This window comes from Xenopus tropicalis, chromosome 5 (assembly GCF_000004195.4).
Source record: "Xenopus tropicalis strain Nigerian chromosome 5, UCB_Xtro_10.0, whole genome shotgun sequence".
NCBI lineage: Eukaryota > Metazoa > Chordata > Amphibia > Anura > Pipidae > Xenopus > Xenopus tropicalis.
The window spans coordinates 162058421-162128594 of NC_030681.2; the positions used below are offsets into that span (position 1 = coordinate 162058421).

The 70174-nt window shown below is 54.7% G+C and overlaps 3 protein-coding genes across 10 annotated transcripts in view; 2 read left to right on the plus strand and 1 right to left on the minus strand.

The window, feature by feature from the left end:
- ppm1g (protein phosphatase, Mg2+/Mn2+ dependent 1G) overlaps positions 1-1715 on the minus strand; it is a 14994-nt gene extending 13279 nt beyond the window's left edge. The window contains 1 exon segment of one of the 2 annotated variants that reach the window (NM_001015840.1): positions 1544-1710. In NM_001015840.1, coding sequence (NP_001015840.1) covers positions 1544-1654 — 111 coding nt within the window. In that variant the 5' untranslated portion in view covers positions 1655-1710. 2 annotated transcript variants of the gene reach the window in all.
- Positions 1716-23248: 21533 nt separating this feature from the next.
- nrbp1 (nuclear receptor binding protein 1) lies at positions 23249-53277 on the plus strand. 7 transcript variants are annotated; one of them, XM_031901630.1, is made up of 18 exons: positions 23249-23270; positions 27143-27375; positions 31972-32094; positions 32484-32585; positions 33092-33181; positions 33637-33677; positions 36762-36856; positions 47027-47110; positions 47189-47247; positions 47462-47560; positions 48213-48345; positions 49157-49259; positions 49774-49824; positions 50913-51048; positions 51153-51206; positions 51568-51631; positions 51725-51780; positions 51864-53277. In XM_031901630.1, the coding sequence occupies exons 2-18, from the start codon at positions 27184-27186 to the stop codon at positions 51960-51962; spliced, it is 1581 nt and encodes a 526-aa protein (XP_031757490.1). In that variant the 5' UTR covers positions 23249-23270; positions 27143-27183; the 3' UTR covers positions 51963-53277. The 7 variants fall into 7 exon arrangements, with proteins under 7 accessions (XP_031757490.1, XP_031757487.1, NP_001005659.1 ...); XM_031901627.1 differs by lacking the exon at positions 23249-23270 and adding an exon at positions 23596-23775; NM_001005659.1 differs by lacking the exon at positions 23249-23270 and adding an exon at positions 23695-23780.
- On the plus strand, positions 36863-38797 carry LOC116410815. Its single transcript, XM_031901940.1, has 2 exons — positions 36863-37228; positions 37367-38797. Exons 1-2 carry the CDS (start codon positions 37067-37069, stop codon positions 38348-38350), a joined length of 1146 nt encoding a protein of 381 aa, XP_031757800.1. The 5' UTR covers positions 36863-37066; the 3' UTR covers positions 38351-38797.
- Positions 53278-70174: the final 16897 nt, after the last annotated feature.

The following is a 70174-nucleotide window of genomic DNA, read 5'->3' on the forward strand; positions in this document are numbered from 1 at the left end:
TACACGGTACAGAGATGGGGCCCCCCCGGCCTACACGGTACAGAGATGGGGCCCCCCCGGCCTACACGGTACAGAGATGGGCCCCCCAGCCTACACGGTACAGAGATGGGCCCCCCCGGCCTACACGGTACAGAGATGGGGCCCCCCAGCCTACACGGTACAGAGATGGGGCCCCCCCGGCCTACACGGTACAGAGATGGGGCCCCGCGGCCTACACGGTACAGAGATGGGGCCCCCCCGGCCTACACGGTACAGAGATGGGGCCCCCCCCGGCCTACACGGTACAGAGATGGGGCCCCCCCGGCCTACACGGTACAGAGATGGGGGCCCCCCCCCCCCCCGGCCTACACGGTACAGAGATGGGGCCCCCCCCCCCAGCCTACACGGTACAGAGATGGGGCCCCCCCCCCCGGCCTACACGGTACAGAGATGGGGCCCCCCCGGCCTACACGGTACAGAGATGGGGCCCCCCCGGCCTACACGGTACAGAGATGGGGCCCCCCCGGCCTACACGGTACAGAGATGGGGCCCCCCCGGCCTACACGGTACAGAGATGGGGCCCCCCGGCCTACACGGTACAGAGATGGGGCCCCCCGGCCTACACGGTACAGAGATGGGCCCCCGGCCTACACGGTACAGAGATGGGGCCCCCCGGCCTACACGGTACAGAGATGGGGCCCCCCAGCCTACACGGTACAGAGATGGGGCCCCCGCCTACACGGTACGAGATGGCCCCCAGCCTACACGGTACAGAGATGGGCCCCCGCAGCCTACACGGGTACAGAATGGGGCCCCCAGCCTACACGGTACAGAGATGGGCCCCCCAGCCTACACGGTACAGAGATGGGCCCCCCAGCCTACACGGTACAGAGATGGGGCCCCCAGCCTACACGGTACAGAGATGGGGCCCCCCAGCCTACACGGTACAGAGATGGCCCCCCGGCCTACACGGTACAGAGATGGGGCCCCAGCCTACACGGTACAGAGATGGCCCCCCGGCCTACACGGTACAGAGATGGGCCCCCCGCCTACACGGTACAGAGATGGGGCCCCCCGGCTCAGGGGGCCCCTACACGGTACAGAGATGGGGCCCCCCCGGCCTACACGGTACAGAGATGGGCCCCCCAGCCTACACGGTACAGAGATGGGGCCCCCCGGCCTACACGGTACAGAGATGGGCCCCCCCAGCCTACACGGTACAGAGATGGGCCCCCCCGGCCTACACGGTACAGAGATGGGCCCCCCAGCCTACACGGTACAGAGATGGGCCCCCCCGGCCTACACGGTACAGAGATGGGCCCCCCAGCCTACACGGTACAGAGATGGGGCCCCCCGGCCTACACGGTACAGAGATGGGTATAGATACGGCCGGTATGACAGAGGAATCCGATGAGCATGGGGCCCAGTAGCCGCGGATAAAGGGAAGGCCTGTCGGTATAACCGGGGGGCGGCACGGAGATGTAGGAGAGACAGGGGCCCCCCGGCGGCACCATACAAGGGGTTCCCGCCCCACAGAGACACCCTATGCCGGAGCCATTCTCACCTCCATGGAGACCCTCCAGCCTTGCATGGCAGAGTAGCCGTAGCTGAGGCGATGGCCGCCCCCCTGCCCGGAGCTCTTGTCGGTATTCGGTTGGGACAGGTAGGCCCCCATTTCCCTACACGTGCGGAGAAAGCGGCGGCTCCCGGCAGCGACTGAAAAGACCGGAAGCGGAAAAAGCGGCCGGAAAAAGAACGGTTGGTTATCCCACGTGACCTATAAGGAGGCAGCTCGGCGGCCATGTTTGTTAGTGGCAAGAGGAAGAGTATGGAACGGGAAAGGAGCTAAACTTACTGTGCGGTTAGTTATCCGGCTCCCGAGTTCTCTCTTGGACACCGCGCCCGTTACACGCAGCTAATATAGCCTCCCGCTCATGGTGCCGCTCTCTTTGCCCCAATCAAATATGGCGGCGTAGGACTAACACTATATCAGACTTCCGGCAAAGAAAGCCGTGACTTGGGGCGGAGCTAATAGTTGCACTAATTACTAACAACGCTGGGGCCGTTACAGACGGTTTCATTGTAAAAACAGGTTCCTTCCATGTGACTTCTATACCCAAAGCTGGGCCTGAGGTACATATATGGACTTGGGGCAGGTGTACTGGGGCCTGAGGTACATATATGGACTTGGGGCAGGTGTACTGGGGCAGATGTGAGTCTGGGCCTGAGTACTGGGACAGATGTGTGTCTGGGCCCAAAGCTGGGCCTGAGTACTGGGGCAGATGTGTGTCTGGGCCCAAAGCTGGGCCTGAGTACTGGGACAGATGTGTGTCTGGGCCCAAAGCTGGGCCTGAGTACTGGGGCAGATGTGTGTCTGGGCCCAAAGCTGGGCCTGAGTACTGGGGCAGATGTGTGTCTGGGCCCAAAGCTGGGCCTGAGTACTGGGGCAGATGTGTGTCTGGGCCCAAAGCTGGGCCTGAGTACTGGGACAGATGTGAGTCTGTGCCCAAAGCTGGGCCTGAGTACTGGGGCAGATGTGTGTCTGGGCCCAAAGCTGGGCCTGAGTACTGGGACAGATGTGTGTCTGGGCCCAAAGCTGGGCCTGAGTACTGGGGCAGATGTGAGTCTGGGCCTGAGTACTGGGGCAGATGTGTGTCTGGGCCCAAAGCTGGGCCTGAGTACTGGGGCAGATGTGTGTCTGGGCCTGAGTACTGGGGCAGATGTGTGTCTGGGCCTGAGTACTGGGACAGATGTGTGTCTGGGCCCAAAGCTGGGCCTGAGTACTGGGGCAGATGTGTGTCTGGGCCCAAAGCTGGGCCTGAGTACTGGGACAGATGTGTGTCTGGGCCCAAAGCTGGGCCTGAGTACTGGGGCAGATGTGTGTCTGTGCCCAAAGCTGGGCCTGAGTACTGGGGCAGATGTGTGTCTGGGCCCAAAGCTGGGCCTGAGTACTGGGACAGATGTGTGTCTGGGCCCAAAGCTGGGCCTGAGTACTGGGGCAGATGTGTGTCTGGGCCCAAAGCTGGGCCTGAGTACTGGGGCAGATGTGTGTCTGGGCCTGAGTACTGGGGCAGATGTGTGTCTGGGCCCAAAGCTGGGCCTGAGTACTGGGGCAGATGTGTGTCTGGGCCCAAAGCTGGGCCTGAGTACTGGGACAGATGTGAGTCTGTGCCCAAAGCTGGGCCTGAGTACTGGGACAGATGTGTGTCTGGGCCCAAAGCTGGGCCTGAGTACTGGGGCAGATGTGTGTCTGGGCCCAAAGCTGGGCCTGAGTACTGGGACAGATGTGTGTCTGGGCCCAAAGCTGGGCCTGAGTACTGGGGCAGATGTGTGTCTGGGCCCAAAGCTGGGCCTGAGTACTGGGGCAGATGTGTGTCTGGGCCCAAAGCTGGGCCTGAGTACTGGGACAGATGTGAGTCTGTGCCCAAAGCTGGGCCTGAGTACTGGGACAGATGTGTGTCTGGGCCCAAAGCTGGGCCTGAGTACTGGGGCAGATGTGTGTCTGGGCCCAAAGCTGGGCCTGAGTACTGGGACAGATGTGTGTCTGGGCCCAAAGCTGGGCCTGAGTACTGGGGCAGATGTGTGTCTGGGCCCAAAGCTGGGCCTGAGTACTGGGGCAGATGTGTGTCTGGGCCCAAAGCTGGGCCTGAGTACTGGGGCAGATGTGTGTCTGGGCCCAAAGCTGGGCCTGAGTACTGGGACAGATGTGTGTCTGGGCCCAAAGCTGGGCCTGAGTACTGGGGCAGATGTGTGTCTGGGCCCAAAGCTGGGCCTGAGTACTGGGACAGATGTGTGTCTGGGCCCAAAGCTGGGCCTGAGTACTGGGACAGATGTGTGTCTGGGCCCAAAGCTGGGCCTGAGTACTGGGGCAGATGTGAGTCTGTGCCCAAAGCTGGGCCTGAGTACTGGGGCAGATGTGAGTCTGTGCCCAAAGCTGGGCCTGAGTACTGGGGCAGATGTGTGTCTGGGCCTGAGTACTGGGGCAGATGTGTGTCTGTGGCCAAATGCTGGGCGAGCTGCCATATTATAGTATTTTAGTATTGCAGTTGGTCTTTATTTTCCATCATTTGGACTTTTACTAGTTCCCCAGTCGGGAATAGGCATTATCTGCTGTTAGGCTCTCCTGGTTGGACAATGTTCAGACAGACCAACTGCAAGAAGTCAGAGAATTACCCTCAGTCCCCGGGTGGCAGCATCTAAACCTCTCACGTGATATTATCGGCCATATTGGGGCACGGATGGACTCTTTACTGCAGTGCTGTCCATCTTCTGCGGTGCCGAGGGCCGGAATTTCTCTAGCATACATAGTGGAGGGCCGATAATGGAAACCAGTTTGACCACTCCCCTTTTTTAAAACCGCACCCACTTCAAACCACACCCATGTTATCACAAGAGCGTTTAAGACCATGCCCACATTAATAATGGCAGCCCAGCAAAAGCAAAAACACAAATGGTTGGTGCTCACTGTGGGGATATCAACCATCATTCATATGTTAAAATATATATTATATTAAGCCACACCCTTAAATCCATATGGTTCCTCCTCCCCTGTGTGTATCACAGTAACCCCCCAGCACATAATTACACTCCTTCCAACTGCTAACAAACTGCCAGAACAAGCCCCTGCCAGGTTCACCTCCCACAGGCAGCATTGGGCAGGCAGAGTATGGCACACACAGGCAGGGTAGGGCAGGCAGAGTATGGCACACACAGGCAGGGTAGGGCAGGCAGAGTATGGCACACACAGGCAGTATAGGGCAGGCAGAGTATGGCACACACAGGCAGTATAGGGCAGGCAGAGTATGGCACACACAGGCAGTATAGGGCAGGCAGAGTATGGCACACACAGGCAGGGTAGGGCAGGCAGAGTATGGCACACACAGGCAGGGTAGGGCAGGCAGAGTATGGCACACACAGGCAGCATTGGGCAGGCAGAGTATGGCGCACACAGGCAGGGTAGGGCAGGCAGAGTATGGCACACACAGGCAGGGTAGGGCAGGCAGAGTATGGCACACACAGGCAGGGTAGGGCAGGCAGAGTATGGCACACACAGGCAGGGTAGGGCAGGCAGAGTATGGCACACACAGGCAGCATAGGGCAGGCAGAGTATGGCACACACAGGCAGCATAGGGCAGGCAGAGTATGGCACACACAGGCAGTATAGGGCAGGCAGAGTATGGCACACACAGGCAGGGTAGGGCAGGCAGAGTATGGCACACACAGGCAGCATAGGACAGGCAGAGTATGGCACACACACAGGCAGCATAGGGCAGGCAGGGTATGGCACACACAGGCAGGGTAGGGCAGGCAGAGTATGGCACACACAGGCAGCATAGGGCAGGCAGAGTATGGCACACACAGGCAGTATAGGGCAGGCAGAGTATGGCACACACAGGCAGTATAGGGCAGGCAGAGTATGGCACACACAGGCAGGGTAGGGCAGGCAGAGTATGGCACACACAGGCAGGGTAGGGCAGGCAGAGTATGGCACACACAGGCAGTACAGGGCAGGCAGAGTATGGCACACACAGGCAGCATAGGACAGGCAGAGTATGGCACACACAGGCAGGGTAGGGCAGGCAGAGTATGGCACACACAGGTAGGGCAGGCAGAGTATGGCACACACAGGCAGGGTAGGGCAGGCAGAGTATGGCACACACAGGCAGCATAGGACAGGCAGAGTATGGCACACACAGGCAGCATAGGACAGGCAGAGTATGGCACACACAGGCAGCATAGGACAGGCAGAGTATGGCACACACAGGCAGGGTAGGGCAGGCAGAGTATGGCACACACAGGCAGCATAGGACAGGCAGAGTATGGCACACACAGGCAGGGTAGGGCAGGCAGAGTATGGCACACACAGGCAGGGTAGGGCAGGCAGAGTATGGCACACACAGGCAGGGTAGGGCAGGCAAAGTATGGCACGCAGAGTTTTCTCATTTAAACTGATATTAAATCATTACTGTTCTCAATTTATTCCATTAATAAGAAAATGTAGAAGTGTTAAGAATAGAACAGCCTCTTTGAAATCTTTCAATACCTCCTGCTACACTGGGTGCCCAGAGGTTAATAGTGAGGCTGCAGCATCCCTTTAATCACTTAGATTTCTGTCTCCTCCTGTAACCCACTCAGCCCCCTCCCTCAGGAATTTGCTTTGGCTGTTGGCTTGTGGGCATGCCCAGTTGTACTAAGCTCAGATTACTAAACACACCCCCCCCCCAGTCTAGCAGCCAGTAAAGAGACAGCATTGCTGGTTCCCATAGAAACTCTAGCTGTCTACTTCAATTTTTTTCTCCTGAGCTCAGCTTTAAAATTACAGTGCAACAAAGCAGAACCTGAATGAGAGCCAGTCGTGCCTGTGTAAGCCTGCATTCCTGCTGAAACGTGCGCTGAATAAGGCTCTGTGTGTGCTGTTTGCAGATTGAAATGCATCCGATTATGTATCAGAGGAACAATGGCCGCCAGGTGAAAGAGCTATTTGGTTTAGGAACATGTGATGGTGCTGCAAAAGGAGGGGATATATACAGAACAAATGGTGCCATTTGGGTGGGGGAGGCGGGCACAACTGATATACACTGTAGCCAAATGTAGGCTTTACATGTCCTTTAACTCTGAGGGAAAGAAGTTAATAGGGAGAAAAAGGAAAGCCTTTAAGAAATATAAGTCAGAGGGGACAGTAGCTGCGTTTAATGATTATAAACACTATAACAAGTGTGTAAAACAGCAATCCGGAAGGCAAAGATAGAAAATGAGGAGCGCATCGCGGCCGAGGCCAAGACTAACCCCAAAAAGTTTTTTAAGTATATTAATAGTAAAAAGATGCAGGTTGAGGGTGTGGCCCCATTGAGTTATAATAACAATATGGTTACAGCGGGTACAGAAAAGGCAGATGTGCTTAACCAGTTCTTTTCTTCTGTGTATACAGTAGGGGGAGCCAGTGGGCCAAGTCCCACCCAATAGCTGCACTGTTGCCTCAGCTCCAACTGCACAGTGGTTGGCACAGGATATGGTGCTTAAAGGGTTACACACGATAAATGTAAACAAGGCACCTGGGCCAGATGGAATACACCCTCGGGTACTGAGAGAGCTAGGGGCAGAATTGCAGTGGCCCTTGTTTCTGATATTCTCAGACTCTCTTTCATCAGGTATGGTACCTAGGGATTGGAAGAAGGCGAATGTCATTCCCATATTTATACAGGGAGTAAGATCTCAGCCGGGCAATTATAGGCCTGTAAGTCTGACAGAGGGGGAAACTGGCTACAGGGTTGGGTACAGAGGGGGAAACTGGCTACAGGGTTGGGTACAGAGGGGGAAACTGGCTACAGGGTCGGGTACAGAGGGGGAAACTGGCTACAGGGTCGGGTACAGAGGAGGGAAACTGGCTACAGGGTCGGGTACAGAGGGGGGAAACTGGCTACAGGGTCGGGTACAGAGGGGGGAAACTGGCTACAGGGTCGGGTACAGAGGGGGGAAACTGGCTACAGGGTCGGGTACAGAGGGGGGAAACTGGCTACAGGGTCGGGTACAGAGGGGGGAAACTGGCTACAGGGTCGGGTACAGAGGGGGGAAACTGGCTACAGGGTCGGGTACAGAGGGGGGAAACTGGCTACAGGGTCGGGTACAGAGGGGGGAAACTGGCTACAGGGTCGGGTACAGAGGGGGGAAACTGGCTACAGGGTCGGGTACAGAGGGGGGAAACTGGCTACAGGGTCGGGTACAGAGGGGGGAAACTGGCTACAGGGTCGGGTACAGAGGGGGGAAACTGGCTACAGGGTCGGGTACAGAGGGGGAAACTGGCTACAGGGTCGGGTACAGAGGGGGAAACTGGCTACAGGGTCGGGTACAGAGGGGGGAAACTGGCTACAGGGTCGGGTACAGAGGGGGAAACTGGCTACAGGTCGGGTACAGAGGGGGAACTGGCTACAGGGTCGGGTACAGAGGGGGGAAACTGGCTACAGGGTCGGGTACAGAGGGGGGAAACTGGCTACAGGGTCGGGTACAGAGGGGGGAAACTGGCTACAGGGTCGGGTACAGAGGGGGGAAACTGGCTACAGGGTCGGGTACAGAGGGGGGAACTGGCTACAGGGTCGGGTACAGAGGGGGAAACTGGCTACAGGGTCGGGTACAGAGGGGGAAACTGGCTACAGGGTCGGGTACAGAGGGGGGGAACTGGCTACAGGGTCGGGTACAGAGGGGGAAACTGGCTACAGGGTCGGGTACAGAGGGGGGGAACTGGCTACAGGATCGGGTACAGAGGGTGGTTGTTAATGGTACATTCTCTACTTGGAGTAAGGTCCTCAGTGGGGTCCCTCAGGGTTCTGTACTGGGTCCACTTTTGTTTAACTTGTTCATAAATGACTTAGGGGAGGGTATTATGGGTAATGTATCAGTGTTTGCAGATGGCACAAAACTCTGCAGCCCAGTCAGTTCTACCCAAGGTGGGGCACCTTGCAGCAGGGTCTGGGCAAACTGGCAGTCTGGGGGCTAAGTGGCAGATGAGATTCAGTGTGGATAAATGTAAGGTCATGTACCTGGGGGGTAACAATCTGCCCCCACTTATACCCATAATGGGACTGCACTAGGCAAATCCATAATGGAGAAGGACCTTGGAGTCCTTGTAGATAATAAACTTGGCTGTAGCAAGCAATGCCAGGCAGCAGCTGCAAGGGCAAACAGGGTATTGAGCTGTATTAAAAGGGGTATAGATTCAAGGGAGGAGGGGGTTATTCTTCCCCTTTACAGAGCGCTGGTAAGGCCCCATCTAGAATATGCTGTTCAGTTTTGGTCTCCAGTGCTCAAACGGGACATTATTGAGTTAGAGAGGGTCCAGAGAAGGGCAACTAAGCTGGTAAAGGGTATGGGAAGTCTCAGTTATGGGGAAAGACTGGCCCAGTTGGGATTGGTTACACTGGGGAAGGGACAGTTTAGGGGGGGTCACTATATATAAATATATAAGGGGGGGCAGTAATGAAATAGAGAAAGTACAGGGAAGAGCGACTAAGCTGATAAAGGGAATGGGCTCAGTTATGGGGAAAGGCTGGCCCAGTTGGAATTGGTTACACTGGGGAAGGGGCAGTTTAGGGGGGGTCACTATATATAAATATATAAGGGGGGGCAGTAATGAAATAGAGAAAGTACAGGGAAGAGCGACTAAGCTGATAAAGGGAATGGGCTCAGTTATGGGGAAAGGCTGGCCCAGTTGGGATTGGTTACACTGGGGGGGGGGGGGCAGTTAAGGGGGGGTCACTATATATAAATATATAAGGGGGGGGCAGTAATGAAATAGAGAGAGTACAGGGAAGAGTGACTAAGCTGATAAAGGGAATGGGCTCAGTTATGGGGAAAGGCTGGCCCAGTTGGGATTGGTTACACTGGGGGGGGGGGGCAGTTAAGGGGGGTCACTATATATAAATATATAAGGGGGGGCAGTAATGAAATAGAGAAAGTACAGGGAAGAGCGACTAAGCTGATAAAGGGAATGGTCTCAGTTATGGGGAAAGGCTGGCCCAGTTGGGATTGGTTACACTGGGGGGGGGGGGGGGCAGTTAAGGGGTGACATGATAACTATGTATAAATATATAAGGGGATCATATAATAACCTTTCTAATGTTTTATTTACCAGTAGGTCCTTCCAACGGGCACGAGGGCACCCACTCCGTTTAGAAGAAGGGAGGTTCCATTTAAATATTCGGAAAGGATTTGTTACAGTGAGAGCTGTGAGGTTCTGGGGTCCCCCCTCCCCGAATCAGTCGTGCTGGCTGATACATTATATAGCTTTATATACAGTGGTGTGAAAAACTATTTGCCCCCTTCCTGATTTCTTATTCTTTTGCATGTTTGTCACACTTAAATGTTTCTGCTCATCAAAAACCGTTAACTATTAGTCAAAGATAACATAATTGAACACAAAATGCAGTTTTTAAATGAAGGTTTACGTTATTAAGGGAGAAAAAACTCCAAATCTACATGGCCCTGTGTGAAAAAGTGATTGCCCCCCTTGTTAAAAAATAACTGTGGTTTATCAATGTCAATTTTCAATTTCAATATCAATTTGTGTAGTCACCCCCAGGCCTGATTACTGCCACACCTGTTTCAATCAAGAAATCACTTAAATAGGAGCTACCTGACACAGAGAAGTAGCCCAAAAGCACCTCAAAAGCTACACATCATGCCAAGATCCAAAGAAATTGAGGAACAAATGAGAACAAAAGTAATTGAGATCTATCAGTCTGGTAAAGGTTATAAAGCCATTTCTAAAGCTTTGGGACTCCAGCGAACCACAGTGAGAGCCATTATCCACAAATGGCAAAAACATGGAACCTTCCCAGGAGTGGCCGGCCGACCAAAATTACCCCAAGAGCGCAGAGACAACTCATCCGAGGGGCCACGAAAGACCCCAGGACAACATCTAAAGAACTGCAGGCCTCACTTGCCTCAATTAAGCTCAGTGTTCACGACTCCACCATAAGAAAGAGACTGGGCAAAAACGGCCTGCATGGCAGATTTCCAAGGCGCAAACCACTTTTAAGCAAAAAGAACATTATGGCTCGTCTCAATTTTGCTAAAAAACATCTCAATGATTGCCAAAACTTTTGGGAAAATACCTTGTGGACCGACGAGACAAAAGTTGAACTTTTTGGAAGGTGCGTGTCCCGTTACATCTGGCGTAAAAGTAACACAGCATTTCAGAAAAAGAACATCATACCAACAGTAAAATATGGTGGCGGTAGTGTGATGGTCTGGGGTTGTTTTGCTGCTTCAGGACCTGGAAGGCTTGCTGTGATAGATGGAACCATGAATTCTACTGTCTACCAAAAAATCCTGAAGGAGAATGTCCGGCCATCTGTTCGTCAACTCAAGCTGAAGCGATCTTGGGTGCTGCAGCAGGACAATGACCCAAAACACACCAGCAAATCCACCTCTGAATGGCTGAAGAAAAACAAAATGAAGACTTTGGAGTGGCCTAGTCACAGTCCTGACCTGAATCCTATTGAGATGTTGTGGCATGACCTTAAAAAGGCGGTTCCTGCTAGAAAACCCTCAAATAAAGCTGAATTACAACAATTCTGCAAAGATGAGTGGGCCAAAATTCCTCCAGAGCGCTGTAAAAGACTCGTTGCAAGTTATCGCAAACGCTTGATTGCAGTTATTGCTGCTAAGGGTGGCCCAACCAGTTATTAGGTTCAGGGGGCAATTACTTTTTCACACAGGGCCATGTAGGTTTGGATTTTTTTTCTCCCTAAATAATAAAAACCCTCATTTAAAAACTGCATTTTGTGTTTACTTGTGTTATCTTTGACTAATAGTTAAATGTGTTTGATGATCAGAAACATTTAAGTGTGACAAACATGCAAAAGAATAAGAAATCAGGAAGGGGGCAAATAGTTTTTCACACCACTGTAGGGGCTGGATGGATTCTTAGCAAGTGAGGGAATACAGGGGTAGGGGAGATAGCTCTCAGTACAAGTGAGGGAATACAGGGGTATGGGAGATAGCTCTCAGTACAAGTGAGGGAATACAGGGGTATGGGAGATAGCTCTCAGTACAAGTGAGGGAATACAGGGGTAGGGGGGATAGCTCTCAGTACAAGTGAGGGAATACAGGGGTAGGGGGGATAGCTCTCAGTACAAGTGAGGGAATACAGGGGTAGGGGGGATAGCTCTCAGTACAAGTGAGGGAATACAGGGGTAGGGGAGATAGCTCTCAGTACAAGTGAGGGAATACAGGGGTAGGGGGGATAGCTCTCAGTACAAGTGAGGGAATACAGGGGTAGGGGGGATAGCTCTCAGTACAAGTGAGGGAATACAGGGGTAGGGGAGATAGCTCTCAGTACAAGTGAGGGAATACAGGGGTAGGGGAGATAGCTCTCAGTACAAGTGAGGGAATACAGGGGTAGGGGAGATAGCTCTCAGTACAAGTGAGGGAATACAGGGGTAGGGGAGATAGCTCTCAGTACAAGTGAGGGAATACAGGGGTAGGGGGGATAGCTCTCAGTACAAGTGAGGGAATACAGGGGTAGGGGGGATAGCTCTCAGTACAAGTGAGGGAATACAGGGGTAGGGGGGATAGCTCTCAGTACAAGTGAGGGAATACAGGGGTAGGAGGGATAGCTCTCAGTACAAGTGAGGGAATACAGGGGTAGGGGGGATAGCTCTCAGTACAAGTGAGGGAATACAGGGGTAGGGGAGATAGCTCTCAGTACAAGTGAGGGAATACAGGGGTAGGGGGGATAGCTCTCAGTACAAGTGAGGGAATACAGGGGTAGGGGGGATAGCTCTCAGTACAAGTGAGGGAATACAGGGTTATGGGAGATAGCTCTCAGTACAAGTGAGGGAATACAGGGGTAGGGGGGATAGCTCTCAGTACAAGTGAGGGAATACAGGGGTAGGGGAGATAGCTCTCAGTACAAGTGAGGGAATACAGGGGTAGGAGGGATAGCTCTCAGTACAAGTGAGGGAATACAGGGGTAGGGGGGATAGCTCTCAGTACAAGTGAGGGAATACAGGGGTAGGGGAGATAGCTCTCAGTACAAGTGAGGGAATACAGGGGTAGGGGGGATAGCTCTCAGTACAAGTGAGGGAATACAGGGGTAGGGGAGATAGCTCTCAGTACAAGTGAGGGAATACAGGGGTAGGGGGGATATCTCTCAGTACAAGTGAGGGAATACAGGGGTAGGAGGGATAGCTCTCAGTACAAGTGAGGGAATACAGGGGTAGGGGGGATAGCTCTTAGTACAAGTGAGGGAATACAGGGGTAGGGGGGATAGCTCTTAGTACAAGTGAGGGAATACAGGGGTAGGAGGGATAGCTCTCAGTACAAGTGAGGGAATACAGGGGTAGGAGGGATAGCTCTCAGTACAAGTGAGGGAATACAGGGGTAGGGGGGATAGCTCTCAGTACAAGTGAGGGAATACAGGGGTAGGGGGGATAGCTCTCAGTACAAGTGAGGGAATACAGGGGTAGGAGGGATAGCTCTCAGTACAAGTGAGGGAATACAGGGGTAGGAGGGATAGCTCTCAGTACAAGTGAGGGAATACAGGGGTAGGGGGGATAGCTCTTAGTACAAGTGAGGGAATACAGGGGTAGGGGGGATAGCTCTCAGTACAAGTGAGGGAATACAGGGGTAGGAGGGATAGCTCTCAGTACAAGTGAGGGAATACAGGGGTAGGAGGGATAGCTCTCAGTACAAGTGAGGGAATACATAGCTCTTAGTACAAGTGAGGGAATACAGGGGTAGGAGGGATAGCTCTCAGTACAAGTGAGGGAATACAGGGGTAGGGGAGATAGCTCTCAGTACAAGTGAGGGAATACAGGGGTAGGGGAGATAGCTCTCAGTACAAGTGAGGGAATACAGGGGTAGGGGAGATAGCTCTCAGTACAAGTGAGGGAATACAGGGGTAGGAGGGATAGCTCTCAGTACAAGTGAGGGAATACAGGGGTAGGAGGGATAGCTCTCAGTACAAGTGAGGGAATACAGGGGTAGGGGGGATAGCTCTTAGTACAAGTGAGGGAATACAGGGGTAGGGGGATAGCTCTCAGTACAAGTGGGGGAATACAGGGGTAGGGGGGATAGCTCTCAGTACAAGTGAGGGAATACAGGGGTAGGGGGGATAGCTCTCAGTACAAGTGAGGGAATACAGGGGTAGGGGGGATAGCTCTCAGTACAAGTGAGGGAATACAGGGGTAGGGGAGATAGCTCTCAGTACAAGTGAGGAAATACAGGGGTAGGGGGATAGCTCTCAGTACAAGTGGGGGAATGCAGGGGTAGGGGGGATAGCTCTCAGTACAAGTGAGGGAATACAGGGGTAGGGGGGATAGCTCTCAGTACAAGTGAGGGAATACAGGGGTAGGGGGGATAGCTCTCAGTACAAGTGAGGGAATACAGGGGTAGGGGAGATAGCTCTCAGTACAAGTGAGGGAATACAGGGGTAGGGGGGATAGCTCTCAGTACAAGTGAGGGAATACAGGGGTAGGGGAGATAGCTCTCAGTACAAGTGAGGGAATACAGGGGTAGGGGGGATATCTCTCAGTACAAGTGAGGGAATACAGGGGTAGGAGGGATAGCTCTCAGTACAAGTGAGGGAATACAGGGGTAGGGGGGATAGCTCTTAGTACAAGTGAGGGAATACAGGGGTAGGGGGGATAGCTCTTAGTACAAGTGAGGGAATACAGGGGTAGGAGGGATAGCTCTCAGTACAAGTGAGGGAATACAGGGTAGGGGAGATAGCTCTCAGTACAAGTGAGGGAATACAGGGGTATGGGAGATAGCTCTCAGTACAAGTGAGGGAATACAGGGGTAGGGGAGATAGCTCTCAGTACAAGTGAGGGAATACAGGGTAGGGGAGATAGCTCTCAGTACAAGTGAGGGAATACAGGGGTAGGGGGGATAGCTCTCAGTACAAGTGAGGGAATACAGGGGTAGGGGGATAGCTCTCAGTACAAGTGAGGGAATACAGGGGTAGGGGAGATAACTCTCAGTACAAGTGAGGGAATACAGGGGTAGGGGGATAGCTCTCAGTACAAGTGAGGGAATACAGGGGTAGGGGGGATAGCTCTCAGTACAAGTGAGGGAATACAGGGGTAGGGGAGATAACTCTCAGTACAAGTGAGGGAATACAGGGGTAGGGGAGATAGCTCTCAGTACAAGTGAGGGAATACAGGGGTAGGGGGGATAGCTCTCAGTACAAGTGAGGGAATACAGGGGTATGGGAGATAGCTCTCAGTACAAGTGAGGGAATACAGGGGTAGGGGAGATAGCTCTCAGTACAAGTGAGGGAATACAGGGGTAGGGGGGATAGCTCTCAGTACAAGTGAGGGAATACACGGTTATGGGAGATAGCTCTTAGTACAAGTTGCCCCAGGGACTGGTCCGATTGCCATCTTGGAGTCAGGAAGGAATTTTTTCCCCTCTGCGGCAAATTAGAGAGGCTTCAGATGGGGTTTTTGATTCCTCTGGACCAACTGGCAGTTAGGCAGGTTATATATAGGCATTATGGTTGAACGTGACGGACGTATGTCTTTTTTCAACCCAACTTACTACGTTACTGCGCTCAAACACAATTCAGCCGGGGAGCTTACCCCATTTGCCAATACCCCACAAAAAATCAACATTTGGGGGGGCACTCCCTCCCTTCGTCAGGATTACCACACTGATGAAACCCCACCCCTAATCAGTAGGTGAGTGATTGACAGGAGAAGCACCACCAATCCTTTTCAGAAACACATTGTTTGTAAAAAAAAGTCCAGCACAAACACATTTTTTAAAAAAAGTCAAATACAAAAAACACCAATATAAATTTCTGCAGAAGTTCATTCTCGCAATATCCAGAGTATAAATGTCAGCTGGGCTTGTCACTAAGAGCAATAATATGTAGTTTATATGGGGGGGAAGGTGGGTAGGGTATGTAGTTTATATGGGGGGGAAGGTGAGTAGGGTATGTAGTTTATATGGGGGGGAAGGTGAGTAGGGTATGTAGTTTTATGGGGGGAAGGTGGGTAGGGTATGTAGTTATATGGGGGGGAAGGTGAGTAGGGTATGTAGTTTATATGGGGGGGGAAGGTGGGGTAGGGTATGTAGTTTATATGGGGGGGAAGGTGGGTAGGGTATGTAGTTTATATGGGGGGGAAGGTGAGTAGGGTATGTAGTTTATATGGGGGGGAAGGTGAGTAGGGTATGTAGTTTATATGGGGGGGGAAGGTGGGTAGGGTATGTAGTTTATATGGGGGGGAAGGTGGGTAGGGTATGTAGTTTATATGGGGGGGAAGGTGGTAGGGTATGTAGTTTATATGGGGGGGAAGGTGGGTAGGGTATGTAGTTTATATGGGGGGAAGGTGAGTAGGGTATGTAGTTTATATGGGGGGAAGGTGGGTAGCGGTATGTTAGTTTATATGGGGGGAAGGTGAGTAGGGTATTGTAGTTTATATGGGGGGAAGGTGGGTAGGGTATGTAGTTTATATGGGGGGAAGGTGAGTAGGGTATGTAGTTTATATGGGGGGAAGGTGAGTAGGGTATGTAGTTTATATGGGGGGAGGTGGTAGGGTATGTAGTTTATATGGGGGGGAGGTGAGTAGGGTATGTAGTTTATATGGGGGGGAGGTGAGTAGGGTATGTAGTTTATATGGGGGGGAGGTGGGTAGGGTATGTAGTTTATATGGGGGGGAGGTGAGTAGGGTATGTAGTTTATATGGGGGGGAAGGTGGGTAGGGTATGTAGTTTTTATGGGGGGGAAGGTGGGTAGGGTATGTAGTTTATATGGGGGGGAGGTGAGTAGGGTAATGTAGTTTATATGGGGGGGAAGGTGAGTAGGGTATGTAGTTTATATGGGGGAGGTGAGTAGGGTATGTAGTTTATATGGCGGGGAAGGTGGGTAGGGTATGTAGTTTATATGGGGGGAGGTGAGTAGGGTATGTAGTTTATATGGGGGGGGAAGGTGGGTAGGCTATGTAGTTTATATGGGGGGGGAGGTGGTAGGGTATGTAGTTTATATGGGGGGAGGTGAGTAGGGTATGTTAGTTTATATGGGGGGAAGGTGGGTTAGGGTATGTAGTTTATATGGGGGGAAGGTGGGTAGGGTATGTAGTTTATATGGGGGGGAGGTGAGTAGGGTATGTAGTTTATATGGGGGGAGGTGAGTAGGGTATGTAGTTTATATGGGGGGGAGGTGAGTAGGGTATGTTGTTTATATGGGGGGGAGGTGAGTAGGGTATGTAGTTTATATGGGGGGGAAGGTGAGTAGGGTATGTAGTTTATATGGGGGGGAGGTGAGTAGGGTATGTAGTTTATATGGGGGGGAAGGTGGGTAGGGTATGTAGTTTATATGGGGGGGAGGTGAGTAGGGTATGTAGTTTATATGGGGGGGAAGGTGGGTAGGGTATGTAGTTTATATGGGGGGGAGGTGAGTAGGGTATGTAGTTTATATGGGGGGGAAGGTGGGTAGGGTATGTAGTTTATATGGGGGGGAAGGTGGGTAGGGTATGTAGATTATATGGGGGGGAAGGTGAGTAGGGTATGTAGTTTATATGGGGGGGAGGTGAGTAGGGTATGTAGTTTATATAGGGGGGGAGGTGAGTAGGGTATGTAGTTTATATGGGGGGGAAGGTGGGTAGGGGTATGTAGTTTATATGGGGGGGGGGAGGTGGGTAGGGTATGTAGTTTATATGGGGGGGAAGGTGGGTAGGGTATGTAGTTTATATGGGGGGGAAGGTGGGTAGGGTATGTAGTTTATATGGGGGGGGGGAAGGTGGGTAGGGTATGTAGTTTATATGGGGGGGAGGTGAGTAGGGTATGTAGTTTATATGGGGGGGGAAGGTGGGTAGGGTATGTAGTTTATATGGGGGGGGGGAAGGTGGGTAGGGTATGTAGTTTATATGGGGGGGAGGTGAGTAGGGTATGTAGTTTATATGGGGGGGGGAAGGTGGGTAGGCTATGTAGTTTATATGGGGGGGGAAGGTGAGTAGGGTATGTAGTTTATATGGTGGGGAGGTGAGTAGGGTATGTAGTTTATATGGGGGGGGAAGGTGGGTAGGGTATGTAGTTTATATGGGGGGAGGTGAGCTGAGGGGGCAGGACAGGTGAGGGGGCAGGAGAGCTGAGGGGGCAGGAGAGCTGAGGGGGCAGGATAGGTGAGGGGGCAGGAGAGCTGAGGGGGCAGGACAGGTGAGGAGGCAGGAGAGCTGAGGGGGCAGGACAGGTGAGGGGGCAGAAGAGCTGAGGGGGCAGGATAGGTGAGGAGGCAGGAGAGCTGAGGGGGCAGGACAGGTGAGGGGCAGGAGAGCTGAGGGGGCAGGAGAGCTGAGGGGGCAGGAGAGGTGAGGAGGCAGGAGAGGTGAGGGGGCAGGAGAGCTGAGGGGGCAGGACAGGTGAGGGGGCAGGAGAGCTGAGGGGACAGGAGAGGTGAGGGGGCAGGAGAGCTGAGGGGCAGGACAGGTGAGGGGGCAGGACAGGTGAGGGGGCAGGAGAGGTGAGGGGCAGGACAGGTGAGGGGGCAGGACAGGTGAGGGGGCAGGAGAGCTGAGGGGGCAGGAGGGCTGAGGGGCAGGAGAGGTGAGGGGCAGGGCAGGAGAGCTGAGGGGGCAGGAGAGGTGAGGGGGCAGGGCAGGAGAGGTGAGGGGCAGGACAGGTGAGGGGCAGGACAGGTGAGTGGGCAGGACAGGTGAGGGGGCAGGAGAGCTGAGGGGGCAGGAGAGCTGAGGGGGCAGGAGAGGAGAGGTGAGGGGGCAGGAGAGCTGAGGGGGCAGGACAGGTGAGGAGGCAGGAGAGCTGAGGGGGCAGGAGAGGTGAGGGGGCAGGAGAGGTGAGGGGGCAGGAGAGGTGAGGGGGCAGGAGAGCTGAGGGGGCAGGAGAGCTGAGGGGGCAGGAGAGGAGAGGTGAGGGGGCAGGACAGGTGAGGGGGGCAGGAGAGCTGAGGGGGCAGGAGAGCTGAGGGGGCAGGACAGGTGAGGGGGCAGGACAGGTGAGGGGGCAGGAGAGCTGAGGGGGCAGGAGAGGAGAGGTGAGGGGGCAGGAGAGCTGAGGGGGCAGGAGAGCTGAGGGGGCAGGACAGGTGAGGAGGCAGGAGAGCTGAGGGGGCAGGACAGGTGAGGGGGCAGGAGAGGTGAGGGGGCAGAAGAGCTGAGGGGGCAGGATAGGTGAGGAGGCAGGAGAGCTGAGGGGGCAGGATAGGTGAGGAGGCAGGAGAGCTGAGGGGGCAGGACAGGTGAGGGGGCAGGAGAGCTGAGGGGGCAGGAGAGCTGAGGGGGCAGGAGAGGTGAGGAGGCAGGAGAGGTGAGGGGGCAGGAGAGCTGAGGGGGCAGGACAGGTTGAGGGGGCAGGAGAGCTGAGGGGACAGGAGAGGTGAGGGGGCAGGAGAGCTGAGGGGGCAGGACAGGTGAGGGGGCAGGACAGGTGAGGGGGCAGGAGAGGTGAGGGGGCAGGACAGGTGAGGGGCAGGACAGGTGAGGGGGCAGGAGAGCTGAGGGGGCAGGAGAGCTGAGGGGGCAGGAGAGGTGAGGGGGCAGGGCAGGAGAGCTGAGGGGCAGGAGAGGTGAGGGGGCAGGGCAGGAGAGGTGAGGGGGCAGGACAGGTGAGGGGCAGGACAGGTGAGGGGGCAGGACAGGTGAGGGGCAGGAGAGCTGAGGGGGCAGGAGAGCTGAGGGGGCAGGAGAGGAGAGGTGAGGGGGCAGGAGAGGTGAGGGGGCAGGAGAGCTGAGGGGGCAGGACAGGTGAGGAGGCAGGAGAGCTGAGGGGGCAGGAGAGGTGAGGGGGCAGGAGAGGTGAGGGGGCAGGAGAGGTGAGGGGGCAGGAGAGGTGAGGGGGCAGGAGAGCTGAGGGGGCAGGAGAGCTGAGGGGGCAGGAGAGGAGAGGTGAGGGGGCAGGACAGGTGAGGGGGCAGGAGAGCTGAGGGGCAGGAGAGCTGAGGGGGCAGGACAGGTGAGGGGCAGGACAGGTGAGGGGGCAGGAGAGCTGAGGGGCAGGAGAGGAGAGGTGAGGGGGCAGGAGAGCTGAGGGGGCAGGAGAGCTGAGGGGGCAGGACAGGTGAGGAGGCAGGAGAGCTGAGGGGGCAGGACAGGTGAGGGGGCAGGAGAGCTGAGGGGGCAGGATAGGTGAGGAGGCAGGAGAGCTGAGGGGGCAGGACAGGTGAGGGGGCAGAAGAGCTGAGGGGGCAGGATAGGTGAGGAGGCAGGACAGGTGAGGGGGCAGGAGAGCTGAGGGGACAGGAGAGCTGAGGGGACAGGAGAGCTGAGGGGACAGGAGAGGTGAGGGGGCAGGAGAGCTGAGGGGGCAGGGACAGGTGAGGGGGCAGGACAGGTGAGGGGGCAGGAGAGGTGAGGGGGCAGGAGAGGTGAGGTGGCAGGAGAGGTGAGGGGTCAGGAGAGCTGAGGGGGCAGGAGAGCTGAGGGGGCAGGACAGGTGAGGAGGCAGGAGAGCTGAGGGGGCAGGACAGGTGAGGGGGCAGGAGAGGTGAGGGGGCAGAAGAGCTGAGGGGGCAGGATAGGTGAGGAGGCAGGAGAGCTGAGGGGGCAGGACAGGTGAGGGGGCAGAAGAGCTGAGGGGGCAGGATAGGTGAGGAGGCAGGAGAGCTGAGGGGGCAGGACAGTGAGGGGGCAGGAGAGGTGAGGGGGCAGGAGAGCTGAGGGGACAGGAGAGCTGAGGGACAGGAGAGGTGAGGGGGCAGGAAGAGCTGAGGGGGCAGGACAGGTGAGGGGGCAGGACAGGTGAGGGGGCAGGAGAGGTGAGGGGGCAGGAGAGGTGAGGTGGCAGGAGAGGTGAGGGGGCAGGAGAGCTGAGGGGGCAGGAGAGCTGAGGGGGCAGGACAGGTGAGGAGGCAGGAGAGCTGAGGGGGCAGGACAGGTGAGGGGGCAGGAGAGGTGAGGGGGCAGAAGAGCTGAGGGGGCAGGATAGAGTGAGGAGGCAGGAGAGCTGAGGGGGCAGGACAGGTGAGGGGCAGAAGAGCTGAGGGGGCAGGATAGGTGAGGGGGCAGGAGAGGTGAGGGGGCAGGACAGGTTGAGGGGCAGGAGAGGTGAGGGGGCAGGAGAGGTGAGGGGCAGGAGAGCTGAGGGGGCAGGAGAGCTGAGGGGGCAGGACAGGTGAGGAGGCAGGAGAGCTGAGGGGGCAGGACAGGTGAGGGGGCAGAAGAGCTGAGGGGGCAGGATAGGTGAGGAGGCAGGAGAGCTGAGGGGGCAGGACAGGTGAGGGGGCAGAAGAGCTGAGGGGGCAGGATAGGTGAGGAGGCAGGAGAGCTGAGGGGGCAGGACAGGTGAGGGGGCAGGAGAGGTGAGGGGGCAGGAGAGCTGAGGGGACAGGAGAGCTGAGGGACAGGAGAGGTGAGGGGGCAGGAGAGCTGAGGGGGCAGGACAGGTGAGGGGGCAGGACAGGTGAGGGGGCAGGAGAGGTGAGGTGGCAGGAGAGGTGAGGGGGCAGGAGAGCTGAGGGGGCAGGAGAGCTGAGGGGGCAGGACAGGTGAGGAGGCAGGAGAGCTGAGGGGGCAGGACAGGTGAGGGGGCAGGAGAGGTGAGGGGGCAGAAGAGCTGAGGGGGCAGGATAGGTGAGGAGGCAGGAGAGCTGAGGGGGCAGGACAGGTGAGGGGGCAGAAGAGCTGAGGGGGCAGGATAGGTGAGGGGGCAGGAGAGGTGAGGGGGCAGGACAGGTGAGGGGGCAGGAGAGGTGAGGGGCAGGAGAGGTGAGGGGGCAGGAGAGCTGAGGGGGCAGGAGAGCTGAGGGGGCAGGACAGGTGAGGAGGCAGGAGAGCTGAGGGGGCAGGACAGGTGAGGGGGCAGAAGAGCTGAGGGGGCAGGATAGGTGAGGAGGCAGGAGAAGCTGAGGGGGCAGGACAGGTGAGGGGGCAGAAGAGCTGAGGGGGCAGGATAGGTGAGGAGGCAGGAGAGCTGAGGGGGCAGGACAGGTGAGGGGGCAGGAGAGGTGAGGGGGCAGGAGAGCTGAGGGGACAGGAGAGCTGAGGGGACAGGAGAGGTGAGGGGGCAGGAGAGCTGAGGGGGCAGGACAGGTGAGGGGGCAGGACAGGTGAGGGGGCAGGAGAGGTGAGGTGGCAGGAGAGGTGAGGGGGCAGGAGAGCTGAGGGGGCAGGAGAGCTGAGGGGGCAGGACAGGTGAGGAGGCAGGAGAGCTGAGGGGGCAGGACAGGTGAGGGGGCAGGAGAGGTGAGGGGGCAGAAGAGCTGAGGGGGCAGGATAGGTGAGGAGGCAGGAGAGCTGAGGGGGCAGGACAGGTGAGGGGGCAGAAGAGCTGAGGGGGCAGGATAGGTGAGGAGGCAGGAGAGCTGAGGGGGCAGGACAGGTGAGGGGGCAGGAGAGGTGAGGGGGCAGGAGAGGTGAGGGGGCAGGACAGGTGAGGGGGCAGGAGAGCTGAGGGGACAGGAGAGGTGAGGGGGCAGGAGAGCTGAGGGGCAGGACAGGTGAGGGGGCAGGACAGGTGAGGGGGCAGGAGAGGTGAGGGGGCAGGACAGGTGAGGGGGCAGGAGAGGTGAGGGGGCAGGAGAGGTGAGGTGGCAGGAGAGGTGAGGTGGCAGGAGAGGTGAGGTGGCAGGAGAGCTGAGGGGGCAGGAGAGCTGAGGGGGCAGGAGAGCTGAGGGGGCAGGGCAGGAGAGGTGAGGGGGCAGGACAGGTGAGGGGGCAGGAGAGCTGAGGGGGCAGGAGAGCTGAGGGGCAGGAGAGCTGAGGGGGCAGGGCAGGAGAGGTGAGGGGGCAGGACAGGTGAGGGGGCAGGAGAGCTGAGGGGGCAGGAGAGGAGAGGTGAGGGGGCAGGAGAGCTGAGGGGGCAGGAGAGGAGAGGTGAGGGGGCAGGACAGGTGAGGAGGCAGGAGAGGTGAGGGGGCAGGAGAGGTGAGGGGGCAGGAGAGGTGAGGGGGCAGGAGAGCTGAGGGGCAGGACAGGTGAGGGGGCAGGAGAGCTGAGGGGGCAGGAGAGGAGAGGTGAGGGGGCAGGACAGGTGAGGGGGCAGGAGAGCTGAGGGGGCAGGAGAGGTGAGGGGGCAGGACAGGTGAGGGGGCAGGACAGGTGAGGGGGCAGGACAGGTGAGGGGGCAGGAGAGCTGAGGGGGGCAGGAGAGGAGAGGTGAGGGGGCAGGAGAGGAGAGGTGAGGGGGCAGGAGAGGAGAGGTGAGGGGGCAGGAGAGGTGAGGGGGCAGGACAGGTGAGGGGGCAGGAGAGCTGAGGGGGGCAGATAAGCAGGACAGGGGAGGGGGCAGGAGAGCTGAGGGGGCAGATAAGCAGGAGAGGAGAGGTGAGGGGGCAGGACAGGTGAGGGGGCAGGAGAGGAGAGGAGAGGGGGCAGGAGAGGAGAGGTGAGGGGGCAGATAAACAGGAGAGGTGAGGGGGCAGGACAGGGGAGGGGGCAGGAGAGCTGAGGGGGCAGATAAGCAGGAGAGGAGAGGAGAGGTGAGGGGGCAGGAGAGGAGAGGGGGCAGGAGAGCTGAGGGGGCAGGAGAGCTGAGGGGGCAGATAAGCAGGACAGGAGAGGAGAGGTGAGGGGGCAGATAAGCAGGACAGGAGAGGAGAGGTGAGGTGAGGAGAGGAGAGGGGGCAGATAAGCAGGACAGGAGAGGAGAGGTGAGGGGGCAGGAGAGGAGAGGGGGCAGATAAGCAGGACAGGGGGCAGATAAGCAGGACAGGGGGCAGATAAGCAGGGCCGGCCCTAAGGTGGGAACTCCAGGTGACAGTGACCAGTTACAGGGGGCACACAGCCAGCTGAGAGCTGAATTGTACAAGTATAATTAGCGCTGCGGCCCCCCTGGAGCTGCCCCCCCCCCCTGGAGCTGCCCCCATGCTAAAGTTGAAAGCAGAATCCCCCCTGCAGGTAAGTGCCGTTACGGGACTAGGGGGTAGGACATGAGCTCTTCCCGGGGCAGGATAGACAATTTGCCCGGCCAGGCACAGGGTAATGGGGTAGTTCTGGGCTAGCAGACATTTCCCAGTGAGTACTGGGGTACAGCCGGCGGGAAGGGCAACAGAGGCAGAAGAAGGTGCAGTTACCCTGCCCGGGACACTATGGCCGCCAGGGGGCGCAGCAGCTGGCCCAGGGAAGTTGCTGTCAGACTGCGCTCTCACACTAACTGGGTCATTTTTTACAAACTAACGTGTCAGTTCCGCCAATCAGCGGCTCGCTAGCGTCCTGAGCCGCCGCTGATTGGCTGCTGTGGGAGGGAGTGGGTTCGGCTGTGCGGGCGGAGCCAGGCCCTGAATGGCTGGGCTTGGTCATTCGCCATAAGGGAGTCCGAAGCGTCACATCCGGGTACTGAGTAACCCAGGCCGGGGATTCTGGGCCTAGGACTGGCCTTCCTGCACGTAACACTTCGCGCACGGTAAGGTACGTCCCGACGGGCTGGGCGTGTGGGTGCGGGACAGGGATATAAGGAGCCCCGGGGTCTGTGCTGAGACTGAGGCAGCAACAAGTGGGAGCGCTGGGGTGCTGCGCGTCAGTTTAGCTTCTGCTGTGTTATAGGCGCAGGGGGGAGGGGAAGGTTTGTGGCGGGTAACGTTGGGCCCTAGGGCGGTAGGAACAGGGCTTAGTGGGGCCCCGGGGTGACGCAGGCAGAGATGGGGGGCGGGTACATGGGATGGGTGGGGCTGGGGGTGACACACAGGCAGCTGAGACAGAGGCAGGGTGAGTGGGGGATTGGGGTGAGAGGCAGGGGTGAGTGGGGGATTGGGGTGAGAGAGAGGCAAGGGTGAGTGGGGGATTGGGGTGAGAGGCAGGGTGAGTGGGGGATTGGGGTGAGAGAGAGGCAGGGTGAGTGGGGGATTGGGGTGAGAGAGAGGCAGGGTGAGTGAGGGATTGGGGTGAGAGAGAGGCAGGGTGAGTGGGGGATTGGGGTGAGAGAGAGGCAGGGTGAGTGGGGGATTGGGGTATTGGGGTGAGTGGGGGATTGGGGTGAGAGAGAGGCAGGGTGAGTGGGGGATTGGGGTATTGGGGTGAGTGGGGGATTGGGGTGAGAGAGAGGCAGGGTGAGTGGGGGATTGGGGTATTGGGGTGAGTGGGGGATTGGGGTGAGAGAGAGGCAGGGTGAGTGAGGGATTGGGGTGAGAGAGAGGCAGGGTGAGTGGGGGATTGGGGCGAGAGAGAGGCAGGGTGAGTGGCGGGATTGTGGCGAGAGAGAGGCAGGGGTGGGTGGGAGGATTGGGGTGAGAGAAGGCAGGGCGAGTGGGGGATTGGTGTGAGAGAGAGGCAGGGTGAGTGGGGGATTGGGTGAGAGAGGCAGGGTGAGTGGGGATTGGGGTGAGAGAGAGGCAGGGTAAGCGAGGTGAGGGATTGGGGGTGAGAGAGAGGCAGGGTGAGTAGGGGATTGGGGTGAGAGAGGCAGGGTGAGTGGGGGATTGGGGTGAGAGAGCAGGGTGAGTGGGGGATTGGGTGAGAGAGAGGCAGGGTGAGTGGGGGATTGGGGTGAGAGAGGCAGGGTGAGTGGGGGATTGGGGTGAGAGGAGGCAGGGTGAGTGCGGGGATTGGGGTGAGAGAGAGGCAGGGTGAGTGGGGGATTGGGGTGAGAGAGAGGCAGGGTGAGTGGGGTATTGGGGTGAGAGAGAGGCAGGGTGAGTGGGGATTGGGTATTGGGGTGAGAGAGAGGCAGGGTGAGTGGGGGATTGGGGTGAGAGAGGCAGGGGTGAGTGGGGGGATTGGGGTAAGAGAGAGGCACGGTGAGTGGGGGATTGGGGTGAGAGAGGCAGCGTGAGTGGGGGATTGGGGTGAGAGAGAGGCAGGGGTAGCGAGTGGGGGATTGGGGTGAGAGAGAGGCAGGGGTAGCAGGTGGGGGATTGGGGTAAGAGAGGCAGGGGTAGCGAAGGTGGGGGATTGGGGGAGAGAGAGGCAGGGGTAGCGAGGTGGGGGGATTGGGGTGAGAGAGAGGCAGGGGTAGCGAGGTGGGGGGATTGGGGAAAGAGAGAGGCAGGGGTAGCGAGGTGGGGGGATTGGGGTAAGAGAGAGGCAGGGGTAGCGAGGTGGGGGATTGGGGTAAGAAGAGGCAGGGGTAGCGAGGTGGGGGATTGGGGTGAGAGAGAGGCAGGGGGTAGCGAGGTGGGGGGATTGGGGTGAGAGAGAGGCAGGGGTAGCGAGGCTGGGGGATTGGGGGTGAGAGAGAGGCAGGGGTAGCGATGTGGGGGATTGGGGTGAGAGAGAGGCAGGGGTAGCGATGTGGGGGGATTGGGGTGAGAGAGAGGCAGGGGGTAGCGAGGTGGGGGGATTGGGGTGAGAGAGAGGCAGGGGTAGCGATGTGGGGGGATTGGGGTGAGAGAGAGGCAGGGGTAGCGAGGTGGGGGGATTGGGGTGAGAGAGAGGCAGGGGTAGCGAGGTGGGGGATGGGGTGAGAGAGAGGCAGAGGGTAGCGAGGTGGGGGATTGGGGTGAGAGAGAGGCAGGGGTAGCGATGTGGGGGGATTGGGGTGAGAGAAGAGGCAGGGGTAGCGAGGGTGGGGGATTGGGGGTGAGAGAGAGGCAGGGGGTAGCGAGGTGGGGGGATTGGGGTGAGAGAGAGGCAGGGGTAGCGAGGTGGGGGGATTGGGGTGAGAGAGAGGCAGGGGTAGCGAGGTGGGGGGATTGGGGTGAGAGAGAGGCAGGGGTAGCGAGGTGGGGGGATTGGGGTGAGAGAGAGGCAGGGGTAAGCGAGGTGGGGGGATTGGGGTGAGAGAGAGGCAGGGGTAGCGATGTGGGGGGATTGGGGTGAGAGAGAGGCAGGGGTAGCGAGGTGGGGGGATTGGGGTGAGAGAGAGGCAGGGCGGTAGCGATGTGGGGGGATTGGGGTGAGAGAGAGGCAGGGGTAGCGAGGTGGGGATTGGGGTGAGAGAGAGCAGGGTAGCGATGTGGGGGATTGGGGTGAGAGAGAGGCAGGGGTAGCGAGGTGGGGGGATTGGGTGAGAGAGAGGCAGGGGTAGCGAGGTGGGGGGATTGGGGTGAGAGAGAGGCAGGGGTAGCGAGGTGGGGGGATTGGGGTGAGAGAGAGGCAGGGGTAGCGATGTGGGGGGATTGGGGTGAGAGAGAGGCAGGGTAGCGAGGTGGGGGGATTGGGGTGAGAGAGGCAGGGGTAGCGAGGTGGGGGGATTGGGGTGAGAGAGAGGCAGGGGTAGCGAGGGTGGGGGGATTGGGGTGAGAGAGAGGCAGGGGTAGCGAGGTGGGGGGATTGGGGTGAGAGAGAGGCAGGGGTAGCGAGGTGGGGGGATTGGGGTGAGAGAGAGGCAGGGGTAGCGAGGTGGGGGATTGGGGTGAGAGAGAGGCAGGGGTAGCGATGTGGGGGGATTGGGGTGAGAGAGAGGCAGGGGTAGCGAGGTGGGGGGATTGGGGTGAGAGAGAGGCAGGGGTAGCGAGGTGGGGGGATTGGGGTGAGAGAGAGGCAGGGGTAGCGAGGTGGGGGATTGGGGTGAGAGAGAGGCAGGGGTAGCGAGGTGGGGGGATTGGGGTGAGAGAGAGGCAGGGGTAGCGAGGTGGGGGGATTGGGGTGAGAGAGAGGCAGGGGTAGCGAGGTGGGGGGATTGTCTTTGTCTTTTTTTTACATTATCTCGCATTTTCATGTGTATATCGGCTACATGTACTGCACCCGAGTGTATCTCATGCATTTGGGTGCAGGCACTTACCAAAAATATCCGCCCTATGCCTCGTGTGGCATTAGCCTAATGTCTCTGGGGGGGGGGGGGGGGAGGCATTGTGCTGAGCTGTGCCTTTAATCTCTGCCCTTTCCTCCCCCAGGTGCTGTTCCTTTAATTTTCTGAATATTCACACAAAGGGCAATGTCAGAAGGTGAAGGCAAAACTGCCCCCAGCACAGGCTCAGACCCCAAGATGGAGAGTGGGGTTTCCATGTCACCGCCTGTTAGTGCCCCCCCTGCACCACCACAGGAGGAGGAAGAGGAGGAGAGTGAAGATGAGTCTGAGATCCTAGAGGAGTCTCCTTGCGGGCGCTGGCAGAAGAGACGTGAGGAGGTGAGTCCTGGGGCAGGGGGGCATGGTGTGCCACAGGGGGCGCTGGCAGAAGAGACGTGAGGAGGTGAGTCCTGGGGCAGGGGGGCATGGTGTGCCACAGGGGGCGCTGGCAGAAGAGACGTGAGGAGGTGAGTCCTGGGGCAGGGGGGCATGGTGTGCCACAGGGGGCGCTGGCAGAAGAGACGTGAGGAGGTGAGTCCTGGGGCAGGGGGGCATGGTGTGCCACAGGGGTGCTGTTTGCTTGGCGCTGGCAGAAGAGACGTGAGGAGGTGAGTCCTGGGGCAGGGGGGCATGGTGTGCCACAGGGGGCGCTGGCAGAAGAGACGTGAGGAGGTGAGTCCTGGGGCAGGGGGACATCTGGTTTGGATAAATGGGGCGCGCTTCCCCCTTAATGTGAAAAAAGTCTTAATTAATAATTAATAGTTCTACTGTACATAAATACACTTACTGGGGAGCCAGCGCCCCCCCAATAGTTCTACTGTACATAAATACACTTACTGGGGAGCCAGCGCCCCCCCCAATAGTTCTACTGTACATAAATACACTTACTGGGGAGCCAGCGCCCCCAATAGTTCTACTGTACATAAATACACTTACTGGGGAGCCAGCGCCCCCCCAATAGTTCTACTGTACATAAATACACTTACTGGGGAGCCAGCGCCCCCCCAATAGTTCTACTGTACATAAATACACTTACTGGGGAGCCAGCGCCCCCCCAATAGTTCTACTGTACATAAATACACTCACTGGGGAGCCAGCGCCCCCCCCAATAGTTCTACTGTACATAAATACACTTACTGGGGAGCCAGCACCCCCCCCAATAGTTCTACTGTACATAAATACACTTACTGGGGAGCCAGCACCCCCCCAATAGTTCTACTGTACATAAATACACTTACTGGGGAGCCAGCACCCCCCCCAATAGTTCTACTGTACATAAATACACTTACTGGGGAGCCAGCGCCCCCCCCCCAATAGTTCAACTGTACATAAATACACTTACTGGGGAGCCAGCACCCCCCCCAATAGTTCTACTGTACATAAATACACTTACTGGGGAGCCAGCACCCCCCCCAATAGTTCTACTGTACATAAATACACTTACTGGGGAGCCAGCGCCCCCCCCAATAGTTCTACTGTACATAAATACACTTACTGGGGAGCCAGCGCCCCCCCCCAATAGTTCTACTGTACATAAATACACTTACTGGGGAGCCAGCGCCCCCCCAATAGTTCTACTGTACATAAATACACTTACTGGGAGCCAGCACCCCCCAATAGTTCTACTGTACATAAATACACTTACTGGGGAGCCAGCGCCCCCCCCCAATAGTTCTACTGTACATAAATACACTTACTGGGGAGCCAGCGCCCCCCCCAATAGTTCTACTGTACATAAATACACTTACTGGGGAGCCAGCGCCCCCCAATAGTTCTACTGTACATAAATACACTTACTGGGGAGCCAGCGCCCCCCCAATCGTTCTACTGTACATAAATACACTTACTGGGGAGCCAGCGCCCCCCCCAATAGTTCTACTGTACATAAATACACTTACTGGGGAGCCAGCGCCCCCCCAATAGTTCTACTGTACATAAATACACTTACTGGGGAGCCAGCGCCCCCCCCAATAGTTCTACTGTACATAAATACACTTACTGGGGAGCCAGCGCCCCCCCCAATAGTTCTACTGTACATAAATACACTTACTGGGGAGCCAGCGCCCCCCCCAATAGTTCTACTGTACATAAATACACTTACTGGGGAGCTAGCGCCCCCCCCAATCGTTCTACTGTACATAAATACACTTACTGGGGAGCCAGCGCCCCCCCCAATCGTTCTACTGTACATAAATACACTCACTGGGGAGCCAGCGCCCCCCCAATAGTTCTACTGTACATAAATACACTCACTGGGGAGCCAGCGCCCCCCCAATAGTTCTACTGTACATAAATACACTTACTGGGGAGCCAGCGCCCCCCCAATAGTTCTACTGTACATAAATACACTCACTGGGGAGCCAGCGCCCCCCAATAGTTCTACTGTACATAAATACACTCACTGGGGAGCCAGCGCCCCCCCCAATAGTTCTACTGTACATAAATACACTTACTGGGGAGCCAGCGCCCCCCAATAGTTCTACTGTACATAAATACACTCACTGGGGAGCCAGCGCCCCCCCAATAGTTCTACTGTACATAAATACACTTACTGGGGAGCCAGCGCCCCCCCAATAGTTCTACTGTACATAAATACACTTACTGGGGAGCCAGCGCCCCCCAATAGTTCTACTGTACATAAATACACTTACTGGGGAGCCAGCGCCCCCCCAATAGTTCTACTGTACATAAATACACTCACTGGGGAGCCAGCGCCCCCCCAATAGTTCTGCTGTACATAAATACACTTACTGGGGAGCCAGCGCCCCCCCCAATAGTTCTACTGTACATAAATACACTTACTGGGGAGCCAGCGCCCCCCAATAGTTCTACTGTACATAAATACACTTACTGGGGAGACAGCGCCCCCCAATAGTTCTGCTGTACATAAATACACTTATTGTGTGTATATAGATATATAAGATTATAGGGAATGGGGCATGGGGTTGGGCTGTGTGTGTGTATATCACTGTGTGTGTGTATATAGATATATAAGATTATGAGGCATGGGGTTGGGCTGTGTGTGTGTATATCACTGTGTGTGTGTATATAGATATATAAGATTATGAGGCATGGGGTTGGGCTGTGTGTGTGTATATCACTGTGTGTGTACAGTGGCTTGCAAAACTATTTGGCCCTCTTGAACTTTTCCACATTTTGTCACATTACAGCCACAAACATGAATCAATTTTATTGGAATTCCACGTGAAAGACCAATACAAAGTGGGGTACACAGGAGAGACCAATACAAAGTGGGGCGTGCGTAATTATTCAGCCCCCTTTGGTCTGAGTGCAGTCAGTTGCCCATAGACATTGCCTGATTAGTGCTAATGACTAAATAGAGTGCCCCTGTGTGTAATCTAATGTCAGTACAAATACAGCTGCTCTGTGACGGCCTCAGAGGTTGCTAAGGGAATATTGGGAGCAACAACACCATGAAGCCCAAAGAACACACCAGACAGGTCAGGGATAAAGTTATTGAGAAATATAAAGCAGGCTTAGGCTACAAACAGATTCCCAAAGCCTTGAACCTCCCACGGAGCCCTGTTCCACCGATCATTCAGAAATGGAAGGAGTATGGCACAACTGTAACCCTACCCAGGCACGGCCCCCCCCTAAACTCACAGGCCCAACAAGCGCTGATCAGAAATGCAGCCAAGGGGCCCATGGTGACTCTGGGGGGGCTGCAGAGATCTACAGCTCAGGGGGGGAATCTGTCCGACAACTATTAGTCGTGCACTGCATAAAGTTGGCCTTTATGGGAGAGGGGCAAGAAGAAAGCCATTGTTAACAGAAAACCATAAGAAGTCCCGTTTGCAGTTTGCCACAAGCCATGTGGGGGGGGGGGGCAGCAAACATGTGGGAGAAGGGGCTCTGGTCAGATGAGACCAAAATGGAACTTTTTGGCCAAAATGCAAAACGCTATGTGTGGCGGAAAACTAACCCTGCACATCACTCTGACCCCCCCATCCCCACTGTCACATATGGGGGGGCAGCATCATGCTCTGGGGGGGCTTCAGCAGGGACAGGGAAGCTGCTCAGAGTTGATGGGAAGATGGATGGAGCCAAATACAGGGCAAGAAAACCTCTTGGAGTCTGCAAAAGACTTGAGACTGGGGCGGAGGTTCCCCTTCCAGTAGGACAATGACCCTAAACATAAAGCCAGGGCAACAATGGGTTAAACATATCCATGTGTTAGACTGGCCCAATCACAGCCCAGATCTAAATCCAATGGGGAATCTGTGGCAAGATCTGAAAACTGCTGTTCCCAAAGGCTGACCATCTAATCTGACTGAGCTGGAGCTGTTTTGCAAAGAAGAATGGGCAAGGATTTCAGTCTGTAGGTGGGCAAAGCGGGTAGAGACATACCCTAAAGCCTGGCAGCTGGAATTGCAGCAAAAGGGGGTTCTACAGAGTATTGACTCAGGGGGCTGAATAATTACGCACACCCCACTTTGCACTTATTTATTTGTAAAAAATGTTTGGAATCATGTATGATTTTCCTTCCACTTCTCACGTGTACCCCACTTTGTATTGGGCTTTCCCGTGTACCCCACTTTGTATTGGGCTTTCACGTGGAATTCCAATAAAATTGATTCATGTTTGTGGCTGTAATGTGACAAAATGTGGAAAAGTTCAAGGGGGCCGAATACTTTTGCAAGCCACTGTATATACTGTAGATGTATAAGATTATAGGGAATGGGGCATGGGGTTGGGCTGTGTGTGTGTATATAGATATATAAGATTATAGGGAATGGGGCATGGGGTTGGGCTGTGTGTGTGTATATCACTGTGTGTGTGTATATAGATATATAAGATTATAGGGATTACGGGCATGGGGTTGGGCTGTAAGAACATGCCTGGGTAAATAACAGCAGGCTGTGCCTATTTGGGGTGTCAGATTTGGGGTGTCAGATTGTTTTTTTGTGTCTGCAGGTGAACCAGCGAAATGTGCCTGGCATTGACAGTGCCTACCTTGCAATGGACACAGAGGAAGGAGTGGAGGTGGTCTGGAACGAGGTGCAGTTCTCTGAAAGGAAGAACTTCAAAATGCAGGAGGTACAGGATACTTGAAAGAGCTACTGGGTCACTGACAGAATGTACTTATTGCCCCCAGGGTATATAGGCTATATGGCAGGGTTGCTACTGGGTCACTGACAGAATGTACTTATTGCCCCCAGGGTATATAGGCTATATGGCAGGGGTGCTACTGGGTCACTGACAGAATGTACTTATTGCCCCCAGGGTATATAGGCTATATGGCGTGGGTGCTACTGGGTCACTGACAGAATGTACTTATTGCCCCCAGGGTATATAGGCTATATGGCAGGGGTGCTACTGGGTCACTGACAGAATGTACTTATTGCCCCCAGGGTATATAGGCTATATGGCAGGGGTGCTACTGGGTCACTAATAGTTTGTGCTTACAGCTTTATTTTTACCTGCAGGAGAAAGTGAAAGCCGTGTTTGATAATCTTATCCAGCTGGAGCATCTTAACATTGTCAAGTTCCACAAGTACTGGGCCGATGTGAAGGAGAACCGAGCCCGGGTCAGTGTTTCTCTTATTTTTGTGTTTTATATATATATATATATATATATATATATATATATATATATATATATATATATATATATATATATATATATATATATATATATATATATATATATATATATATATATATATATATATATATAATATATATATATATAATTTTTTTTTTTTTTTTTTTAACCAACAACCTAAGTCAGTATGGCCTAACCATGACATTATACAGGGCAGTGCCTCGTGGGTAGAAAGGCGACAGGTTGCAGCCACCATGCACCATTTCTATAGAGGGCGCTGTAACCTCTCTACTCCCAGGGAAGGGTCATGATACTGGGCATAGGTAAATGCACATATAGTGTGACCCTCCCAGCATTCCCTGCCCTACTCCCCACTTCTTAGATTCCCTTAGTGCCTTTTGGCTCACACTGGGAAAGTACTTTCCTTCTATTTGCTGTGTGACCCCAGCACGTCCCTATGGCGGTGACATGGCTCGGCTCTCTCTACAGGTCATCTTCATCACAGAGTACATGTCCTCGGGGAGTCTCAAGCAGTTCCTCAAGAAGACAAAGAAAAACCATAAAACCATGAATGAAAAGGTAAAACTGCGCCGCGGCTCCTGGCTCTGCTTGACACGGATAGAAATCCACATCTGCGTGTGTTTATTCATATGTACTCTCAGGGGCACCTAGTCAGTGTACAACCTTTATGAACCCCTCTCTCTTTGCCCCTCTTCCTTCTGCCATTGGCTGATGTGTGTTTGCCTGTGGCACTGAACATACATAGTGCATCAGATTTGTCCCCACCCTTGTGCACTCAAGCTGCTGAGCCAACACTGACCAAGTGCAGGAGATGCCAAAACAGAAGAGCTTTACACAGTGAACAGGTTAAAGCAGACGAAGCCAATGGTAACGTTTCTGCTGGAAACATACAGGGGTTTAAGTGCCACAGCAGATGTGTGGGAGGGGCTTATTACTACTCAGGGCAGCCCATCCAGTAGTTGAACTCCAGTTCTCAGCTGCTTCCTAATGATTTTAATGTTGTGCCCACACAGGCCTGGAAGAGATGGTGCACGCAGATCCTCTCCGCTCTCAGGTAACACAGCCTTTATTATTATTAACATGTAGCCTTCCTCCTCTCGTTTGCCCAGACAGTAATGGCAAGGGGCACACGGGGTGGGTATGGCCCTGCCATGTTGTGCCAGAGATTCATGCTCAATGCATATTTAGGATCATTGATTTCTCAAATATGAACCTTCTTCCTCACGACTATAAGCCAAAGGGAATGAGAGAAACGCTGCAGTATACTGTATAGTGGTACCTCTCAGTGTGTAGCTGGGCCCATCCAATAGAACCAGTATCAGTATCCGCATTGGCAGATGTGCAATAGGAGCCCCACATTAGTACCACCTACTGAAACCAGCAGCCTGTACAAAGTAATGCATCCTACTCAGTGTCCAGCTGGTATTTTCTGGTATCTGTGTGACTGTCTGTCCTGTGCCATAAAGCAGCGGGCCGGTCCTGTTTAACAGCACAGGATGGCCACTGTAGCCTATGGACTTGCGTGTGTGTAGCTCTACTTATGCACGCAGAGCTGCACAGCGGAACAGTATATGAATGGCACTGACAGGTGACAATACAATAACAAATACACATAAATACAAAGTACAGTTATATAAAAGAACAAGAGATAAGTGCCATAGAGACAGGAGGAAGGGTGGGTGAATTTACCTTTTATACTTAAACTTTCCTCAGTCCCAGGCAAGTAAGTATAAAGGGAAATTCACCCTCCCTTCCTCCTGTCTCTATGGCACTTATCTCTTGCCTGGGACTGAGGAAAGTGTAAGTATAAAGGGTAAATTCACCCCCCCTTCCTCCTGTCTCTATAGCACTTATCCCTTACACTTTCCTCAGTCCCAGGCAAGTAAGTATAAAGGGTAAATTCACCCTCCCTTCCTCCTGTCTCTATGGCACTTATCTCTTGCCTGGGACTGAGGAAAGTGTAAGTATAAAGGGTAAATTCACCCCCCCTTCCTCCTGTCTCTATAGCACTTATCCCTTACACTTTCCTCAGTCCCAGGCAAGTAAGTATAAAGGGTAAATTCACCCTCCCTTCCTCCTGTCTCTATGGCACTTATCCCTTACACTTTCCTCAGTCCCAGGCAAGTAAGTATAAAGGGAAATTCACCCTCCCTTCCTCCTGTCTCTATGGCACTTATCTCTTGCCTGGGACTGAGGAAAGTGTAAGTATAAAGGGTAAATTCACCCCCCCTTCCTCCTGTCTCTATAGCACTTATCCCTTACACTTTCCTCAGTCCCAGGCAAGTAAGTATAAAGGGTAAATTCACCCTCCCTTCCTCCTGTCTCTATGGCACTTATCCCTTACACTTTCCTCAGTCCCAGGCAAGTAAGTATAAAGGGTAAATTCACCCTCCCTTCCTCCTGTCTCTATGGCACTTATCTCTTGCCTGGGACTGAGGAAAGTGTAAGGGATAAGTGCCATAGAGACAGGAGGAAGGGTGGGTGAATTTACCCTTTATACTTACACTTTCCTCAGTCCCAGGCAAGAGATAAGTGCCATAGAGACAGGAGGAAGGGAGGGTGAATTTACCCTTTATACTTACTTGCCTGGGACTGAGGAAAGTGTAAGGGATAAGTGCCATAGAGACAGGAGGAAGGGAGGGTGAATTTACCCTTTATACTTACTTGCCTGGGACTGAGGAAAGTGTAAGGGATAAGTGCCATAGAGACAGGAGGAAGGGGGGGTGAATTTACCCTTTACACTTTCCTCAGTCCTAGGCAAGTATAAGAGATAAGTTATTAGCACTGAGCCTTCCCAGTAAATGTACTGTAATGGCACTCAGCAGGAATAAGTAGGGGGAGACCCCGATACATGGGTGCCCATGGAGTGTGCCCTGTAGGCTCAGTGTATGTTGCTAACCCAGTTGCTAACCCAGTTGCTAACCCAGTTGCTAACCCAGTTGCTAACCCAGGGCAGCAGTGCATGAGTGATGATTATCAATACACTGACTGTATATCCTTATTCTAAAAACAGTTCCCCAGTACAGGATAAAAGCAGGATGGGTCTATTGTTTGTTTCAATCACAACCCCCCCCCCCCCCCCCACCCCCAGTCTCTGCCCCCTCTACCCCAGTCACCTCATTTCTCTTTATCCCAGTTACCCAATTTCTCTCTACCCCCCCTACCCCAGTCACCTCATTTCTCTTTATCCTAGTCACCTCATTTCTCTCTACCCCCCCTACCCCAGTCACCTCATTTCTCTTTATCCTAGTCACCTCATTTCTCTCTACCCCCCCCTACCCCAGTCACCTCATTTCTCTTTATCCTAGTCACCTCATTTCTCTCTACCCCCCCCCTACCCCAGTCACCTCATTTCTCTTTATCCTAGTCACCTCATTTCTCTCTACCCCCCCCCTACCCCAGTCACCTCATTTCTCTTTATCCTAGTCACCTCATTTCTCTCTACCCCCCCCCTACCCCAGTCACCTCATTTCTCTTTATCCTAGTCACCTCATTTCTCTCTACCCCCCCCCTACCCCAGTCACCTCATTTCTCTTTATCCTAGTCACCTCATTTCTCTCTACCCCCCCCCTACCCCAGTCACCTCATTTCTCTTTATCCTAGTCACCTCATTTCTCTCTACCCCCCCCCTACCCCAGTCACCTCATTTCTCTTTATCCTAGTCACCTCATTTCTCTCTACCCCCCCCCCTACCCCAGTCACCTCATTTCTCTTTATCCTAGTCACCTCATTTCTCTCTACCCCCCCTACCCCAGTCACCTCATTTCTCTCTACCCCCCTACCCCAGTTACCTCATTTCTCTCTACCCCCCCTACCCCAGTCACCTCATTTCTCTCTACCCCCCCTACCCCAGTCACCTCATTTCTCTCTACCCCCCCTACCCCAGTTACCTCATTTCTCTCTACCCCCCCTACCCCAGTTACCTCATTTCTCTCTACCCCCCCTACCCCAGTTACCTCATTTCTCTCTACCCCCGTCACCTCATTTCTCTCTACCCCCCCCCCCACACCCCAGTCACCTCATTTCTCTCTACCCCAGTCACCTCACGGTTGCGCCGTGTTGTGTACCCATCCCACAATGTGGGGCACAGTTGGTTTTGCAATAGATTTTCTAATGAAAGTGTCGTTGTGCCCAACAGCTACCTGCACTCCTGTGACCCCCCCATAATCCATGGAAACCTGACGTGCGACACAATTTTTATTCAGCACAACGGACTCATCAAGATTGGATCTGGTAATGGGCCGAGCTGCTGCTAGCCTGCTGCTCCCCGTCTGTCTGTCTCTCAGGCGTATATATGTACTGTACAGACTGACTGTATCTCTGCATGGGACTGTAGGAGGGGGCAGGGCTAAGGGCACATACTCGCTGCCAACCGACCAATGGTATGTGTGCTTATACACAGTATGGCCACCTTCCTGTTGTTCTGATCGTCGGCCCAAATGAATGGAAGAACCAGAACATCAGGAAGTGAGTAGGGACTGCGGCTTTTTGTTACTTTGCCCGTGTTGGTGCAGCGTGCGCGTCGTGGGGCATCAGCTGGGGACACTTTCACATATATCCAATCGGATGGCCCCTTATCCTGACACTGTACTGCCTCAAGCCCGGGTATATACTGTACCTACATACACACACCGTACTGCCCCAGGCCCGGGTATATACTGTACCTACATACACACACCGTACTGCCCCAGGCCCGGGTATATACTGTACCTACATACATGTGCTGTACTGCCTCAAGCCCGGGTATATACTGTACCTACATACACACACCGTACTGCCCCAGGCCCGGGTATATACTGTACCTACATACATGTGCTGTACTGCCTCAAGCCCGGGTATATACTGTACCTACATACACACACCGTACTGCCCCAGGCCCGGGTATATACTGTACCTACATACATGTGCTGTACTGCCTCAAGCCCGGGTATATACTGTACCTACATACACACACCATACTGCCCCAGGCCCGGGTATATACTGTACCTACATACATGTGCTGTACTGCCTCAAGCCCGGGTATATACTGTACCTACATACACACACCATACTGCCCCAGGCCCGGGTATATACTGTACCTACATACACACACCGTACTGCCCCAGGCCGGGTATATACTGCACCTACACACACACCGTACTGCCCAGGCCCGGGTATATACTGTACCTACATACACACACCGTACTGCCCCAGGCCGGGTATATACTGCACCTACACACACACCGTACTGCCCCAGGCCCGGGTATATACTGTACCTACATACATACACACACCGTACTGCCCCAGGCCTGGGTATATACTGTACCTACATACACACACTGTACTGCCCCAGGCCGGGTATATACTGCACCTACACACACACCGTACTGCCCCAGGCCCGGGTATATACTGTACCTGCATACACACACCGTACTGCCCCAGGCCCGGGTATATACTGTACCTACATACACACACCGTACTGCCCCAGGCCCGGGTATATACTGTACCTACATACACACACCGTACTGCCCCAGGCCGGGTATATACTGCACCTACACACACACCGTACTGCCCCAGGCCCGGGTATATACTGTACCTGCATACACACACTGTACTGCCCCAGGCCCGGGTATATACTGTACCTACATACACACACCGTACTGCCCCAGGCCCGGGTATATACTGTACCTACATAAATGCTTCACTGTCAGAGACCTGGGTATAGCGCATTGTGCCTTTTGCTCTTAAATATTATGTACTGTTGCCCTGCACTGGTGTCTGGTGTGCAGACATTCAAGCCTACGAAAAGGCTATATTTAGGGTATAGTTTAGGGTTTCTGAAGCAAAAACACAACTTGTAGCAGTGCAGGGCAACAGTGCATTATATTCTAATTGCTTTGATACAATTTGATGGGGGGGGGGGGGGTTTCTTATGAAGTCCATATTGAGTCCCTTCTGTGGGAGCACTCAGTATCCTGCATGTAGTGACTGAAGCCTGTGGGACTGAATGGGGAGAAGACTTTCACTCACTAACAAGGCATGCACTCACACTCTCCTCTGTGCCAGAAGCTGCAGGTCCTAATACAGTAGCCACAAAGGTCCCAGCTACCTTAGCTGCCCGTGGGTTGGGTATATCCCTGGTACCATAGCTGCCCGTGGGTTGGGTATATCCCTGGTACCATAGCTGCCTGTGGGTTGGGTATATCCCTGGTACCATAGCTGCCCGTGGGTTTTGTATATCCCTGGTACCATAGCTGCCCGTGGGTTGGGTATATCCCTGGTACCATAGCTGCCCGTGGGTTGGGTATATCCCTGGTACCATAGCTGCCTGTGGGTTGGGTATATCCCTGGTACCATAGCTGCCCGTGGGTTGGGTATATCCCTGGTACCATAGCTGCCCGTGGGTTGGGTATATCCCTGGTACCATAGCTGCCTGTGGGTTGGGTATATCCCTGGTACCATAGCTGCCCGTGGGTTGGGTATATCCCTGGTACCATAGCTGCCTGTGGGTTGGGTATATCCCTGGTACCATAGCTGCCCGTGGGTTGGGTATATCCCTGGTACCATAGCTGGCAGCTGGTTGGGTATATCCCTGGTACCATAGCTGCCCGTGGGTTGGGTATATCCCTGGTACCATAGCTGCCTGTGGGTTGGGTATATCCCTGGTACCATAGCTGCCCGTGGGTTTTGTATATCCCTGGTACCATAGCTGCCCGTGGGTTGGGGTATATCCCTGGTACCATAGCTGCCCGTGGGTTGGGTATATCCCTGGTACCATAGCTGCCTGTGGGTTGGGTATATCCCTGGTACCATAGCTGCCCGTGGGTTGGGTATATCCCTGGTACCATAGCTGCCCGTGGGTTGGGTATATCCCTGGTACCATAGCTGCCCGTGGGTTGGGTATATCCCTGGTACCATAGCTGCCTGTGGGTTGGGTATATCCCTGGTACCATAGCTGCCTGTGGGTTGGGTATATCCCTGGTACCATAGCTGCCTGTGGGTTGGGTATATCCCTGGTACCATAGCTGCCCGTGGGTTGGGTATATCCCTGGTACCATAGCTGCCTGTGGGTTGGGTATATCCCTGGTACCATAGCTGCCCGTGGGTTGGGTATATCCCTGGTACCATAGCTGCCTGTGGGTTGGGTATATCCCTGGTACCATAGCTGCCCGTGGGTTGGGTATATCCCTGGTACCATAGCTGCCTGTGGGTTGGGTATATCCCTGGTACCATAGCTGCCCGTGGGTTGGGTATATCCCTGGTACCATAGCTGCCTGTGGGTTGGGTATATCCCTGGTACCATAGCTGTCCGTGGGTTGGGTATATCCCTGGTACCATAGCTGCCCGTGGGTTAGGTATATCCCTGGTTCCATAGCTTGCAGTGGGTTGGGTATATCCCTGGTACCATAGCTGCCCGTGGGTTGGGTATATCCCTGGTACCATAGCTGCCCGTGGGTTGGGTATATCCCTGGTACCATAGCTGCCCGTGGGTTGGGTATATCCCTGGTACCATAGCTGCCCGTGGGTTGGGTATATCCCTGGTACCATAGCTGCCTGTGGGTTGGGTATATCCCTGGTACCATAGCTGCCCGTGGGTTTTGTATATCTCTGGTACCATAGCTGCCCGTGGGTTTTGTATATCCCTGGTACCATAGCTGCCCGTGGGTTGGGTATATCCCTGGTACCATAGCTGCCCGTGGGTTGGGTATATCCCTGGTACCATAGCTGCCCGTGGGTTGGGTATATCCCTGGTACCATAGCTGCCCGTGGGTTGGGTATATCCCTGGTACCATAGCTGCCTGTGGGTTGGGTATATCCCTGGTACCATAGCTGCCCGTGGGTTAGGTATATCCCTGGTACCATAGCTTGCAGTGGGTTGGGTATATCCCTGGTACCATAGCTGCCCGTGGGTTGGGTATATCCCTGGTACCATAGCTGCCCGTGGGTTGGGTATATCCCTGGTACCATAGCTGCCCGTGGGTTGGGTATATCCCTGGTACCATAGCTGCCCGTGGGTTGGGTATATCCCTGGTACCATAGCTGCCCGTGGGTTGGGTATATCCCTGGTACCATAGCTGCCCGTGGGTTGGGTATATCCCTGGTACCATAGCTGGCAGCTGGTTGGGTATATCCCTGGTACCATAGCTGCCCGTGGGTTGGGTATATCCCTGGTACCATAGCTGCCCGTGGGTTGGGTATATCCCTGGTACCATAGCTGCCTGTGGGTTGGGTATATCCCTGGTACCATAGCTGCCTGTGGGTTGGGTATATCCCTGGTACCATAGCTGCCCGTGGGTTGGGTATATCCCTGGTACCATAGCTGCCTGTGGGTTGGGTATATCCCTGGTACCATAGCTGCCCGTGGGTTGGGTATATCCCTGGTACCATAGCTGCCTGTGGGTTGCGTATATCCCTGGTACCATAGCTGCCCGTGGGTTGGGTATATCCCTGTACCATAGCTGCCCGTGGGTTGGGTATATCCCTGGTACCATAGCTGCCCGTGGGTTGGGTATATCCCTGGTACCATAGCTGCCCGTGGGTTGGGTATATCCCTGGTACCATAGCTGCCCGTGGGTTGGGTATATCCCTGGTACCATAGCTGCCCGTGGGTTGGGTATATCCCTGGTACCATAGCTGCCCGTGGGTTGGGTATATCCCTGGTACCATAGCTGCCCGTGGGTTAGGTATATCCCTGGTACCATAGCTGCCCGTGGGTTGGGTATATCCCTGGTACCATAGCTGGCAGCTGGTTGGGTATATCCCTGGTACCATAGCTGCCCGTGGGTTGGGTATATCCCTGGTACCATAGCTGCCTGTGGGTTGCGTATATCCCTGGTACCATAGCTGCCCGTGGGTTGGGTATATCCCTGGTACCATAGCTGCCCGTGGGTTGGGTATATCCCTGGTACCATAGCTGGCAGCTGGTTGGGTATATCCCTGGTACCATAGCTGCCCGTGGGTTGGGTATATCCCTGGTACCATAGCTGCCTGTGGGTTGCGTATATCCCTGGTACCATAGCTGGCAATGGGTTGGGTATATCCCTGGTACCATAGCTGGCAATGGGTTCTATCCGAAAGTGATAGGGTATGGCCATTTGTCATGCACAGGGAGTTATGTGGAATAGTTTGTCTGTAGAAATTAAATGTAATCTCACTTAATCAGTTTTTGGGGCCGATGTTCCCACTACAGAAGGGGGGTTCTTGCCGGCGCAGGGAACAGGCTGCTGTATGGCAGAAGGATTTCAGGGGGGGCTGATCATGGCAGGCTGTGGGGCTGGCAGAGGACTCCCCATAAGCCTACGGCTGGCCTAGTGTCAGGCAGGTGGCAGTCACACAAGTGGCAGTCACATAGGTGGCAGTGGCAGTCACATAGGTGGCAGTCACACAAGTGGCAGTGGCGCTGGGTCACACAAGTGCCAGTCACGCTGGGTCACATAGGTGGCAGTCACACAAGTGCCAGTCACGCTGGGTCACATAGGTGGCAGTGGCGCTGGGTCACATAGGTGGCAGTCACACAAGTGGCAGTCACGCTGGGTCACATAGGTGGCAGTGGTGCTGGGTCACATAGGTGGCAGTCACGCAGGGCAGTAGGGCTACAGGGGGGGGTACCACACTGACGCTGCATGTAACACACTAAGGCCTCTGTGCAGCCCTGGCTGTGTATAAAGATGGTTTGTATGTAACTGTTCCCGTGTGTATATGTTGCGTGTGCGTGTAACATGCTCCTCCTCCCGTGTGTTCGCTCCCAGCCGTTCCATCCACTCATTGACTTGTCTCGTATTGTTTTATCTCCTGCTTCGGCTGCTCTGTTGCCACACCAGTCTTTCATAGGATTTTTGCTAATGGTGAGACCAATTTTCAGCTCCTGTAATGTGCCTGTTGCTTTGTTCTGTGGAACCTCCTGTAGCTGCTGCTGCTGCTCTCGGCAAGTCGCTCCTAAGCCCCGCCCCCGAAGCACTCGGCCACGTGTGGCCCCCAGGCGCCACTTCTCTGCATGGTCCCATAGGTCTTAGTGCTAGTCCCATGTTGGCTCATTCTCTCTCATTGCCTCCCTTTACTGCCCTGCTGTGCATATTTGGCCTCCCCTCGTTCTCTCTCTTTTGTTCCTCTCTTTTTTTCTGCTTCACTTATGTCATGCACTCCTGCTGTCTCTAAACACTCTCTCGGCTCTCTCACTCTCTCTTGGGGGTTAAATATATTTCTCTTTCCATCCAACTCAGGGACATAAACTTTCCCTTTACACTAAGCAATTAATCTCTTCATTCTCAGCCTCCCTTACACCATGGCTTTCTCTCAGCCTCCCTTACACCATGGCTCTCTCTCAGCCTCCCTTACACCATGGCTCTCTCTCAGCCTCCCTTACACCATGGCTCTCTCCCTTGCACTCTCTCTGTCTCCCTTACACCATGGCTCTCTCTCAGCCTCCCTTACACCATGGCTCTCTCCCTTGCACTCTCTCTGTCTCCCTTACACCATGGCTCTCTCTCAGCCTCCCTTACACCATGGCTCTCTCTGTCTCCCTTACACCATGGCTCTCTCAGCCTCCCTTACACCATGGCTCTCTCCCTTGCGCTCTCTCTGTCTCCCTTACACCATGGCTCTCTCAGCCTCCCTTACACCATTGCTCTCTCCCTTGCGCTCTCTCTGTCTCCCTTACACCATGGCTCTCTCAGCCTCCCTTACACCATGGCTCTCTCCCTTGCGCTCTCTCAGCCTCCCTTACACCATGGCTCTCTCCCTTGCGCTCTCTCTGTCTCCCTTACACCATGACTCTCTCTCTCAGCCTCTCTTACACCATGGCTCTCTCTCAGCCTCTCTTACACCATGGCTCTCTCTCAGCCTCCCTCACACCATGGCTCTCTCTCAGCCTCCCTCACACCATGGCTCTCTCTCAGCCTCCCTCACACCATGGCTCTCTCTCAGCCTCCCTCACACCATGGCTCTCTCTCAGCCTCCCTCACACCATGGCTCTCTCGCTTGCGCTCTCTCTCAGCCTCCCTCACACCATGGTTCTCTCGCTTGCGCTCTCTCTCAGCCTCCCTCACACCATGGCTCTCTCAGCCTCCCTTACACCATGGCTCTCTCGCTTGCGCTCTCTCTGTCTCCCTTACACCATGGCTCTCTCAGCCTCCCTTACACCATGGCTCTCTCGCTTGCGCTCTCTCTGTCTCCCTTACACCATGGCTCTCTCAGCCTCCCTTACACCATGACTCTCTCTCTCAGCCTCCCTTACACCATGACTCTCTCTCTCAGCCTCCCTCACACCATGGCTCTCTCTCAGCCTCCCTCACACCATGGCTCTCTCTCAGCCTCCCTCACACCATGGCTCTCTCAGCCTCCCTTACACCATGACTCTCTCTCTCAGCCTCCCTTACACCATGACTCTCTCTCTCAGCCTCCCTCACACCATGGCTCTCTCTCAGCCTCCCTCACACCATGGCTCTCTCTCAGCCTCCCTCACACCATGGCTCTCTCTCAGCCTCCCTTACACCATGGCTCTCTCCCTTGCGCTCTCATCATCCCTATATGCTGCATGCCCTGAGCTTGTAATGCCACTCTCAGCCCCACTGCCATGTTACTGCCTTGGCGGTCGCATTGGCTGTCTCCTGCCTGCCTGTCTCTCTCTCACTGCCCCTCGTGCTGCCCTTGGCTTGCCTTGCTTTGCCCCCGCCTGTGCCCCCTATAACAGTGATTTTGCCCCCCTTTCTCTCCCTCATTAGAGTAGCTGTAGGTAACGTAGGCGAGTCCCTAATATAGTTGGAAAGGGAGATTCTTCTCCCCATAAGCGGAGCTTGCAGAGACAGCAGCGCATCCCTTGCAATGTGTGTAGGCTGCGCCTCCCTGTTGGCTCCAGTGCATGTAGGAGCCCCCTCTCCCCCGCATGTCTGTTTGTAACTTGCTTGTTCCCTTCTCATCCTCATTGCATCCCCCCCAGGGCCCCCAGGCTGGGTGCTATTAGGGGCTGAGTACCCACTGATTGCTTGCTTATAGACGCTTTCCTCCTGCTTGGTTTGGGGGGGTGGGGGGCTTCCAGACCCCATTAGTATACCCAGATGTGCCAGTTGGCAATGGGGCACAGGTATACCCGCTCTCAGTAATGTCAGTGCTGCAGTCATTATGGGCTTTGGGGCTTTACTCTATAGATACATGTGTTGCTACCTGCTGGCGGAAATGAGGTTCCTTCCATCCCTGGGAGATTCTGGATCCGGAACCATCAGCGCCATATGTGCAGCCCCAACTGCAATCTAATGAGGTTCTGTAGCGCCCCACTGGGGTAGCACTCATAATCTACTCTCCTAATTGCCAATAATAATCATTAAGGGGCTGTTCCCCTTTGAGTTAACTTTTAGTATGATGTAGAGAGTGAGACAATTTGCAATTGGTCTTTTTTATTTGTAGTTTTTTCATTATTTCACTTTTTGTTTAGGAACTCTCCATGGAATTTCAGCAGTTATCTGGTTGCTAGGGTTCAAATTAAATTAGCAACCAGGGAGTGGTTTGAATAAGAGACTGGGATATGAGTAGGAGAGGCCTAAATACAAAAATAAACAATAAAAAGTAACATTAGCAATACAATTGCAGCCTCACAGAGCAATAGTTCTTTGGCTGCCGGGGTCAGTGACCCCCATTTGAAAGTCACAAGATAATGAAATAATGAAGACCAATTTAAAAGTTGTTAGAATGGACCATTCTGCAACTGCTAAAAGTTAATTTAAAGATGAATCGCCCCTTTAAGTGAATCATCCCCCAGAGCTGGTAGTGCCCTCATTTCATCAGCACTAGTGACTGTACAGCAGAAACATACGGAGAAATATATAATATATATATGTGTGTGTGTGTGTGCGAGGAGGCAGTACTTTCCCTTTAAGGTAAGTCCTGAGAATGCAGGGGTTAATAACTAGCATAGTGCTGAGCCACACCCCTACATACACTTGTTGCCTGACTGGGGGGCACCTGTAATGTAATAATCTGTATCCCAATCCACAAGCATTGGAACTGGGCAGCGGCCCCCAACACCCGATATACACACAGCCCAACTGCAACTCCCTGCCCTGGTATGAAGCAATATTGGGATTTTATAGGTTCTGCTCTGTCCTGAGCAGGAAACCCATAGCAAGCAAGTCATATTTATCATGTATTTGGCTAGTATGGGTATAGTATAGTATGGGTATAGTATATGTATAGTATGGCTATAGTATATGTATAGTATGGGTATAGTATAGTATGGGTATAGTATGGCTATAGTATATGTGTAGTATGGGTATAGTATATGTGTAGTATGGGTATAGTATATGTGTAGTATGGGTATAGTATATGTGTAGTATGGGTATAGTATATGCATAGTATGGGTATAGTATATGCATAGTATGGGTATAGTATATGCATAGTATGGGTATAGTATATGCATAGTATGGGTATAGTATATGCATAGTATGGGTATAGTATATGCATAGTATGGGTATAGTATATGCATAGTATGGGTATAGTATATGCATAGTATGGGTATTTTATATGCATAGTATGGGTATAGTATGGGTATAGTATATGTATAGTATATGTATAGTATGGGTATAGTATATGCATAGTATGGGTATAGTATATGCATAGTATGGGTATAGTATATGTATAGTATGGGTTAATTCTCCCCAGATCTTCACTCCCTTCCCCCCAAGATCCCCATTCTCCTGTTCCCCGGATCCTCACTTCCACCTCCCTAAATTCTCTAAACCCTCGGCCCCTTCCCCTCCCGTTCCCTAGCGCCTCGGCCCCTTCCCCTCCCGTTCCCTAGCGCCTCGGCCCCTTCCCCTCCCGTTCCCTAGCGCCTCGGCCCCTTCCCCTCCCGTTCCCTAGCGCCTCGGCCCCTTCCCTCCTCTTTGCTTCGCTCCCTTTCCTACTAGATCTCTAGACCCTTACTCCCTTCTTTCGTTTTCCCTAGATCCTCAGCTGATCCTCAGATAAACAGTATCCAGCACAGAGCGAGTCATTAGTGGGCAACTTGCCTCTTATTACTTATCTGCCCTTTGCATTGATTGGCTTAGGGCTGGGGACCCATGAATCGGCCAATCAGACACACCTAAATATCCCTGTCCCATCATTATAAGACACACATTTGTATTGCAGTTACCAAATTCATGACCCACTTGTATACCTGTGTGGGCATCGCTCTGCACTGTTTGCGATTGGTGCAGCGAGCATCACATGGGAGGACAAGTCCATTTAGCTCACCCTGCTTCCAAAATGCTCTTTCTTTTCTGCCCCCCCCCCCCCCCAGTTACCCCTATAATTCAGTACTGGGTTAGGGTTGTGCCAGGGAGTTACGTACAAGACTTCAGTCACCTCTCTAGGCAGCAGTGGGGGCAGGAGGGCAGAATTGGCACAGAGGTGAGGGCATTTGGCAGCTTCTGACTGTCACTTTCTCCCCAGTTGCGCCGGACACCATTAACAACCACGTGAAGACCTGCCGGGAGGAACAGAAGAACCTGCACTTCTTTGCTCCGGAGTACGGAGGTAGGAACCAGAACCCGTTGCATTAGATCTCTGCCTCACATTCTCCTTCCAAAACCCCTTACGTGTGTCCTTTTGCAGAAGTAACTAATGTGACAACTGCGGTGGACATTTACTCCTTTGGGATGTGTGCGCTGGAGGTGAGGCACTTGTTACATGGCGGCCGCCGCCGCTCCTTTATTTACCCTTTAATCCCAGCCTGTGCAGCGTGAGGCTTGGCACAGAGCATATATATACAGTGTATAAATACACGCATAGAGAGATGTGACGACTTATGTGCAACACAGTAAGCCGTACTAAACTGCTGCCTGCTGGGAGATGCACCCCTACATTAGCACCCTCTTTGTTCCACAGATGGCGGTGCTGGAGATCCAAGGAAACGGGGAGTCCTCGTATGTTCCCCAGGAGGCGATCAATAATGCCATACAGTTCCTGGAAGATCCGCTGCAGAGGGTAAGTCCGGCCGTGACCTGCTGCTTCCGGCTGCTCAGGGATTTACCTTCTATGGGAGTCGGCGGCAGCGCCCTCCCTCTTGTTAAAGGGAAACTACACCCCAGAATGAATACTTAGCCAACACTTTATATCCTATTAAGTGACCTATTAAATAATCTTACCTAACTGGAATACATATATCAGTAAATACAGTATTGTCCTTTTATATCCTTTCCCTTGAGCCACCATTTTGTAATGGGCTGTGTGCTCCCTCAGAGATCAGCTGACAGGAAATGATGTAGCAGGAAGTAGTATGGAAGCAAAAGGCAGAACTCTGCCCATTCATTGGCTGATGGGGCCTAGCATGTATGTGTGCCTTGGCTTGTTTGTGTGCATTGTGACTCCTATGATCCCAGGGGTTGGCCCTTAAATGGCAGTTTCCTATTTAGGATTACCCAATGGCACATACTACTAAAAAAAATCTTTTTTTGAAAATTGTTTATTGTTCAGGGGTATAGTTTTCCTTTAAAGGGGACATATACCCTCACCTGCTTCTAAGTTATGAACATTATGCACCAAGTGTTGTGCCCGGTTACCTCCCGTGCCACGCCTGGGATGGGATAATGCCAGCCAATGCCACATTATGATGGTTCCTAGTTGTCTCATTCTGTAGGAGTTTATCCAGAAGTGCCTTGAGACCGACCCCAGCAAGCGCCCCACAGCCCGGGAGTTACTCTTCCACCCCGCCCTGTTTGAGGTGCCATCCCTGAAATTACTCGCTGCGCACTGCATTGTGGGTCACCAACGTGAGTATTTCTCTTCATTACTAACATTGGCGGCGCCACTGCTACTGAGGAACGTGATTGCCCTTTAAATAAGTGTCAGAATCCCAATGTGTCATAGAGTCCCCCCCCACCGGCCCTGTGTCAGAGATACGGGGGGGCAGTGGTACCCGGACCCTCACTTAGGTCTGAACTCGGATTCAGATGATATTCCGCATGCACCTACCCCACAGGCTAAATAACAGTCACTGTCTGGGGCAACTATTAGCAGCCCCCTGGCAGAACCCCCTGACAGAACCCTGTGTGTCTGAATTGATTATCTCTTCGCTTCTGAAAGGAATCTGGAGTAAATGAGAGGAAGGCAGTGCTGGGGTATTGGCGCTGGGAGGGGAATGAATGAGAGGAGGCGGTGCTGGGGTATTGGCGCTGGGAGGGGAATGAATGAGAGGAGGCGGTGCTGGGGTATTGATGCTGGGAGGGGAATGAATGAGAGGAGGCGGTGCTGGGGTATTGGCGCTGGGAGGGGAATGAATGAGAGGAGGCGGTGCTGGGGTATTGGTGCTGGGAGGGGAATGAATGAGAGGAGGCGGTGCTGGGGTATTGGCGCTGGGAGGGGAATGAATGAGAGGAGGCGGTGCTGGGGTATTGGCGCTGGGAGGGGAATGAATGAGAGGAGGCGGTGCTGGGGTATTGGCGCTGGGAGGGGAATGAATGAGAGGAGGCGGTGCTGGGGTATTGGCGCTGGGAGGGGAATGAATGAGAGGAGGCGGTGCTGGGGTATTGGCACAAAGTTCTGGTTGCATTGGGTCAGTACCAATCTCTCTCTCTCTGACAGATATGATACCAGAAAACGCCTTAGAAGAAATGACCAAAAACCTGGACATGAGCGCCGTGCTTGCCGAGATCTCGCACGCAGACCGCGAGGGAGTGCGGATGATGTGAGTGGTTATTTTGCCTTGTGTAGTTCATGCAGTGCTGGGCAGCCCCTAATCTGTGGGCAGATGTTTCCAGCCATGGAGCATCTGGGGGGTTTATTTCCCTCAGCGGCGGGGGGCTCTATAGGGCAAGTGAAGGGCAGTGCCAGTGTCTCAAATGGTTACTTGCACTGAGCTGAGGGGGAGACATTACGGTGTACCATGGCGCCCCCCATGGGGCAGGATGTGTAACTGTCACAGCTGAGGATAAAGGGAGATCCAGTTGGTGCAACTGTAACAAACTTACTCTGTGTTCCCTTTGCTGTACCAGCTGTGCCACTATTCTCTCCTGTGCCCTCTGCTTTCTGTTCCGCCTCTCTCCTTGGCACCTCTCTGCCCCGTGCCCCCCTCTGCCTCTTTTGCACCCCCCTCTGCCTCTTTTGCACCCCTCTCTGCCTCTTTTGCACCCCTCTCTGCCTCTTTTGCACCCCTCTCTGCCTCTTTTGCACCCTCTTATCATCTTGTGCTCTGTCTGCAGATTCTCCCAGTCCCCAGCGCTGGAGCTGGATAAGTTCCTGGAAGATGTCAGGTGAGTGGTGTTTCGCTGCCTGTTCCCCTGCATGTTGGGGGTTCCTGGGAGTGAGGGCTGTGGGGTCGGCCTGGGAGCAGGGAGTTGCGGCTGTGGGGTCGGCCTGGGAGCAGGGAGTGAGGGCTGTGGGGTCGGCCTGGGAGCAGGGAGTGAGGGCTGTGGGGTCGGCCTGGGCGCAGGGAGTGAGGGCTGTGGGGTCGGCCTGGGAGCAGGGAGTGAGGGCTGTGGGGTCGGCCTGGGCGCAGGGAGTGAGGGCTGTGGGGTCGGCCTGGGCGCAGGGAGTGAGGGCTGTGGGGTCGGCCTGGGAGCAGGGAGTTGCGGCTGTGGGGTCGGCCTGGGAGCAGGGAGTTGCGGCTGTGGGGTCGGCCTGGGAGCAGGGAGTTGCGGCTGTGGGGTCGGCCTGGGAGCAGGGAGTTGCGGCTGTGGGGTCGGCCTGGGAGCAGGGAGTTGCAGGTGGGGTCGGCCTGGGCGCAGGGAGCGAGGGCTGTGGGATCGGCCTGGGCGCAGGGAGCGAGGGCTGTGGGATCGGCCTGGGCGCAGGGAGCGAGGGCTGTGGGATCGGCCTGGGCGCAGGGAGCGAGGGCTGTGGGATCGGCCTGGGCGCAGGGAGCGAGGGCTGTGGGATCGGCCTGGGCGCAGGGAGCGAGGGCTGTGGGATCGGCCTGGGCGCAGGGAGCGAGGGCTGTGGGATCGGCCTGGGAGCAGGGAGTGAGGGCTGTGGGGTCGGCCTGGGCGCAGGGAGCGAGGGCTGTGGGATCGGCCTGGGCGCAGGGAGTAAGGGCTGTGGGATCGGCCTGGGCGCAGGGAGTGAGGGCTGTGGGATCGGCCTGGGCGCAGGGAGTGAGGGCTGTGGGATCGGCCTGGGCGCAGGGAGTGGGGGCTGTGGGATCGGCCTGGGCGCAGGGAGTGGGGGCTGTGGGATCGGCCTGGGCGCAGGGAGTTGCAGCTGTGGGGTCGGCCTGGGCGCAGGGAGTCGTGGCTGCACAGAGTCTGTATAGGGTCGCTCTATACACAAAGAATTACACTGCTAATAACTGTGAGTATTTGGTACAGCAGCGCTCTTGGTCATTATTATTTCCTTCCTACAGAAACGGCATTTACCCCCTGACTGCATTTGGGGTGCCCCGGCCTCAGCAACCCCAACAGGAGGTGGTCAAATCCCCTGTGGTTCCCCCATCTGTAAAGACCCCTACCCCAGAGCCAGCCGAGGTGGAGACCCGCAAGGTGGGTGGAGCATTGTTAGAGGTGGGGGCTGGGAGGAGAGTACCTGGGGGGGAAGGGTGGCAGTGTCCCCCCGTCTCCTGCTGACTCCTCCTTCCCATGTTCAGGTGGTGCAGATGCAGTGCAACATTGAGTCTGTGGATGAGGGCGCCAAGCATCACGTAAGTGTCGCATTCCCTGCGCTGCTGCCCCGGCTGCTTTGTATTCCTGCCCCATTCTCCTGAGGCCCCACATTCCCACCTCGTCTGACTCCCGACCCTGTGTTGGTTCCTCCCAGACCCTCTGCCTTTTCCTCCACCCCTTGTGCTCGGCCCCCCCAATCCCACTCTACCCTTTTCCTCCTATCCGCTTTGTCTCTGCCTTCTATACCCACAATTCCTCTGCCATTTTCTCCACCCCTTTCTGTTCCTTCTGCTTATTCTCCGCCTCCCCCAACTTGCCCTCTGGTTTCTCAAGCCCCTCCCCCAGTTGGGTTGTTAATGCCGTAGATGCCCCTGACCCTCCTGTCTCCTCTCTGTGCAGCTGACATTGTTGCTAAAGCTGGAGGATAAGCTGAACAGACACCTGAGCTGTGACCTGCTGCCCAGTGAGTATGGCGCGTGGGTACAGGTCGTGGCGCCCCCTCATTGCCGGCCTTGGCACTGCCAGTGTCACAGCTCTGTTCCTTTGTTTCCCCCAGATGAGAACATTCAGGAGCTGGCAGCAGAGCTGGTACAGTTGGGCTTTGTCAGTGAGGTGGGTATTGGGGTGCAAGTGGGTGGGGCTTGGCATGGGCGGGACTACATGGTACTTACCTGTCACTGCCTTTTCCCCTGCAGTCCGACCAGATTCGACTCGCCTGTTTACTTGAAGAAGCTTTCAGCAAGTTCTACTTTGCTCGCAACGGAAGCATGGCCGCCGTCACCGTGTCGTCGTAGCGATAGCAACAGCCTTTGCCTTCCCGCCGCTGCCGCACTCACCCCACAGACGTGCTATTTACTTTTGTGCCAGAAGGCAGAGCCGGCCGCGTCGGGCACCTGGCGAAAGCTCCATCAGATCATTCTGTTACGTTCCCCCCGCTGCAAGGGGGGTTGGAGGAGTAGTGTCGCCCCCTAGTGGCGCCCTGCAGCCTCTCCTTCTGCTTCGCCCCCCCCTGTGTCACCGCAGGCTGCGGGGCGGCCAATGCCTTTACCTCAATACAAAGACACCGCCCAGTAGGAAACTTACTACAGTTTGAGTTGTGCCCCCTTAGGGGGTGGTAAGAGACGCGTTTTGGTGGCCGCACCTTATTGGAGGAGAGAGGAAGACTCTGTGAGGGCTGTGAGGGGGAGTCCATTTGCTTGTGTTTACAATGTCTGCTTCTTTTCTAGAAACTTCCTGCAGAAGTCTGCCATTGCACCCTGGTTATACCCCCTGGCACCCTAACCTGGGGGGCATCACAGCTGTAACATTATAGGCCACGGGGTCTCTCTATCAGCCCCTCCCTTCTCTCTCTAATGTAACGTGTGACCGCTTCTTCCCGTTCTTACAAGTCGTTCCCTGATCAGCGCTGAGAGCGCCCCCCCCTGGCCAATAATGGGGTAACAAGTTCAGTAATTAGTCCCGTCCCCCTGTGTGAGGGGCAGAGACCTGCAGGGAGGTACTGAGGCTGGGGGCACTCCTGGGCACGGATAGGGTACGTATGGCCTGTTGCCATTGTGAGCCCGGCTCTGCTGCCATACTGCACATACGGTCCCTTACCTATAAAGGTGGCAGTACCCGCTGGGCACAGTCCCATAGCTGCATGAACGCCCAACTGTACCAACTCCCAGCAGCCATTATGGGGCCGACCCGGCCATAGCAAGTTAGAGGCATAGTTACAAAGTGCACGTTCCCATGGGCACAGGAGGGCACGCCGCCAGGCGCTGGGTGTGAGGGTGCCCGGGGTGCCAGCAAGCAGTCAGACTCTCTCCCTTCAGTTTATGGTTTACTAGGAATGGAAATGTCACTGCCAGACTGAGCGGCCTATGGAGCCGGGGCGGGGCCGCAGACTATCACTCCCACGTCGTACCGTCAAGTTTACTCTGCAGGGTGAGTTACAGGAGGGTCCCCATCATTTTGTGGGTGCCAAGGGGGACCTGACAGGTTCATATGCAGTGCTGTTGGCTTTGCACAGTCTCACTCACCCCTTTCCTGTTGTGAAACATCCGTGTTTATTTGTAACTAATATTTTAGTTTCTTTTCTCTGTAAATAAAACTGTTTGTTGTATTAAACTCTGTCACTGTGTCCTGATTGTGATCCAGTGTGCGACTAATGGTGATACACGGATAGTGACTGAGCGGGTACCGGTTATACGCGGATAGTGACTGAGCGGGTACTGGTTATACGCGGATAGTGACTGAGCGGGTACCGGTTATACGCGGATAGTGACTGAGCGGGTACCAGTTATACGCGGATAGTGACTGAGCGGGTACCGGTTATACGCGGATAGTGACTGAGCGGGTACCGGTGATACACGGATAGTGACTGAGCGGGTACTGGTTATACACGGATAGTGACTGAGCGGGTACCGGTTATACGCGGATAGTGACTGAGCGGGTACCGGTTATATGCGGATAGTGACTGAGCAGGTACTGGTTATACGCGGATAGTGACTGAGCGGGTACCGGTTATACGCGGATAGTGACTGAGCGGGTACCGGTGATACGCGGATAGTGACTGAGCGGGTACCGGTGATACGCGGATAGTGACTGAGTGGGTACCGGTGATACGCGGATAGTGACTGAGCGAGTACCGGTTATACGCGGATAGTGACTGAGCGGGTACCGGTTATACGCGGATAGTGACTGAGCGGGTACCGGTGATACGCGGATAGTGACTGAGCGGGTACCGGTGATACGCGGATAGTGACTGAGCGGGTACCGGTTATACGCGGATAGTGACTGAGCGGGTACCGGTGATACACGGATAGTGACTGAGCGGGTACCGGTGATACGCGGATAGTGACTGAGCGAGTACCGGTTATACGCGGATAATGACTGAGTGGGTACCGGTGATACGCGGATAGTGACTGAGTGGGTACCGGTGATACGCGGATAGTGACTGAGCGGGTACCGGTGATACGCGGATAGTGACTGAGCGAGTACCGGTTATACGCGGATAATGACTGAGTGGGTACCGGTGATACGCGGATAGTGACTGAGTGGGTACCGGTGATACGCGGATAGTGACTGAGCGGGTACCGGTGATACGCGGATAGTGACTGAGCGAGTACCGGTTATACGCGGATAGTGACTGAGCGGGTACCGGTTATACGCGGATAGTGACTGAGCGGGTACCGGTTATACGCGGATAATGACTGAGCAGGTACCTGTGATACACGGATAGTGAGTTTACGCAGTTCCCATACGGGCTCCCTGGGGAACAGAGAGAGGTTACGCAGTTCCCATACGGGCTCCCTGGGGAACAGAGAGAGGTTACGCAGTTCCCATACGGGTTCCCTGGGGAAAAGAGAGAGGTTACGCAGTTCCCTGGGGAACAGAGAGAGGTTACGCAGTTCCCTGGGGAACAGAGAGAGGTTACACAGTTCCCATACGGGCTCCCTGGGGAACAGAGAGAGGTTACGCAGTTCCCATACGGGTTCCTTGGGGAACAGAGAGAGGTTACGCAGTTCCCATACGGGTTCCCTGGGGAACAGAGAGAGGTTACGCAGTTCCCATACGGGTTCCTTGGGGAACAGAGAGAGGTTACGCAGTTCCCATACGGGCTCCCTGGGGAACAGAGACAGGTTACGCAGTTCCCATACGGGTTCCCTGGGGAACAGAGAGAGGTTACGCAGTTCCCATACGGGTTCCTTGGGGAACAGAGAGAGGTTACGCAGTTCCCATACGGGTTCCCTGGGGAACAGAGAGAGGTTACGCAGTTCCCATACGGGTTCCTTGGGGAACAGAGAGAGGTTACGCAGTTCCCATACGGGTTCCTTGGGGAACAGAGAGAGGTTACGCAGTTCCCATACGGGTTCCTTGGGGAACAGAGAGAGGTTACGCAGTTCCCATACGGGTTCCCTGGGGAACAGAGAGAGGTTACGCAGTTCCCATACGGGTTCCCTGGGGAACAGAGAGAGGTTACGCAGTTCCCATACGGGTTCCCTGGGGGAACAGAGAGAGGTTACGCAGTTCCCATACGGGTTCCTTGGGGAACAGAGAGAGGTTACGCAGTTCCCATACGGGTTCCTTGGGGAACAGAGAGAGGTTACGCAGTTCCCATACGGGTTCCTTGGGGAACAGAGAGAGGTTACGCAGTTCCCTGGGGGAACAGAGAGAGGTTACGCAGTTCCCATACGGGTTCCTTGGGGAACAGAGAGAGGTTACACAGTTCCCATACGGGTTCCCTGGGGAACAGAGAGAGGTTACGCAGTTCCCATACGGGTTCCCTGGGGAACAGAGAGAGGTTACACAGTTCCCATACGGGTTCCCTGGGGAACAGAGAGAGGTTACGCAGTTCCCATACGGGTTCCCTGGGGAACAGAGAGAGGTTACACAGTTCCCATACGGGTTCCTTGGGGAACAGAGAGAGGTTACGCAGTTCCCTGGGGGAACAGAGAGAGGTTACACAGTTCCCATACGGGTTCCTTGGGGAACAGAGAGAGGTTACGCAGTTCCCTGGGGGAACAGAGAGAGGTTACGCAGTTCCCTGGGGGAACAGAGAGAGGTTACACAGTTCCCATACGGGTTCCCTGGGGAACAGAGAGAGGTTACACAGTTCCCATATGGGTTCCCTGGGGAACAGAGAGAGGTTACGCAGTTCCCTGGGGGAACAGAGAGAGGTTACACAGTTCCCATACGGGTTCCCTGGGGAACAGAGAGAGGTTACACAGTTCCCATACGGGTTCCTTGGGGAACAGAGAGAGGTTACACAGTTCCCATACGGGTTCCCTGGGGAACAGAGAGAGGTTACACAGTTCCCTGGGGGAACAGAGAGAGGTTACACAGTTCCCATACGGGTTCCTTGGGGAACAGAGAGAGGTTACACAGTTCCCATACGGGTTCCTTGGGGAACAGAGAGAGGTTACGCAGTTCCCTGGGGGAACAGAGAGAGGTTACACAGTTCCCATACGGGTTCCCTGGGGAACAGAGAGAGGTTACACAGTTCCCATACGGGTTCCTTGGGGAACAGAGAGAGGTTACGCAGTTCCCTGGGGGAACAGAGAGAGGTTACACAGTTCCCATACGGGTTCCTTGGGGAACAGAGAGAGGTTACGCAGTTCCCATACGGGTTCCCTGGGGAACAGAGAGAGGTTACACAGTTCCCATACGGGTTCCTTGGGGAACAGAGAGAGGTTACGCAGTTCCCTGGGGGAACAGAGAGAGGTTACACAGTTCCCATACGGGTTCCTTGGGGAACAGAGAGAGGTTACGCAGTTCCCTGGGGGAACAGAGAGAGGTTACACAGTTCCCATACGGGTTCCCTGGGGAACAGAGAGAGGTTACACAGTTCCCATATGGGTTCCCTGGGGAACAGAGAGAGGTTACGCAGTTCCCTGGGGGAACAGAGAGAGGTTACACAGTTCCCATACGGGTTCCCTGGGGAACAGAGAGAGGTTACACAGTTCCCATACGGGTTCCTTGGGGAACAGAGAGAGGTTACACAGTTCCCATACGGGTTCCCTGGGGAACAGAGAGAGGTTACACAGTTCCCATACGGGTTCCCTGGGGAACAGAGAGAGGTTACACAGTTCCCATACGGGTTCCCTGGGGAACAGAGAGAGGTTACACAGTTCCCATACGGGTTCCCTGGGGAACAGAGAGAGGTTACACAGTTCCCATACGGGTTCCTTGGGGAACAGAGAGAGGTTACGCAGTTCCCTGGGGGAACAGAGAGAGGTTACACAGTTCCCATACGGGTTCCCTGGGGAACAGAGAGAGGTTACACAGTTCCCATACGGGTTCCTTGGGGAACAGAGAGAGGTTACGCAGTTCCCTGGGGGAACAGAGAGAGGTTACACAGTTCCCATACGGGTTCCTTGGGAACAGAGAGAGGTTACGCAGTTCCCATACGGGTTCCCTGGGGAACAGAGAGAGGTTACACAGTTCCCATACGGGTTCCTTGGGGAACAGAGAGAGGTTACGCAGTTCCCTGGGGGAACAGAGAGAGGTTACACAGTTCCCATACGGGTTCCTTGGGGAACAGAGAGAGGTTACGCAGTTCCCTGGGGGAACAGAGAGAGGTTACACAGTTCCCATACGGGTTCCCTGGGGAACAGAGAGAGGTTACACAGTTCCCATATGGGTTCCCTGGGGAACAGAGAGAGGTTACGCAGTTCCCTGGGGGAACAGAGAGAGGTTACACAGTTCCCATACGGGTTCCCTGGGGAACAGAGAGAGGTTACACAGTTCCCATACGGGTTCCTTGGGGAACAGAGAGAGGTTACACAGTTCCCATACGGGTTCCCTGGGGAACAGAGAGAGGTTACACAGTTCCCATACGGGTTCCCTGGGGAACAGAGAGAGGTTACACAGTTCCCATACGGGTTCCCTGGGGAACAGAGAGAGGTTACACAGTTCCCATACGGGTTCCTTGGGGAACAGAGAGAGGTTACGCAGTTCCCTGGGGGAACAGAGAGAGGTTACACAGTTCCCATACGGGTTCCCTGGGGAACAGAGAGAGGTTACGCAGTTCCCATACGGGTTCCTTGGGGAACAGAGAGAGGTTACGCAGTTCCCTGGGGGAACAGAGAGAGGTTACACAGTTCCCATACGGGTTCCTTGGGGAACAGAGAGAGGTTACGCAGTTCCCATACGGGTTCCTTGGGGAACAGAGAGAGGTTACGCAGTTCCCATACGGGCTCCCTGGGGGAACAGAGAGAGGTTACACAGTTCCCATACGGGTTCCCTGGGGAACAGAGAGAGGTTACACAGTTCCCATATGGGTTCCCTGGGGAACAGAGAGAGGTTACGCAGTTCCCTGGGGGAACAGAGAGAGGTTACACAGTTCCCATACGGGTTCCCTGGGGAACAGAGAGAGGTTACACAGTTCCCATACGGGTTCCTTGGGGAACAGAGAGAGGTTACGCAGTTCCCTGGGGGAACAGAGAGAGGTTACACAGTTCCCATACGGGTTCCCTGGGGAACAGAGAGAGGTTACACAGTTCCCATACGGGTTCCTTGGGGAACAGAGAGAGGTTACGCAGTTCCCTGGGGGAACAGAGAGAGGTTACACAGTTCCCATACGGGTTCCTTGGGGAACAGAGAGAGGTTACGCAGTTCCCATACGGGTTCCTTGGGGAACAGAGAGAGGTTACGCAGTTCCCATATGGGCTCCCTGGGGGAACAGAGAGAGGTTACACAGTTCCCATACGGGTTCCCTGGGGAACAGAGAGAGGTTACACAGTTCCCATATGGGTTCCCTGGGGAACAGAGAGAGGTTACACAGTTCCCATACGGGTTCCCTGGGGAACAGAGAGAGGTTACACAGTTCCCATACGGGTTCCTTGGGGAACAGAGAGAGGTTACGCAGTTCCCTGGGGGAACAGAGAGAGGTTACACAGTTCCCATACGGGTTTCCCTGGGGAACAGAGAGAGGTTACACAGTTCCCATACGGGTTCCTTGGGGAACAGAGAGAGGTTACGCAGTTCCCTGGGGGAACAGAGAGAGGTTACGCAGTTCCCATACGGGTTCCTTGGGGAACAGAGAGAGGTTACGCAGTTCCCATACGGGTTCCTTGGGGAACAGAGAGAGGTTACGCAGTTCCCATACGGGTTCCTTGGGGAACAGAGAGAGGTTACGCAGTTCCCATACGGGTTCCTTGGGGAACAGAGAGAGGTTACGCAGTTCCCATACGGGTTCCTTGGGGAACAGAGAGAGGTTACGCAGTTCCCATACGGGCTCCCTGGGGAACAGAGAGAGGTTATGCAGTTCCCATACGGGTTCCTTGGGGAACAGAGAGAGGTTACGCAGTTCCCATACGGGTTCCCTGGGGGAACAGAGAGAGGTTACGCAGTTCCCATACGGGTTCCCTGGGGAACAGAGAGAGGTTATGCAGTTCCCATACGGGTTCCCTGGGGAACAGAGAGAGGTTATGCAGTTCCCATACGGGTTCCCTGGGGAACAGAGAGAGGTTACGCAGTTCCCATACGGGTTCCCTGGGGAACAGAGAGAGGTTACGCAGTTCCCATACGGGTTCCCTGGGGAACAGAGAGAGGTTACGCAGTTCCCATACGGGTTCCCTGGGGGAACAGAGAGAGGTTACGCAGTTCCCATACGGGTTCCCTGGGGAACAGAGAGAGGTTACGCAGTTCCCATACGGGTTCCCTGGGGAACAGAGAGAGGTTACGCAGTTCCCATACGGGTTCCCTGGGGAACAGAGAGAGGTTACACAGTTCCCATACGGGTTCCCTGGGGAACAGAGAGAGGTTATGCAGTTCCCATACGGGTTCCCTGGGGAACAGAGAGAGGTTATGCAGTTCCCATACGGGTTCCCTGGGGGAACAGAGAGAGGTTACGCAGTTCCCATACGGGTTCCCTGGGGAACAGAGAGAGGTTACGCAGTTCCCTGGGGGAACAGAGAGAGGTTACACAGTTCCTATACGGGCTCCCTGGGGGAACAGAGAGAGGTTACACAGTTCCCATACGGGTTCCCTGGGGAACAGAGAGAGGTTACACAGTTCCCTGGGGAACAGAGAGAGGTTACGCAGTTCCCATACGGGTTCCTTGGGGAACAGAGAGAGGTTACACAGTTCCCATACGGGTTCCCTGGGGAACAGAGAGAGGTTACGCAGTTCCCTGGGGGAACAGAGAGAGGTTACACAGTTCCCATACGGGTTCCCTGGGGAACAGAGAGAGGTTACACAGTTCCCTGGGGAACAGAGAGAGGTTACGCAGTTCCCATACGGGTTCCATGGGGAACAGAGAGAGGTTACGCAGTTCCCATACGGGTTCCCTGGGGAACAGAGAGAGGTTACGCAGTTCCCATACGGGTTCCTTGGGGAACAGAGAGAGGTTACACAGTTCCCATACGGGTTCCCTGGGGGAACAGAGAGAGGTTACACAGTTCCCATACGGGTTCCCTGGGGAACAGAGAGAGGTTACGCAGTTCCCATACGGGTTCCCTGGGGAACAGAGAGAGGTTACGCAGTTCCCATACGGGTTCCCTGGGGAACAGAGAGAGGTTACACAGTTCCCATACGGGTTCCCTGGGGAACAGAGAGAGGTTATGCAGTTCCCATACGGGTTCCCTGGGGAACAGAGAGAGGTTATGCAGTTCCCATACGGGTTCCCTGGGGGAACAGAGAGAGGTTACGCAGTTCCCATACGGGTTCCCTGGGGAACAGAGAGAGGTTACGCAGTTCCCTGGGGGAACAGAGAGAGGTTACACAGTTCCTATACGGGCTCCCTGGGGGAACAGAGAGAGGTTACACAGTTCCCATACGGGTTCCCTGGGGAACAGAGAGAGGTTACGCAGTTCCCATACGGGTTCCTTGGGGAACAGAGAGAGGTTACACAGTTCCCATACGGGTTCCCTGGGGAACAGAGAGAGGTTACGCAGTTCCCTGGGGGAACAGAGAGAGGTTACACAGTTCCTATACGGGCTCCCTGGGGGAACAGAGAGAGGTTACACAGTTCCCATACGGGTTCCCTGGGGAACAGAGAGAGGTTACGCAGTTCCCATACGGGTTCCTTGGGGAACAGAGAGAGGTTACACAGTTCCCATACGGGTTCCCTGGGGAACAGCGAGAGGTTACGCAGTTCCCTGGGGGAACAGAGAGAGGTTACACAGTTCCCATACGGGTTCCCTGGGGAACAGAGAGAGGTTACACAGTTCCCTGGGGAACAGAGAGAGGTTACGCAGTTCCCATACGGGTTCCATGGGGAACAGAGAGAGGTTACGCAGTTCCCATACGGGTTCCCTGGGGAACAGAGAGAGGTTACGCAGTTCCCATACGGGTTCCTTGGGGAACAGAGAGAGGTTACGCAGTTCCCATACGGGTTCCCTGGGGAACAGAGAGAGGTTACGCAGTTCCCATACGGGTTCCCTGGGGAACAGAGAGAGGTTACACAGTTCCCTGGGGAACAGAGAGAGGTTACGCAGTTCCCATACGGGTTCCCTGGGGAACAGAGAGAGGTTACACAGTTCCCTGGGGAACAGAGAGAGGTTACACAGTTCCCTGGGGAACAGAGAGAGGTTACACAGTTCCCATACGGGTTCCCTGGGGAACAGAGAGAGGTTACACAGTTCCCATACGGGTTCCCTGGGGAACAGAGAGAGGTTACGCAGTTCCCATACGGGTTCCCTGGGGAACAGAGAGAGGTTACACAGTTCCCTGGGGAACACAGAGAGGTTACGCAGTTCCCTGGGGGAACAGAGAGAGGTTACACAGTTCCCATACGGGTTCCCTGGGGAACAGAGAGAGGTTACACAGTTCCCATACGGGTTCCTTGGGGAACAGAGAGAGGTTACGCAGTTCCCTGGGGGAACAGAGAGAGGTTACACAGTTCCCATACGGGTTCCCTGGGGAACAGAGAGAGGTTACACAGTTCCCATACGGGTTCCTTGGGGAACAGAGAGAGGTTACGCAGTTCCCTGGGGGAACAGAGAGAGGTTACACAGTTCCCATACGGGTTCCTTGGGGAACAGAGAGAGGTTACGCAGTTCCCATACGGGCTCCCTGGGGGAACAGAGAGAGGTTACGCAGTTCCCATACGGGTTCCCTGGGGAACAGAGAGAGGTTACGCAGTTCCCATACGGGTTCCTTGGGGAACAGAGAGAGGTTACACAGTTCCCATACGGGCTCCCTGGGGGAACAGAGAGAGGTTATGCAGTTCCCATACGGGTTCCCTGGGGAACAGAGAGAGGTTACGCAGTTCCCTGGGGAACAGAGAGAGGTTACACAGTTCCCATACGGGTTCCCTGGGGAACAGAGAGAGGTTACACAGTTCCCTGGGGAACAGAGAGAGGTTACGCAGTTCCCATACGGGTTCCATGGGGAACAGAGAGAGGTTACGCAGTTCCCATACGGGTTCCCTGGGGAACAGAGAGAGGTTACGCAGTTCCCATACGGGCTCCCTGGGGGAACAGAGAGAGGTTATGCAGTTCCCATACGGGTTCCCTGGGGGAACAGAGAGAGGTTACGCAGTTCCCTGGGGGAACAGAGAGAGGTTACACAGTTCCCATACGGGTTCCCTGGGGAACAGAGAGAGGTTACACAGTTCCCTGGGGAACAGAGAGAGGTTACGCAGTTCCCATACGGGTTCCATGGGGAACAGAGAGAGGTTACGCAGTTCCCATACGGGTTCCTTGGGGAACAGAGAGAGGTTACGCAGTTCCCATACGGGTTCCCTGGGGAACAGAGAGAGGTTACGCAGTTCCCATACGGGTTCCTTGGGGAACAGAGAGAGGTTACACAGTTCCCATACGGGTTCCCTGGGGAACAGAGAGAGGTTACGCAGTTCCCATACGGGTTCCCTGGGGAACAGAGAGAGGTTACACAGTCCCATACGGGTTCCCTGGGGAACAGAGAGAGGTTACACAGTTCCCATACGGGTTCCTTGGGGAACAGAGAGAGGTTACACAGTTCCCATACGGGTTCCCTGGGGAACAGAGAGAGGTTACACAGTTCCCATACGGGTTCCTTGGGGAACAGAGAGAGGTTACACAGTTCCCATACGGGCTTCCCTGGGGGAACAGAGAGAGGTTACACAGTTCCCATACGGGTTCCCTGGGGAACAGAGAGAGGTTACACAGTTCCCTGGGGAACAGAGAGAGGTTACGCAGTTCCCATACGGTTTCCTTGGGGAACAGAGAGAGGTTACACAGTTCCCATACGGGTTCCCTGGGGAACAGAGAGAGGTTACGCAGTTCCCTGGGGGAACAGAGAGAGGTTACACAGTTCCCATACGGGTTCCCTGGGGAACAGAGAGAGGTTACGCAGTTCCCATACGGGTTCCCATGGGGAACAGAGAGAGGTTACGCAGTTCCCATACGGGTTCCTGGGGAACAGAGAGAGGTTACGCAGTTCCATACGGGTTCCCTGGGGAACAGAGAGAGGTTACGCAGTTCCCATACGGGTTCCCTGGGGAACAGAGAGAGGTTACGCAGTTCCCATACGGGTTCCCTGGGGAACAGAGAGAGGTTACGCAGTTCCCATACGGGTTCCCTGGGGAACAGAGAGAGGTTACGCAGTTCCCATACGGGTTCCCTGGGGAACAGAGAGAGGTTACGCAGTTCCCATACGGGTTCCTTGGGGAACAGAGAGAGGTTACACAGTTCCCATACGGGTTCCCTGGGGAACAGAGAGAGGTTACACAGTTCCCATACGGGTTCCTTGGGGAACAGAGAGAGGTTACACAGTTCCCATACGGGCTCCCTGGGGGAACAGAGAGAGGTTACACAGTTCCCATACGGGTTCCCTGGGGAACAGAGAGAGGTTACACAGTTCCCTGGGGAACAGAGAGAGGTTACGCAGTTCCCATACGGGTTCCTTGGGGAACAGAGAGAGGTTACACAGTTCCCATACGGGTTCCCTGGGGAACAGAGAGAGGTTACGCAGTTCCCTGGGGGAACAGAGAGAGGTTACACAGTTCCCATACGGGTTCCCTGGGGAACAGAGAGAGGTTACGCAGTTCCCATACGGGTTCCATGGGGAACAGAGAGAGGTTACGCAGTTCCCATACGGGTTCCCTGGGGAACAGAGAGAGGTTACGCAGTTCCCATACGGGTTCCCTGGGGAACAGAGAGAGGTTACGCAGTTCCCATACGGGTTCCCTGGGGAACAGAGAGAGGTTACGCAGTTCCCATACGGGTTCCCTGGGGAACAGAGAGAGGTTACACAGTTCCCATACGGGTTCCTTGGGGAACAGAGAGAGGTTACACAGTTCCCATACGGGTTCCCTGGGGAACAGAGAGAGGTTACGCAGTTCCCATACGGGCTCCCTGGGGGAACAGAGAGAGGTTACACAGTTCCCATACGGGTTCCCTGGGGAACAGAGAGAGGTTACACAGTTCCCTGGGGAACAGAGAGAGGTTACGCAGTTCCCATACGGGTTCCTTGGGGAACAGAGAGAGGTTACACAGTTCCCATACGGGTTCCCTGGGGAACAGAGAGAGGTTACGCAGTTCCCTGGGGGAACAGAGAGAGGTTACACAGTTCCCATACGGGTTCCCTGGGGAACAGAGAGAGGTTATGCAGTTCCCATACGGGTTCCATGGGGAACAGAGAGAGGTTACGCAGTTCCCATACGGGTTCCCTGGGGAACAGAGAGAGGTTACGCAGTTCCCATACGGGTTCCCTGGGGAACAGAGAGAGGTTACGCAGTTCCCATACGGGTTCCCTGGGGAACAGAGAGAGGTTACGCAGTTCCCATACGGGTTCCCTGGGGAACAGAGAGAGGTTACACAGTTCCCATACGGGTTCCTTGGGGAACAGAGAGAGGTTACACAGTTCCCATACGGGTTCCCTGGGGAACAGAGAGAGGTTACGCAGTTCCCATACGGGTTCCCTGGGGAACAGAGAGAGGTTACGCAGTTCCCTGGGGAACAGAGAGAGGTTACACAGTTCCCATACGGGTTCCCTGGGGAACAGAGAGAGGTTACACAGTTCCCATACGGGTTCCCTGGGGAACAGAGAGAGGTTACGCAGTTCCCATACGGGCTCCCTGGGGAACAGAGAGAGGTTACACAGCTGCTGACAAATGGATCCTGCCCGGGTGCTGTATACAGTATAACAGTGGGTCACAGGAAGCTGCTTGAGGAATCGGTACATTCAGCTGCAGCTTCAGGTCCATCCAGTTTGTACCCGTAAGTGTCTGTATCGGCAATTTAGTGTATTGCAAGTAAAGTTCCATTGCTCTCATTAAATAAAATACAAAATAAAGTCCTCCCCCACCCCAAAAACATGCAGAGGCCTTTAGATTGTAAGCTCACTGGGGCAGGGACCCTAGATTGTAAGCTCACTGGGGCAGGGACTGATGGGAATGGGATAGGGACCTTAGATTGTAAGCTCACTGGGGCAGGGGCTGATGGGAATGGGATAGGGACCTTAGATTGTAAGCTCACTGGGGCAGGGACTGATGGGAATGGGATAGGGACCTTAGATTGTAAGCTCACTGGGGCAGGGACTGATGGGAATGGGATAGGGACCTTAGATTGTAAGCTCACTGGGGCAGGGGCTGATGGGAATGTGATAGGGACCTTAGATTGTAAGCTCACTGGGGCAGGGACTGATGGGAATGGGATAGGGACCTTAGATTGTAAGCTCACTGGGGCAGGGACTGATAGGATAGGGACCTTAGATTGTAAGCTCACTGGGGCAGGGAATGTGATAGGGGCCTTAGATTGTAAGCTCACTGGGGCAGGGACTGATGGGAATGAGATAGGGACCTTAGATTGTAAGCTCACTGGGGCAGGGACTGATGGGAATGGGATAGGGACCTTAGAGTGTAAGCTCACTGGGGCAGGGACTGATGGGAATGGGATAGGGACCTTAGATTGTAAGCTCACTGGGGCAGGGACTGATGGGAATGGGATAGGGACCTTAGAGTGTAAGCTCACTGGGGCAGGGACTGATGGGAATGGGATAGGGACCTTAGATTGTAAGCTCACTGGGGCAGGGGCTGATGGGAATGGGATAGGGGCCTTAGAGTGTAAGCTCACTGGGGCAGGGACTGATGGGAATGGGATAGGGACCTTAGAGTGTAAGCTCACTGGGGCAGGGACTGATGGGAATGGGATAGGGACCTTAGAGTGTAAGCTCACTGGGGCAGGGACTGATGGGAATGGGATAGGGACCCTAGATTGTAAGCTCACTGGGGCAGGGGCTGATGGGAATGGGATAGCGGCCTTAGATTGTAAGCTCACTGGGGCAGGGACTGATGGGAATGGGATAGGGACCTTAGATTGTAAGCTCACTGGGGCAGGGGCTGATGGGAATGGGATAGGGGCCTTAGATTGTAAGCTCACTGGGGCAGGGGCTGATGGGAATGGGATAGGGACCTTAGATTGTAAGCTCACTGGGGCAGGGGCTGATGGGAATGTGATAGGGGCCTTAGATTTTAAGCTCACTGGGGCAGGGACTGATGGGATAGGGACCTTGGATTGTAAGCTCACTGGAGCAGGGACTGATGGGAATGGGATAGGGGCCTTAGATTGTAAGCTCACTGGGGCAGGGACTGATGGGAATGGGATAGGGACCTTAGATTGTAAGCTCACTGGAGCAGGGACTGATGGGAATGTGATAGGGGCCTTAGATTGTAAGCTCACTGGGGCAGGGACTGATGGGAATGGGATAGGGACCTTAGATTGTAAGCTCACTGGAGCAGGGACTGATGGGAATGGGATAGGGGCCTTAGATTGTAAGCTCACTGGGGCAGGGACTGATGGGAATGGGATAGGGACCTTAGATTGTAAGCTCACTGGAGCAGGGACTGATGGGAATGTGATAGGGGCCTTAGATTGTAAGCTCACTGGGGCAGGGGCTGATGGGAATGGGATAGGGACCTTAGATTGTAAGCTCACTGGGGCAGGGACCCTAGATTGTAAGCTCACTGGGGCAGGGGCTGATGGGAATGGGATAGGGACCTTAGATTGTAAGCTCACTGGGGCAGGGACTGATGGGAATGGGATAGGGACCTTAGATTGTAAGCTCACTGGGGCAGGGACTGATGGGAATGGGATAGGGACCTTAGATTGTAAGCTCACTGGGGCAGGGACTGATGGGAATGGGATAGGGACCTTAGATTGTAAGCTCACTGGGGCAGGGACTGATGGGAATGTGATAGGGACCTTAGATTGTAAGCTCACTGGGGCAGGGACTGATGGGAATGGGATAGGGACCTTAGAGTGTAAGCTCACTGGGGCAGGGACTGATGGGAATGGGATAGGGACCTTAGAGTGTAAGCTCACTGGGGCAGGGACTGATGGGAATGTGATAGGGACATTAGATTGTAAGCTCACTGGGGCAGGGACTGATGGGAATGGGATAGGGGCCTTTAGATTGTAAGCTCACTGGGGCAGGGGCTGATGGGAATGGGATAGGGACCTTAGATTGTAAGCTCACTGGGGCAGGGGCTGATGGGAATGGGATAGGGACCTTAGATTGTAAGCTCACTGGGGCAGGGGCTGATGGGAATGGGATAGGGACCTTAGATTGTAAGCTCACTGGGGCAGGGGCTGATGGGAATGTGATAGGGACCTTAGATTGTAAGCTCACTGGGGCAGGGGCTGATGGGAATGTGATAGGGACCTTAGATTGTAAGCTCACTGGGGCAGGGGCTGATGGGAATGTTATAGGGACCTTAGAGTGTAAGCTCACTGGGGCAGGGGCTGATGGGAATGGGATAGGGACCTTAGAGTGTAAGCTCACTGGGGCAGGGACTGATGGGAATGGGATAGGGACCTTAGATTGTAAGCTCACTGGGGCAGGGGCTGATGGGAATGGGATAGGGACCTTAGATTGTAAGCTCACTGGGGCAGAGACTGATGGGAATGGGATAGGGACCTTAGATTGTAAGCTCACTGGGGCAGGGACTGATGGGAATGGGATAGGGACCTTAGATTGTAAGCTCACTGGGGCAGGGGCTGATGGGAATGTGATAGGGGCCTTAGATTTTAAGCTCACTGGGGCAGGGACTGATGGGATAGGGACCTTGGATTGTAAGCTCACTGGAGCAGGGACTGATGGGAATGGGATAGGGGCCTTAGATTGTAAGCTCACTGGGGCAGGGACTGATGGGAATGGGATAGGGACCTTAGATTGTAAGCTCACTGGAGCAGGGACTGATGGGAATGTGATAGGGGCCTTAGATTGTAAGCTCACTGGGGCAGGGACTGATGGGAATGGGATAGGGACCTTAGATTGTAAGCTCACTGGAGCAGGGACTGATGGGAATGGGATAGGGGCCTTAGATTGTAAGCTCACTGGGGCAGGGACTGATGGGAATGGGATAGGGACCTTAGATTGTAAGCTCACTGGGGCAGGGACCCTAGATTGTAAGCTCACTGGGGCAGGGGCTGATGGGAATGGGATAGGGACCTTAGATTGTAAGCTCACTGGAGCAGGGGCTGATGGGAATGTGATAGGGGCCTTAGATTGTAAGCTCACTGGGGCAGGGACTGATGGGAATGGGATAGGGACCTTAGATTGTAAGCTCACTGGAGCAGGGACTGATGGGAATGTGATAGGGGCCTTAGATTGTAAGCTCACTGGGGCAGGGACTGATGGGAATGGGATAGGGACCTTAGATTGTAAGCTCACTGGGGCAGGGACCCTAGATTGTAAGCTCACTGGGGCAGGGGCTGATGGGAATGGGATAGGGACCTTAGATTGTAAGCTCACTGGGGCAGGGACTGATGGGAATGGGATAGGGACCTTAGATTGTAAGCTCACTGGGGCAGGGACTGATGGGAATGGGATAGGGACCTTAGATTGTAAGCTCACTGGGGCAGGGACTGATGGGAATGGGATAGGGACCTTAGATTGTAAGCTCACTGGGGCAGGGACTGATGGGAATGTGATAGGGACCTTAGATTGTAAGCTCACTGGGGCAGGGACTGATGGGAATGGGATAGGGACCTTAGAGTGTAAGCTCACTGGGGCAGGGACTGATGGGAATGGGATAGGGACCTTAGAGTGTAAGCTCACTGGGGCAGGGACTGATGGGAATGGGATAGGGACCTTAGAGTGTAAGCTCACTGGGGCAGGGGCTGATGGGAATGGGATAGGGACCTTAGATTGTAAGCTCACTGGGGCAGGGGCTGATGGGAATGGGATAGGGACCTTAGATTGTAAGCTCACTGGGGCAGGGGCTGATGGGAATGTGATAGGGACCTTAGATTGTAAGCTCACTGGGGCAGGGGCTGATGGGAATGTGATAGGGACCTTAGATTGTAAGCTCACTGGGGCAGGGGCTGATGGGAATGTTATAGGGACCTTAGAGTGTAAGCTCACTGGGGCAGGGGCTGATGGGAATGGGATAGGGACCTTAGAGTGTAAGCTCACTGGGGCAGGGACTGATGGGAATGGGATAGGGACCTTAGATTGTTAGCTCACTGGGGCAGGGGCTGATGGGAATGGGATAGGGACCTTAGATTGTAAGCTCACTGGGGCAGAGACTGATGGGAATGGGATAGGGACCTTAGATTGTAAGCTCACTGGGGCAGGGACTGATGGGAATGGGATAGGGACCTTAGATTGTAAGCTCACTGGGGCAGGGGCTGATGGGAATGTGATAGGGGCCTTAGATTTTAAGCTCACTGGGGCAGGGACTGATGGGATAGGGACCTTGGATTGTAAGCTCACTGGAGCAGGGACTGATGGGAATGGGATAGGGGCCTTAGATTGTAAGCTCACTGGGGCAGGGACTGATGGGAATGTGATAGGGGCCTTAGATTGTAAGCTCACTGGGGCAGGGGCTGATGGGAATGGGATAGGGACCTTAGATTGTAAGCTCACTGGGGCAGGGACTGATGGGAATGGGATAGGGACCTTAGATTGTAAGCTCACTGGAGCAGGGACTGATGGGAATGTGATAGGGGCCTTAGATTGTAAGCTCACTGGGGCAGGGACTGATGGGAATGGATAGGGACCTTAGATTGTAAGCTCACTGGAGCAGGGACTGATGGGAATGGGATAGGGGCCTTAGATTGTAAGCTCACTGGGGCAGGGACTGATGGGAATGGGATAGGGACCTTAGATTGTAAGCTCACTGGAGCAGGGACTGATGGGAATGTGATAGGGGCCTTAGATTGTAAGCTCACTGGGGCAGGGACTGATGGGAATGGGATAGGGACCTTAGATTGTAAGCTCACTGGGGCAGGGACCCTAGATTGTAAGCTCACTGGGGCAGGGGCTGATGGGAATGGGATAGGGACCTTAGATTGTAAGCTCACTGGGGCAGGGACTGATGGGAATGGGATAGGGACCTTAGATTGTAAGCTCACTGGGGCAGGGACTGATGGGAATGGGATAGGGACCTTAGATTGTAAGCTCACTGGGGGCAGGGACTGATGGGAATGGATAGGGACCTTAGATTGTAAGCTCACTGGGGCAGGGACTGATGGGAATGGGATAGGGACCTTAGAGTGTAAGCTCACTGGGGCAGGGACTGATGGGAATGGGATAGGGACCTTAGAGTGTAAGCTCACTGGGGCAGGGACTGATGGGAATGGGATAGGGACCT

What these genes read in the sequence shown, in the direction of transcription:
- nrbp1 (XM_031901630.1), top strand. Translation starts at nt 27,184, where the DNA reads ATGTCAGAAGGTGAAGGCAAAACTGCCCCCAGCACAGGCTCAGACCCC. An exon ending in CTTTGCTCCGGAGTACGGAG is followed by an intron (nt 47,111 to 47,188) that starts GTAGGAACCAGA and finishes GTCCTTTTGCAG; the next exon opens with AAGTAACTAATGTGACAACT. An exon ending in CGCGAGGGAGTGCGGATGAT is followed by an intron (nt 49,260 to 49,773) that starts GTGAGTGGTTAT and finishes CTCTGTCTGCAG; the next exon opens with ATTCTCCCAGTCCCCAGCGC.
- LOC116410815 (XM_031901940.1), top strand. Translation starts at nt 37,067, where the DNA reads ATGGAAGAACCAGAACATCAGGAAGTGAGTAGGGACTGCGGCTTTTTG. An exon ending in CTGTACTGCCTCAAGCCCGG is followed by an intron (nt 37,229 to 37,366) that starts GTATATACTGTA and finishes CCTCAAGCCCGG; the next exon opens with GTATATACTGTACCTACATA.